At 32.4% G+C, this 72,089-nt stretch overlaps 5 protein-coding genes and 1 pseudogene across 11 annotated transcripts in view; 3 read left to right on the forward strand and 3 right to left on the reverse strand.

Annotated features, from left to right (window-relative positions):
* LOC125862287 (protein MLN51 homolog) overlaps window positions 1–2,339 on the forward strand; it is a 9,181-nt gene extending 6,842 nt beyond the window's left edge. For 3 of the 7 annotated variants that reach the window (XM_049542322.1, XM_049542323.1, XM_049542327.1), the window contains 2 exons: window positions 1,811–1,872; window positions 1,994–2,339. The gene's annotated coding sequence lies outside the window, so the exon portion shown is untranslated. Of the gene's footprint in view, window positions 1–1,810; window positions 1,899–1,993 lie in introns of all 7 variants that reach the window. The other 4 variants (XM_049542325.1, XM_049542326.1, XM_049542324.1 and 1 more) reach the window with 2 other exon arrangements.
* A 1,699-nt stretch (window positions 2,340–4,038) lies between these two features.
* LOC125862322 (deoxypodophyllotoxin synthase-like) lies at window positions 4,039–7,011 on the reverse strand. The gene is made up of 3 exons (XM_049542372.1): window positions 6,611–7,011; window positions 5,652–5,976; window positions 4,039–4,437 (listed from the first exon to the last, which is right to left on the reverse strand). Exons 1-3 carry the CDS (start codon window positions 6,991–6,993, stop codon window positions 4,198–4,200), a joined length of 948 nt encoding a protein of 315 aa, XP_049398329.1. The 5' UTR covers window positions 6,994–7,011; the 3' UTR covers window positions 4,039–4,197.
* A 22,150-nt stretch (window positions 7,012–29,161) lies between these two features.
* Window positions 29,162–29,959, reverse strand: LOC125861272 (agamous-like MADS-box protein AGL80). The gene has a single exon (XM_049541208.1). The coding sequence runs from the start codon at window positions 29,957–29,959 to the stop codon at window positions 29,162–29,164; it is 798 nt and encodes a 265-aa protein (XP_049397165.1).
* Window positions 29,960–41,549: 11,590 nt separating this feature from the next.
* On the reverse strand, window positions 41,550–45,955 carry LOC125862316 (protein trichome birefringence-like 41). The gene is made up of 5 exons (XM_049542364.1): window positions 45,516–45,955; window positions 43,222–43,393; window positions 42,966–43,141; window positions 42,678–42,836; window positions 41,550–41,850 (listed from the first exon to the last, which is right to left on the reverse strand). The coding sequence occupies exons 1-5, from the start codon at window positions 45,755–45,757 to the stop codon at window positions 41,559–41,561; spliced, it is 1,041 nt and encodes a 346-aa protein (XP_049398321.1). The 5' UTR covers window positions 45,758–45,955; the 3' UTR covers window positions 41,550–41,558.
* Window positions 45,956–62,669: 16,714 nt separating this feature from the next.
* LOC125861273 (probable LRR receptor-like serine/threonine-protein kinase At1g53440) lies at window positions 62,670–69,803 on the forward strand. The gene is made up of 24 exons (XM_049541209.1): window positions 62,670–62,727; window positions 63,084–63,261; window positions 63,386–63,457; window positions 63,770–63,838; window positions 63,900–63,971; window positions 64,043–64,114; window positions 64,778–64,849; window positions 64,923–64,994; window positions 65,127–65,198; window positions 65,265–65,336; window positions 65,413–65,481; window positions 65,711–65,779; window positions 65,904–65,969; window positions 66,140–66,199; window positions 66,287–66,334; window positions 66,426–66,475; window positions 66,699–67,069; window positions 67,243–67,438; window positions 67,516–67,653; window positions 67,968–68,086; window positions 68,262–68,472; window positions 68,559–68,796; window positions 68,902–69,052; window positions 69,235–69,803. Exons 1-24 carry the CDS (start codon window positions 62,670–62,672, stop codon window positions 69,634–69,636), a joined length of 2,997 nt encoding a protein of 998 aa, XP_049397166.1. The 3' UTR covers window positions 69,637–69,803.
* Window positions 69,804–71,686: 1,883 nt separating this feature from the next.
* Window positions 71,687–72,089, forward strand: part of LOC125861274 (uncharacterized) — a 2,061-nt pseudogene continuing 1,658 nt past the window's right edge.

The raw sequence follows: 72,089 nt of genomic DNA on the forward strand, positions 1-72,089 counted from the left end.
TATCATCCTTAAAGGGCCTGCATTATTGCCTTTGATAAACTAAAAAAGGGTTTGCATTACTATTGTAAGACTTCATTTGTTTTCACTAAGATTTAGATGTCTGAATCTGAATGATAAGATATTGTCGCTAGATTTGAATTCTGAATGACTAAGACGGTTTGTTTTTCAACATTCGAATGTACACGATTTATTTATATGTACATAATAAATATACAATTCAAGTAGAAATTAATTGTATATTTAAAATTAATAAAATAAAAATCATTATTCAATAAAAAAATAAAAATGAAACACTTGTGGGTGCTACTGATAGTGGAGATAGTTTGCAGTAGTGGTGATGATGGTAATAGGCTAATAATTGTTGTTGATGGCTAGTAATGATGGTGGTTATAGTTGTGACGGGGGAGTTGGGTTGGTGTTATGGTGACCTAAGTTGCTTGGACTCTTCACTTTTGGTGCTGCACCCGTGTCGACACGACATGGGTGTGGGATCTGTGTCCGATTTGGTCAACAGATTTTGGGTACTTTGACCAAAATCGATGGGGAAAGTCTGGACAATTTTAATGATTCCTATAATCTATACAAAAGCTAAGGTGAAATTGAAGGAAATGGAATACTTTTTGTATAGAAATATCTATGCCACTCCTTTTCCTTTTCCTTTAATCTCCTTCCAGCATTCTCCTCAAGTTCTCCACATAATATCTCATATTCTAGGTTTTATAACTCTCTTTTTAGATATTTTAATTATTTTTAGGCGAATCCCCGTACCCGTATCCACTACATGGATCCATATCCCTGAATCTTAGAAATTAGAAATTAGATCATGAAGGATCCGACCTCTAGATCCGCACCTGCATTAGACGCCCACACCTGAGTCCGAGCAACTTAGATGGTGACTGTCACAGTGGTGGCGATTGGTGGTGGTTGTAATGGTGAAGTTGATTGATGTTAGTAGTTGGTGGTGGTGGAAGAATGTGTGGTGGTTGATGATGTGTTTATGGTAGTTGACAGTGGTACTAGTTATGGTGATGAGTGTGGTTGGTAGTAGAGATTGACCACAGTGGTGGTAGTGGCTGATAGTAGTGGTGGAGGTGAATGAAGAGTTTATGGTGGTAGTTGACAACAATGCTAGTTGTGATGCCGGAGTTTGCTAGTAGTAGGAATTGACTGTAGTGGTGGTAGTGGTTGGTAGTCATGGTAGAGGTTGTGAATGAATAATTATAATAATGGAGGAAGTAAGTGTGCTTGCAACTGGCAGTAATGGTTAGCAATGGTTGGTGGTAGACGACTGTAATGGTGGTGGCAGTGGTGCTTGTAAAGGCATAGGTGGTTAGTGATGGTGGTTAACAATGGTGGTGGCGGTGGTTGTTGTATAGACATAGGTGGTTAGTGATGGTGGCTGGTGATCATAGATAGAGTGATGGTAAATATTATCTACACAAGAATACTTCTTAATGATATTAAAACTCTGTTCTAGATCTTAATGATTAATACCTATTCAGACCAATCAAGTGCTTAAATCTTAATTAAAACAAATGCACTTAATGGTCTAATTTGAACCATTCAGATTCGGACCTCCATTAAAAGTGCAAACAAATGAGGCCTAGATCTCCTTATCCCAAAATCAACATAAGCAAGAAAAAATATTTACTAAACACAAAATTCATGCAACGTTTTTTTTTGGTCTAGCTTTAAATGGGGGTTGTATCAAGAGTACTTTACGATACATTAACTCTTACAACTTCAGATTCTCATTTGTTTGAGCCTATAACCAGTTATACCATTCTGATTCTGGATTTTACGATCCCAGGTTTGCATGACAATTGCCTGGTCATGCTGCTTCACTTTGGAAGATACTCAGCAGCTTGACAGGTGGTTGTTATCTGTTTAAATATGTGGTAGCATTACAAATCTCATAACTTCATACTTTGGGTATTGCTTTTATCTAAAAATATGAGTGATTAGTTGTTTTTGTCATATATTTTTGACTCAGGTTCTTGTGGCATGGTTTCTCGGCATTGGCAAATGATTAAATGAAGATACTGGTGAAGGGTTCAGAAGTTGTGCAGCTGCTTTCTAGTATATATAAAAAGTTTCTCTTCTAAATATACTGTCGTTGGGTCTTTATGAGTTTTCCGTTTGCAGCTCTAATTAATGTTGTTACTGCTAGTCTAGTGGATACTTTTTAAGGTTTGGAACTTACTGTTTAAGTCAGGAGAGAGCATAGCTTGCTCAGGTGTCGGGTGATAAATTTTCTATTAAGACTTTGGTTTGTTTCTTATTTGGTACAATGGTGGAATTAGTAATCGTCCTTGCTAATAATATTACTTTCTATTCCAGAGTTGGGGGCAGCCACATTGGAAATTTTCAGTGTACAGCGTGTATCCTCTTTGAACTATATTCGACGGTCAATATTTCGTCGTGTTAGTTGTAATTCATACCAGTTTCTTCGCAAAATATGTTATGCTGCTCCTTGTTTGTTCCCTGGTTTACGAGATTCAGTTTTAAGTTTGTATGTATTAAATCACCAGGTTAAATTAAAGTTTTTTTTTATAGCAAGTTTATTTTATGTTAATATGGCATGGCCAATTAATTGTTTTGGTTAGTCGACTCCGATGTTTAGAACATACATGTTGTAATGAAGATGTTGAGGTGGTTGTGTGTGGACATACAAGGAGCAATAAGATTAGGAATGAGGATATTCGGGATAAGGTGGGAGTGGCCTTCGTGGTGGATAGAATGAGAGAAGCGAGATTGAGATACATAGTCAGTGATGAGGTGTGAGAGCTTGGTTATAGTTGGTATGAGTAGAGGTAGGTTGAAGAAGTATTGAAGAGAGGTGATTAGGCAAGACATGATGCAACTTTAAAGTTATCAAGGGTATGGCATTAGATTGGAGGATGTGGAGGGCACATGAAGGTTAGTAGGCAATGAAGTGTTGTCTTGCTTTCTAAGGGTTTAGTCTTGTTGGTGTTTGTTGTTATACTAGTGGTAATAATATAGTTCTTGCTTTTGATATTTATCATTGTCGGTTGTTTATTGTGTTCAATTATCACATTATTTTGTGTTCTTGTTCCTTTCTAGTAGGACTTGTTAGTTTCTACGTTTTATGTGAACTGCTTACCTTGTTAGTTGCTATATTTTCTTATTCGTTGTATTAAGATTTGCCCTCCCAAAATTTCACTTGTGAGATTTCATCGGGGATGTCAACACTTCATCTAAACTTAAATCCTAGTACAGCGTTGATGAAGATGCTAGCAAGTGTAGCCATGCAACAGTGTGTTGGTGCAAAATTTATAAATAACGCAATTTGTCCCTTAAGTATAACTTCTTGCTTGTACCTAAAAGTGGCAAAATGGGTAATTTATATGGGTATCCACTCATAAAATTTATAAATAACGTAATTTGTCCATAAAGTATAACTTCTTGCTTGTACCTAGAAGTGGCAAAATGGGTAATTTATATGGGTATCCACTCATATTTACCCATTTTAAATGGGTTGGGTATCCAACTCATTTAAAAATGGGTAAAAACGAGTAATACTCATATTTACCCATTTAAAAGTGGGTAGTAAATGGGTAAAAGATGTTCATTCATAAAAGAAAGAAAAGTGATTAGAGGTGGGTGGTAAAAAAAGTTTTTTAATTTTTTTTGAGATAGGGGGAAGGGGATGGTAACTTTCTTTAATGTTTTTTTTATAAAAAAATTTAAAAAAAATTCACAAGTTGTACCGAAGGGTGTGACCTAGTGGTAAATGAAGTGGTGGAGAACTCTGAGACCTCATGTTCAAAATTTAACGAAGATAAATACACTAGGTGATTTTTCCCATTTGTCCTAGCCTTGGTGGACAAAGTTCTCTGATATCTGTTGTCGGTGGGAGGTGACAGATATTCAGTAAAATTTATCAGAGTGTGCAAAAATTGGTCCGAACATCACACAGAATACACAAAAATTGATCCAGACATCACGATCATCAAAAAATAAAATAAAAAGAGTATTGCTTCTTGCTTTGCTAGGAAATACGAATACAAACACAGATAACACAACCATTCACGAAACTTTATTTAATTCATGCACACAATATACTCCAAAGTTGAACATAAAGATAAAAATAGAAATGATAAAAACAAGCAGCATGAAATCACAAAGAACAACATATAATGAAGGAAAATACATAACAAAGATCATAAATATTTTTCAAACACCACAATAAGCTTTTAAGGGATCTTTCTCTTTAGAGCCATGTGTTCCACAATATTTGAGATATTGAAAGTTATTAAATGACTTGAATTGCTTTGGATTCTCTTCATCAATTAACTCCTCTGGTACTTCAATTGTCCCTCTCATAAAAGAGAACAATGCTAGTGAATACTTATCTTCAACTCCTTTCATAATCACTCTGTGTATTGGTGCATATACCCTACCATTGCTCCATGCCTGTCATCACTCAAAATTTTAAGTAGTCTCTCAGTCTCAATTTACGAGACATCATTTTACCAGACACAAAGTTTAAGGAAGAAACAAAGATTTTTGGTCTAAAACAAATCTTAGACGGTTGTGTTGTTATAGATCATTTCATTAATTAAAGGTAAAAAAAGAGAAATTTTAAAGTTAAGTTGTTTGTGATTATAGAAAAGTGATATTCTTCTTTGGATAAACTAAAAAGAAAAGTGTGTCCACATAAATAAGGACGGAGGGAATTGTTAAATATGTTAAACAATTAATAAAGGAAATTCCAAAAAGAGAGTCTTGATTCAGAATACAAGGGTCAAACTAACTAATGTTCGATGTGAATTCAAATATAGAATGCTTAATTTTAAATTCTATTTTTTTACACATTTAGAAACTATTTTAGAAGTACTATAAGTTACAATAGTTATCACTTTAAAATATTTAGAAAGTATATAAAATAATTATAATTAAAGAAAATATCATTTGATTATCCAAATAGTAATTATTAAGACAATATTTTTGGGACGAAAGAAGTAACAATAATAGTACTACTAATAATAGAAGATTAGAGTGTGTTTTGATATGAATAATTCAAGTAATAAAGATCAATAATAATATCTAATTGCTAGTTGAAACAAATAACATGAAGTTAAAAATTAGTAAAAGATACTCTTAAGGAAAAGAAAATGACTTCAATTCCACTCATAATCGAAGTTATTTTTAGAACTAATCATCTCAATTACTAAATTCGAAATTTAATATTTATACACCAATTTTAACACATCAACAAGAACCTAGACAAAGCTATTAGATTCATCTAAGCTTGCATTTTTCACCTTTTTATCAAAACTTTTTTAAAAAAAGAAAATTACAAAAATGGTCCCTTATACTTAAGGATAAGTTCAAAATAGTCCCTTAAATTGGTACTTTCTCTGTCCTATATTAGATGAGTATTTCATCACTTACTAAATTAGGATAATATAAAATATTTTTTTCCTATTTTACTCCTACAATTAATATGACCTTTAGAAGTTTAAACAAATTTTTAAGATGTAAGAATTTCTTTTTCAAAAGACTAATAATTAATATAAACAAAGGATAAAACAATAAAGTTGATCAATCTGTTAATAATTTCTTAATTATCGTGTAAAATAGAAACTGTCCATCTAATACAGAACCGATGGAGTAGTAATTCTTACCGTGAATGGCTCACCAGCTATGATGACAAGAGTTTTATAAGAAGAGGGATGAAAAGTGATCCATTTGCCATCTCTTGTTTGCATCTCCAAACCTCCAACTTGATTAGTGTCAATAATTCCCATAAATGATTTGTCTCTATGAGGTGAATGACCTATACTTTTTTCATTATTTTTTGGGCATCGATATTTTATTAATCTCATCAAATACATACATGAATGTTTTAGAGCTTCATAATGTTTCTCTATGCCATAACTTTCCAACGTCATGCGAATAATCGTATCGTCCAGTTCAACAATTAATTTTGAATATGAAATCGATTCTTCGCTGCAAGAAATTAACAAACAAAGTTGATGTTGAAACACGAAAGAATTAAAATCTTAAATCAAATCATTATGTATGGATGATATAAATTGTCTAAACAAGAATTCTTGAACAATAAGTAACTGCATTAGATATTCGTGAATCGTGATCAAGAAGTACTGAGTTCTCTTACTACTTACATTACATAAATAATTATTTATTAAAAGTGCTTAATTATTTTACTTGATACACAAAATTAAATAGAAAAGACCGTGTTCTAAGGGTACATTGATAAAATAAAAATTTGTGACCTACCAAATATTGTGATTCTCCTACGAAGATATATATATATATATGTGTGGGGTTATTCGGATCACAAGCATCTTTCACTTAAAAATTCCCTCAATTTCAATTTATGTGGTGCTTTTTTGCTTCTCAAGAGTAAATAAAACTAATCTTTGAAACTGAATTAAGTTAGACCAATAATCAACTCAATATTTTAAAATTAAATTCAGATACGAAAAAGCTATATAAAAATACAATGAATTAAAATTATAATCATGACGAAAAGTACTACTATATATATTTTAAAAAATTAATATAAGAGTTTATATAAAATTGAATCTGAAAAAACGAAAAGTGTGACATAAATTATTACCAGTATTTACGGACGTTGTCATTTGGCCACATCTTGTTTGCAAAATCCTTGGTTGCATCAATAGTTTCTCCATCGGCGATACCAAAAAATTCAGCTAGAGGCATAGTACCAAAATTCCCACCATAACCAAAACCAAAAATATCACTATTATTTTTGAGTTTAGTTTCTAAGGGAAGTTTGAATAACTCCTTGCAATGATCAAACATGGCTTCCCTTAGCTCCGGCATGACTTTCTTGTACACTGCCCCAAAGCAACCGTACTCTTCCAACGCACATCGGATTTCTCGAGACGTCGATAACCATGAGGTTGTGCCACCCCTCAAGGTCTCATCTGTGAACTCAATTATGGGAAGTTTTGGTTCTACTTGGAAAGCCATGGTCATGGACTTATCTTTTTTCTTTTGGCAATGGAAAGAAAATACAATGTACATACATATATATATACAACAAATGAGTAGAGTCATAAGGGGCGGAGCCAGTGTGTTGGTTACAGGTTGGGTCGAATTCAGTAACTTTGATTTAAATTTTAAATTTATAGTAAGAAATGCGTTGAATATATATAAATTGTTTAATTTAAAATCCACAAACTTAAAAGAACTAGAATTTTGAATGTATAAATTTTAAATTCTGATTCCATTTATGCGTTCAATGAAACTTTAGTATAGAGAGGCGGTGGCGGATCGGAGCCACCTTGTAGTTAAGTTAAAATAACTTTTTATGTAAATATAACAAATATCGTACCTCCTTCAGCTAGTTCGTGTATCTACTTCTTCAGATTTTGAACATTCCTAATTAAAAATCCTAGCTCCGCTGCTGCAAGAGGGAGGCCCCAGTCTCAACTAGGATAGTACATAGTTATGAGTTCATTAGAATTTAATAACTTTGACTCAAACTGTATATGTGTGTAATTAGAAGGTTCATTTAATATGTACTCCATAATTCCTTGTTCATTTTTACTTGTCCACTATTCCAAAATATAGATTTTCAATTTTCCTTGTCACTTTTAACCTATATATCAAGAAAAAAACATATTTCATGTTTTACTCTTAACATTAATTACTTATTCCCAAATCATTTTCCAAGACCTAATACTAAACATCAATCAATAAGAATAGAGTGGTACATGTATCAATTCCACAAATGACAAGTAAAAATGAACGAAGAAAATATTTTTGTAATTAAAAAATTTATTTAAAATGTAATAACTTATTAAAAATTCAGTAAGCAAAAAAAATCGTAGTTGAGAATCTATAAACTAAAATCTTAGCTCCGTCTTTGATTTCAACTTTGTCTTTTAGTACTAGAAAATTCACCCGACGCGAATATCTAATAAGGCCGTTGTACTCCTATTTTATTATATCTGAATTTTCCCACATGATCGTATTAAATTTTAATGATTCGTAGGTACATCTAAAAATATAAAAATAAGTATAGTAGCTTTCATATTTTTTTGAATTTATTTTAGTAGATTAATATAGATTGAAGTATTTATTTTCGATACGTATCAAGTATATATTGTATATTAAAGCGTGTTATTTCAAATCAACAAAAAACATACAAATTTCCTTGCAACAAATTACCTTAGCGACTACATCAAAAATGATCTTTAGCGATAATTAATTAACGATAATAACTCAATTATCGCTAAGTATATATTTTAAACAGCAATTAACACTCTTTGTATATGTCCCTAAAGCCTTTAGCGACATTGGATCTAATGACACTTAATTAAAGTCGGTAAAATTTTGACACTCTTTATTAATGTGTCTATTTATTATAGTGATGTATCCAATATTTAGTGTTTCTATGTATAGATACATACTTAGGATTTTTTTTTTATAGTTTTCCAGATATATGTGTACGTGCATAAATACATATATATTATATCTGATATAATTTAATAATCCTTCGACGACTATCTAAAATAAAGAACGTAACAATTATGAGTTAAAATCTTTCAATTCATCCAATAAGAAAAAAAAAAAAACTTGGAATTACTATGAGGAAGAGGAACATCATTGTTTATATCTTCTCAATTACCTTCATAGTATTGCATAATGACATACGAAAACATATATTTTATGAAACACATATATATATAAAAATAAAGAGATAAAAGGCGAGCGTGAGAGGCGAGATTAATTCGTTTGAGACAAAATATTTAGAGGCATATACAATATATGATTTAGAGGCATACACGATCCACACACAAAATATATAATTATTGAAACTATCATTGCATTAAATAATTATCACCTATACTAATGTGCTTTTCAAAATTGCTCTAAATTTTATTTTATTTGTCCATTTTTAATTGTCATGTTTTTCTTTTCGAAAGTCAATTTGATTAATTTTTAAAGTTAAATTAGATTACATTTATTCAATAGTTAAACAAAAAATTTAGATATTCAAAAAACTATACAAAAAATACTATAATTTCCATTTTTTTACATATCAATATAATGAAAAAACACATCGTAAAATATTAGTCAAAATTATTATCGTTTGACTCTAAAAATGGAAACTATGACAAATAAAAATGAACGAAGTTAGAACATACTGATTCCACCCTAAAATTGCACCAATATTCATATTTGCTTACAAATCAGATCCTTAAATCAAACTCCGCGTGCATTAGCATTAATTTTCTTTATTATTCTTTTTGGTTCAATTTACTTGTCATTTTTTATGAGCATTTTGAGATAATATTTATTAATTTTTTTTAATTAAATTATCTTTATTTATTATTTGATATCAACTTGATACTATTTTATTTTTCATTACATTAATCTCTCTATATTTATTGAGTAAGAATAAAAGTGGAAACAAATAATTAATAGAATAAAAGTGGAAACAAATAATTAATTATATTTTAATTTTTTTAAATAACAACTTATTTTGGATCAATTATTTTTAAAAGGGATAGTTTCAGTGACTTTCTCGAGGTTTCTCTCTATAACACTCACCTCTCCTGTGATTTGCGATATTACGTCTACCTCCCTTATAATAATTTCTTTATATTAATGCATATTATAAAAATGTGACTTATTTAGTAAACTATTTAAAAATAATTTAGCACAAATAAATTAGTACTATTATGTGTATATATATATATTATATTATATATTATACAGAGATACACGTTTCTTTTTACCAAACAAAAATTGAAGGTCTTTGCAAAGTAAGAAAAATGAAAAGAAATTGAACAGAAACATGAAAGTTCGGAGTGTGGACAACTTGCGATTCTTAAAGGATGACAATAATATTTATTTATATTGGTTTTCTTTTAAAGTATTCATTAAATAAGTCATTCTTCTTATAATAAGCATTAATATGAAGAAATTAATATAAAAGAGGGAAAATTTGTTAAAACATTAATTAATTTATTATTTATTTTAATAGATTTAAAGAATGGTTATAAAATAAATCAAAATAAGAGAGATAAATATAATATCGTAACTCACAACTCTCAAGGAAGGTGGGTGTTATAGAGCGTAACTTGGAGGGAGGTCTATGAAATTATCCCATTTTCAAAAAGCACGACAACTAAAATGGGTCGGAGATCGAAATTATCTTTTATTTCTTTTTCTATTTTTTTTTGGATTATTATGCATGGATACATGATTGTGACCATTTGACACTACTCATTTTCAAGACTTGGAGTTTCTCGAAATGGAATATCATTAAATACGATAAAATAGCTTAGCTAAATGTCGACTAAATTACAATTTTCTGTGGCTTCTTTAGTGGTCCAAAACTTTGCTTATGCATACATATACATATTATTACTCAATTGAACATATTAGAGTAATTTATTTCACATTTGTACGTCAAATAGTACACAATACGTAAGCTAAATAATATAATATGCATTTTAATTTGATCCTAATTATACCCTTGTTATTGATGGACTGCTTTAGATTTTCCCATCAACTATATAAAATAGAAAAATAATTTTTTTTTTACTTTCTTGAAGTTTTACAAAAGTTAAATAGAACATAAATTTCCAAACAACAACAACATTTTCATGGAAAAATAAATAATCTTCAAAAACACAATATTGAATTGAAAATTTCAAATACATGAGAAATTAATAATTGAAAGTAAAAGAAAAAAAGTTGAAAGGAGTTATTATGTACGCTTACTAAAAATGTTATGATCTTGCTAGATGAAATGCAATCGTTATCACGTAAAATGAAAAAAAAAACATTAATATTTTGTTTTGACAATTTTCCCTATTTGCTTGGCCTAAATTGCGATAGAAAAATAAAAAAAGGTCAAAAGCACCACAAGTAATTTATTTTCAAGCTTTCAGCTGATAGGAGGGAGTTGCTCGGATGATAAGTAATCCTCACTTTCAACCTTGAGATTGTGAGTTTAAGTCAACAAGGGAGCCAGTGGCGGATTCAGAATTTTATGGCTATGGGTGCTCACTATTAGGGGTGTGCATCAGTCAGTTCTGTTCGGTTTTATGTATTATCATTCGGTTTATCGCAATTTTCGGTTTTTAAATACGTTAAACCAATAAGAGATTTTTTATCGGTTTATCGATTTTGGTTCTTAACGGTTCGATATTCGGTTTAACCAATAAGAAAATAAATATATGACTTCTCTAATAAATTTGACGCGACAACACAATAATGTAATGAAAAACTATACGAGTGTAACACAGAGAGATATTAAGAGGAATAAAGTTCTTACTTTAGATTTTGACGTTTTGTATAATGTGAAGTTGTGAACTAAAAGTCAGTTTGAAGTGTGAATTGAAGGCTAAAGAATAAAGACAGTAACTAGTAAGGTATTGAGATTAATATATACTCCCTCTGTCCCAATTTATATGACTTACTTTCCTTTTTAGTCAGTCCCAAAAAGAATGACACATTTCTATTTTAAGTAATAATTTGCCTATAAAATGTCTTTTTTACCCTTAATGAAATGATTTACAACCACACAAATTTCTATCATTCATTTTGGACCACAAGTTTTAAAAGTCTTTCCATTTTTCTTAAAGTTTGTGCCAAATCAAAGTACATCATATAAAATGGGACGGAGGGAGTAATATTTATGTACAAGTAAATGTAGTAAATTACTAATTTTAATGGGTTATCGGTTCACCCAATAAGCCAATATTAAAAACTAATACCGAACCGATAACCCAATAATTTTTTTTTATAAAACCATTAAAAAACTGTTAATCCAATAACCCAATAACAATAAATCAATAACACTTTTTTCAGTTCAATTTATCGATCGGATCGATTTTTCACACCCCTACTCACTATTTTTAATGTAAACTTCTATCAACCAAAAAGCTTAATTACAAGTCAATTTTCCTTTTTAAAAAAATAAAATAGCAGGGCAATTTTTTTTCATTTCAATGCAATATTATTTGGATTGGTTTAAGAAAAAAAGAAAAGGAGAAGCAATATACTTTTACAGCTAAATAAAGAATGTTAGAAAAATACAAAGTAAAAGAGTAAAACATGAGAAAGAAAAAAAAGGAAAAAGAAATGTTTTGATGGAGAATCGAACTCACCTGCTACCCTAAACACACCTTCATTTCAAGTCGTAAACCAGAGGCGCCATCCAACTTTATGTTCAATGGGTGCTGGCCATCATTTATATAGTAATATTGCTATTTTTATACTTAAATATGTATTGCTCGAGCCGAGGCTAATGGGTGCTCGAGCACCCATAACACACTACGTGGGTCCGCCTCTGAAGGGAGCAAATGTGAGAGCTCCTGGGGAGGGGTAAAATAATATAAATAATAATAGTAATAATAATAGTAATAATAGTAAAAATAATAGTAATAATAATAGTAATAATAATAATAATAATAATAATAATAATAATAATAATAATAATAATAATAATAATAATAATAGTAATAATAATAATAATAATAATAGTAATAATAATAATAATAATAATAATAGTAATAATAATAGTAATAATTATTAATAATTAATAATAATTAATAATAATTAATAATTTATTTTCAGCTTATGGTCATGGTTATTGGTTAGGACCACAAAAGCAAATTACNTAGTAATAATAATAGTAATAATAGTAGTAATAATAGTAATAATAATATTAGTAATAATAATAGTATTAATAATAGTAATAATAATAGTAATAATAATAGTAATAATAATAATAATAATAANTGAAAATGATTTAATCTCTTTTAAAGAGGGTCTGTTTCAATTGTGCGTGGACTCGAAATCAAATCTCCAATCATAAAAATATTTTAGATAAACTTTTTTAATATAAGCTAAAAATTAATAATTTATTTTCAGCTTATGGTCATGGTTATTGGTTAGGACCACAAAAGCAAATTACTCCAAACTAATTGATTTAAATAATTCTTTTTTTTTGTTGGTTCGTTAGTCTCAAGCACGGGGACCAAGTAATAATTGATGTATCTAAAAATAATTTATCTCATAATTCAATTTCATCATGAAAATGATTTAATCTCTTTTAAAGAGGGTCTGTTTCAATTGTGCGTGGACTCGAAATTAAATCTCCAATCATAAAAATATTTTAGATAAACTTTTATATATATATATATATATATAATAGTGCCGGTTGGTCATTTTTAAAAAGTTTCGTGAATTTACCGTATTACCCCTACCGATTTTGACCCCGAGTCTTATGATTGAGTTTTGAAGGTTGGTTTCGAACTTTGAGTTAAAAGTTGAGAATTTTTGTATGTTTTGAGTTTGAAAGGTTAATATTGTTAAGAAAATGGTTTTCGGTGTCTTTTGAAGTATCAAGTGTCGGAATAGAATTTCATCGATTCCATCAGTCCCGAAACATGGAATCTGGTCTATGAGAGTTGTCAGTTTCGAATTCGGAGTCTTTTTGAGAATTTGAGGCCCTAAGTTGAAAAATTGTGGAAATTTAGTCTTTGAATTGACTTTGGTCAACATTTAGACTTTGGATGCTCAAATCAAAATTCTAAGAGTTTCACTTGTTTCGGGGGATGATTTAAGGCCTTGGTTAGGTCTTGGTTGATTTTTGAGAGGTCTCGAATTTGTTTTAGCCTTTTTAGGCATTGTGTTAATTTCTTGTGATTTTCACAAATGTCGGATCAAAAAGACCTCAAATTTGTGTTCGACAGTTTCATTGAGTCGGAGCGTCGTGTTCCTTATATGATTTGTGTGTATAGGGTTCTGAACGAATCCCAAGGGTCCTTTCGATGAATTTGAGTTTGACTGATTTTGCTTGTTTGGGTTTCTGGTGCCCAAGCCTTTCCATTCGCGGAGCTGGAGACCGCGTTCGCGAAGGGTGAGTTTGGGGATCCCTCATTCACAGAGACTCGACCGCGTTCGCGGAAGGCCTGTTCATTAAATTCCGCGTTCGCGGGCATGGGTCTGCATTCATAGAGGACCCCTGGACAGAATATCTTTCAAAAATTGCGGTTTCAACTCGTTTTCATCATATAGTTTTGGGAGCTTTGATCTGGCGATTTGAACAAGGTTTTTGAGAAGAAACATTTGGTAACGATTCCTAATCTTAAATTTTCATTTACCCATTATTATTTATGAATTTAAGAGTTCAAAGAAATTATGGTTTATCTTTAAGAAATCAAGAACTTAGTAAAATTGTGATTTTGATATGATTTTTAATCCTTTTTCGAAATGATTTTCACCGATAGGTTCAAAATGCTTTGAGAAATGATTTCAAGTAAAGAATTTCGAATTCAAACTTCATTTTCGGAATCAGGTTTTGAGTTGATTGACACATTTTTCAAAGTATTTGATGTGGGTATTATTGTTTCCACAAATTTATTGTGAATACTTGATTGATATAGATTGTGTGGCTTTGAACATTGGTCGGAAGGGGAAGACTCAAGTCTTGGAGTGACTAGTTGGTTGAATTAAGGCAGGTGATCTCCTAAACCTTGTAATTTTGTAGAATTTGTGTATTCCCTTCATCGCGTGTGTTAGGAGTAATGAGAATGAGGTGAAGGGTTAATTGTTTCACTTCATCTTAATGAATAAAAAAAGGTTTAAATGAAAAGGCTATGTGTTGTTCATAATACTTGTGAATTGCCTTCTGGTGGCCCATATTCGATTTATTGATGAAATGCTTGATAGCATGAATGTGGACTTGAATTGCTTGTATAGTTGTCTCTTTCTTATGGTTTGAACTTGGTTATGTGCATTGATTGTTGTACATCGTGATGAGACATATGAGACAAAGCCGATGGAAAATGGTTTCAGCTAGTGATATGATATAAAATCGATGAAAAATGATTTCGGCTAGTGATACAAAGTCGATGTGAAATGGTTCTGGCTAGTGATATGATATAAAGTCGATGGTAAATGGTTCCAACTAGTGATATGATATAAAGCCGATAGGAAATGGTTCCAATAAGAGTTTGATTATTGTGATTTGATGCATTTTGATGCTTATGCCTGACTTACTTGTTAACTGTGATTGATACACTTGTTACTTGTAATTGATATACTTGACATGAGATTGTCTTACATGATACGTGTTGGTTGTTCAATTGTGACTATTGGAATGTGATTATTGAGCCTTTTGAGCCGTATATTGAAGAACTATTAGGTTGAGCAGATTTTTGTGCAATTTGTAGTTTGAGGAGGTTCGGTTGGGATGAAAGGAGTACTCGATTTTTAGCTAGTTTCTTTGTTTATTAGGTTGTTTGTTGGGTACCGTGTTGTTGGTACTCACCCCTTGCTTCTACACTTGTATAGGTGGTGTTGACCCAAGTAGGCCTAGGCCAAGACTTTTGAGCCCGAAAGCGTGTGATTTCTCTTCTTCTCCCATCTCTGAGGCTTGTCAAAGAATTTTTGAGAGGTAGTTGTTTGTCATCCCGACGATCCCTCTAGTTCTTATTTTTAAGCTTTATTCTATTTGAGAAATAAAGAATTGAGGCTTGTACTAATTTCACATTTTATGTATTAGTAACTTGTACATGTGACAACCAGGTTTTGAGGTGTTAATAGAAAAAATAAGTTTTCCTCTTTTATCTTGTTCTTGTTTTATCTTTACGTATTTCTTTTGTTTCGTTGGGTTGAGATTGACTTGTCTTGATGGAAATAGACAAGTGCCATCGTGTTCATTCTTGTTCTTGTTTTATCTTTATGTATTTCTTTTGTTTCGTTGGGTTGAGACTGACTTGTCTTGATAGAAATAGACAAGTGCCATCATGTTCATTTTTGGATCGTGACAAGCAACAAAGACTCACAAAATCTATTGCATTAGCTTGGGGTCCTTACTCCTTATCATCAATTTTGCATCTCTTGATTATTAAGTACTACTTAATTAAAGTACTGTTTGATTACAACTAAACTAAAGTTGCTAATCATTATACAATCAAATCTCATTATAATGATAACATTTGTCTAATGACAACATTGTTCTAAAACTTTAATATATATATATATATATATATATATATATATATATATATATATATATATATTAGAAGGGCAAGATCGTGCATCGCACAACCAACATGACTAATTTACTAATCTAATGTATCCAATTCACAATTCAGGTAAACAACTGAAGTAAACAATTATCATGACTAATTTAGTTATTTAGTGTCTTCAATTGAGATAATATTTTCAGTACACAGTTACAAAGTAGTTTCAGCAATAGATAGTCGGCGTTTCACTACTGGATTTGTAGTATTTTTGGGTTCTAAACTTATCTTTTGGCGTGCGAAGAAGCAACCTATTGTCTCTAGATCTTCTACTAAAGCGGAGTATAGAGCTATTCCCTACATTGTTGCTGAAACTACTTGGATTCAACATGTTCTTTCTGAGCTTGGCGTATATCTTCGTGAACCAGTTCGTGTAATGTATGACAATGTTAGCTCTATGTATATGACTCACAATCCAATGTTTCATGATCGGTCCAAATATATTGATGTGGATTTTCACTATGTTCGTGATTAAGTCGCTCAGGGAGATCTTGTTGTAGAATATGTGCCACTTGCTTGCAGTTTGCTGATATTTTTACAAAATGATTATCCTCATCTCACTTTTTGTTTTTACGTGACAATTTATCTATCATTTCTGTCTGTTTAGATTGAGAGGGTGTATTAGAACTCTTACTTGTGTGTAAGTATATTTGTACATGGAATATATATATATATATAAATAGAGGAAGGCTCTACGCTTGCTTGAGCTGTTCACAAATATATTCTCAGTTACGTTATTACGTTTTAAGTGTTATGGATGGAATCATAGCAACATATACAAAATAATGATATTGTAACATCGTGCATTTTGAAATAGCTATGAAAAAGCTTGTAAATGGAAATAGTCATTTTTGGAAAGAATTCAAAATCTGGAAATTTGATTTAAGTATGGGAAAAAAAATGAGTTTTTGGTCAACTTTGAGCAGTCACAACTCCTAGCTCAGGATGAGTTAGGTGAATTTACAGTTATGTTTGGAAAGCTCTTGGAATGATCTTTCCAAATCCGCCGAGTTTACTCGATTCCGAGTTCGTATGAGTGAGTTGTGCCCTTTCGAAGTTGGGCTGTTGGTAAGGGAAGTTCATCCGAAATTTTAAGGGTAGTTTGGTCTTTTCCCTCACCTTTTCTTTTGGTTGTATATCAAGGGTCTAAGCTGATTTTACATCAGTTTTCCCTTTTAAAAGTGAAAGTTAGGGTTCTTAAGAGGAAAGAAGAGATGAGAAAGGAGAAGGAGCTAAGTTCGCCGAGATCGTCGTGGTTTTCGTCGGGGGTGAACCCTAATAAGGTATGTGAGATCATAGTGTTGGGTTGGTTCATTCCCCCACACGCCAAACTCGTTTTAATTTCGAGAAAAGATTGGTTGTGTTTGTTGAAGTTGTTGATTGTGGTTGTTGAGGTTGTTAGTTGTGTTGTTGAATTCCTTGTTGTCTTGGTACATGTTTCCGGTTGTGATTTCGAGTTGAATTTAGTGTATGTTGAGGGGTTTTATGATTCTAAGTGTTTGGGGCTGGAACCTTTGAAGTTAAGAAGGTTTAGAGTTAGAAAAACAAGGGAGAAAAGTCGGGTTTTCGGGGAAAAAAGCTGGGGCATCGCGCTAGCCAGCGCGCCCCAAAAGGGATTCTGAGCTTCCACCCTTGGGGCGGTGCGCCATGTAGAGCCCCCAACCAGGCCTTCTGAGCTTTGAAGGCTGGCGCCCCACGCCTCTCAGAGCCCCAAGGACGCCAATCTTTCCCCACTTTTTCATACATGTTCCTTGGTAATGTACCTATGTTTTATAGTTGTTTTCAACACTCTAAGGTACATCTAGACATCACGAACTCATCCATAAACATGAGATCATTACCCTTGAATCCGTAATCCAATTCGAGGAAAGTTCGGATCAAAGTCAAGTGAAGTTAGAGTCAAGTCTAGAAGTTAAGAAGCAAGTCAAAGCAAGTCTTCAAAGTTTTTCAAGAGTCTTTATTGAACGTTTTAACTTCATTTTAAGGCTCAAGTTTCAAGTTGAGTAAAAAGTATAGAGTTTCAAGTTAAGCCAAGAGTATAGAGTTGAGTTCATTTCTCAAAAGTATTAGGGAACTAAGTATTCCCAAGGAAGTTTATAAATGTTTTCACATTTGAGTAAGAAAGGAACTATGATTCCAAAAGAGCCTTTGGACTAGTTTTCAAGAAAAGGGAACATCGATTCCAAGTGAGCCTTTGGGATAGATTTTGAGCAATTATCTCAAACTAAAGAAAGATGTGTTTAAAACACTTATGAGCTAAAGTATTTTGGGAGTAGTATTGAGCACCGAACTGGGGACGCGAGTTCATATTAACTCAACTCTCCATAAGAACCTGTAGCCAAACATGGGAATTAACGGGTCATTCTTTTTAGATGATCACGTAAGATTAAGCTAGTGGATCTACTAAGTTAAATAAGGTACTATATCACGGCAAGGTATATGATGGTCCTTGGGCAACGTGAGGTAAAACATTGTATCATCACTAGGGCTCATAGTGGTGGTTGTCGGTTAAAGAATCTCCCACTAAAGTTATATTACTTTTATATAAGTAAAGTTGAGTTTGTTATTGCTTTGTCCTTAATGAACTAAGTTATTTTTAATGTTTTACAAGCTTTATGTATTGCATGTGTCTTATTGCTTTACATTTGAGTTCAGTTATTCATGAGTCGATCAGAGCTAAGGTAAGTGCTCACTTGTACTCCTTTCAAGCTTAGATTGTGGTTTAGCTTCCCATCTCGCATACTCGTACATTCAATGTACTGATGCCAGTTGGCTTGCATCTTATGACGATGAAGACGCAGGTACCCAGGATCAGCATCCAGCACGCCGTTGATCCAGCTGAGCACTCCAGAGTCAGTGGTGAGCCTCTTTGCATTCCGGAGGACTCAGTTATTTTGTTCTCTTAGTTTTGCTTTATTAGGATGTTGCGGGGTCTGTCTCAACATCCATCTCAGTATTATAAAGGCTTCACAGTCAGTTAATATTGAGTCTCTCATCTATGTATATATATAAATATTCTATTTTGAGACTCGAGTTGCCTTTTTGGCCAGATTTTATCAGTTGGGTTGTTTTATGACCTTTCATTTCATTGAGTTATTCTGTTGAGTTAGGTTTCCGCTGAGTTAAGAAAGCCAGTCCAAGGGTTCGCTTGGGGCCAGCAATGGTCTCCGAGTTTCGGTCCCGCCCAGGGTGTAGGCTCGAAGCGTGACAAATATTTTATATAATCCTACTTTACTTATAATTACAAACTTGAGAGTTAGGAAATTAAATATATGTGCAATACATGTGGTGAAAAACTTTTTGAGTTGTTGAACCTGAATTTTCGTCCTTTAACCAAGTAGACTGAAACACTGAAATCTTGACTTTGTTGTCCAATCCTTTGTCTAACTTAGGCTAGAAAATGATTTGGTCATTTCTCTTGGCCTTTTCTTCTCATACTAGTGTTTGGATGAATGTCTTCTTAATTATGTGATGTAGTAATTAAAAGTAGTAAATTAAGTTTTTTTTACTTTATTTATAATAGGGATAAGGGTCTGAAAATACCCCAACTTTGGTCGGATTTGCTGTTGCTATACAAAACTTTCATAAGAACTTATTACCTCCCTAGATTATTTAGTACCGTATTTTTAACCTCCTGAACTATTTAATAGTGTATTTTAAAGGTATATATGTGCCCACGTGGACACATTACTATTTATAATTTTACATTATTTTTTATGTCCACGTGGGCAAATATATATGTTTAAAATACGATATTAAATAGTCTAGAGAGGTAATAGGTCCTCATGGAAGTTTAGTATCGCAACAACAAATTCGACCAAAATTGAGGTATTTTTCAGACGCTTATCCCTTTATAATATGTTCAAAACTTAAGAAATAAAATTTCTAATATTGGAAGTTGCGGCCTCAAAATCTTTTTAAGAATTTAGAGTTATGTCATAGCTTCTTTATTGTTGGAAAGGTAGATTTAAATTTTGAGATCTCACATCCCAAAATATTTGATGAACAGATGCATGTTATCCATATCCAATCAGAACCTGCAAAATAAGTCAATCAATTAAGACACAAGCAAAATGCTGCATATGCTACTACTTCATATAATATTATACAAATTTGATATACTCACAATATTATACATTCAATATACAATATTATACAAAATTTAGAGGTAACATACACCCATATACAATACTATATAATATTATACATTACTGCACAAAAACTAACTTCGTCTTTTCCCTTGAATTCAAGCACCAGATCCATCTATAACACCTGAAAAGTTATACCAAATCAATTGATATAGTTTTCTCAATGCATATTTGATCTTTTGTATCAATACCACTCGAACAGAAGTTTTCTAGTCTACGGAACAAACCTATGATCCGTAGAACTTTCTACGGACCGTACTGGTCAACCATAGACCAAGTACTGGAACCTTAAAAATCATCCAACTTTGACGAGACTTTTCTATGGCCCGTAGGACTTCCTACGATCCATAGACCCAAACTGTAGAACTCAACTTTAACCCCAAATGTCACTAAGTCTGGAACCTTTCTAGGGACCTTCCTACCCGTAAAACATTCAACGGACTCTCTTGGTCAATCGTCGCATGAGTTACTAGGACTTGAAATTTTCCAAAACTTGACCCACTTCCTACAGACGCACTCTACGATCCGTAGAAGCATCTATGACCCATAGAATGATTTCATATAACACAGTCAGTAGCTAAAAAGGTGAAACCTTCCCTTTTCCCAAATTCTGAGGTGTTACACTTGGTCATGCATTACCACGTTTATGTTTATGCATGTTCCTCATACTCAATACATTCAAAGTATTGAAACATATATCTATTGTACCTATATTGTCTCATAATAGAGAATACGATGTTCCTCCATCTGACTGTGGCTAGTTGGATTGCTCCGCTTTGCTTTTGGGATTGGTGAGTTCTCATGGTTCGAGGTAACATCCATTATTAGTCTTTCATTACATTTCAGTCATTTAGTTTCAGACTTCTTTCATGAGCTAGGAGTTTTTCCTAGTTACATCTATGATATAGAGGCAACTTGTTGTTAGATTTAACATATATTCCGCATTATTTTTTAGGTTGTGTTAAGATTCTCTTATTTTGCGACTTTATCTTGAGATTTCTCTTAGCTTTATGATTCATTTCACATTGTCTTATTACTTATCATTATGTCACACTTATGTCAAGTGACTTATTTAGGAACTCTCGGGGTCCTATTCACTTCAACATGTCTAGGGGATAGTTTGAGTCGTGACAATGTGACTCTCCTTTGAGTATCATTTTCAATATACATAAGTTTCACTTTTCTTCTTGGCATGAAAAATGAGGAGGAAGAGGAAAAAAATTGTGTTTGTTTGGATGGGTATGAAAAGACTTTGTTGTTGTTGTTATTTGTTTCCTTGCCTAGGATCCAATCCATTTTATAAGGGTATTTTAGATTCTATAAATCTTTGAATAGTTTTGAATTGGAGAATTTCTAGTTGTCTATAGTAATTATTTTGGTGTGAAACTAAATACTCCCTCAGTCCACTTTTAATTGTCAAATTGTGTTTTTCAAAAGTCAATTTGACTAATCTTCAAAGTTAAATTAAATTACATTAATTCGATAAAAATTTAGATATTCAAAAATTATACGAAAAATATTATAAATTACAATTTTTTGCATATACTATATGATGAAAAAATACATCGTAAAATGTTAGTAAAATTATTATCGTTTGACTCTAAAAAAGGAAACTATGACCCTCTAAAAGATATCGTATCAACCTCTTTTATGATCCTTGGTTTACCCCAGGAGTCAGTCTGCGGATGGTCATTGAGGGACCACCTCTCACAGAGCGAGAAACCACCTTGACGGTAGCTAATATGCGACAAGTTCGCAACTGGTCTCTTAATGATCTATCCTTTGAACTACCCCATAACATCATGACATCAATGAACTCTGTTTATTTTCCCCAATTTGTAAATTCAGTTGATCATATTTTTTGGGGATTGACGGAGACAGGTGCCTTCTAAGCTAAAGCAGTTTTTATGGCTTCTCTTTGTATGAGACATGTGTTCAAATATGTCCTAAATTAGCGCCATTATGGTCCGAGTTAGGAATGACGACTCATCAAGTACTTCTCCTCTGTTGGAAACTTCTTCATTATGGTAACTAAGTTAAACTATAATCTATTAGGGATTCATATTTAAGTTTTATCCGATCTTTTTTAACTAATGTATATCTGTAAAAGTCAAAGAAGAAGAAGAAACAACAAATTCATTGAGGTTTTATTATAATTTGTCACATTAAGTATAATGTTAAAAGGTCATAATTTAAACTTAGTGAATTCTATTTTGAGAAATATTTTTTAGTGTCACTCATTCAAGTTGCTATCAGAAAAAAATCTTGACTTTTAATAATTTAGGTTAGGTTTAATGTCTTCATTCACGTTATATTTATTTCTATCGCCTTGTCTTCTACCTAGCTCAGTCCCTGCACACAAAAAGGTGCAACAAGTATAGAGTGAATATGAAACGCACTTACACTCAGCAAACTTTGATTACTGTTACCTTCTAAGAAGAAAATAATGAGGTATATCTTAAAAATGCATTTTCCAAAACTAATTACATTATAAAATAATTAACCCCAACATAACAATTCAGAATATACTTTTTTCAAAACACTTAGTTACACCACTGATGATATCATAAGATGTCTCAAATGTATCAAGTCAAATCAATACCACAATAATCTCAACCACTAAATACCAAATCAATATGAAATGTAATGCAATGCACTAGTTAAAAGTCAGTATACACCCGATTTCTCTATTGGATATTTAGGATCCTGGGGGGGGGGGGGGAGCTCATGAGGTCCAATTACCTATCAGAATCATTTACCACTAGCGTAATAACACTAGCTGGAACTATTTTCCATCAATATAACTACACTTGCGAAATAATTTTCCATCGGCACAATACCTCTCGCCAGAATCATTTTCCATCGATGTAATAAGAATACGAGTCTCATAAAAAACTCTGTGAAAAATATCAACCAATAGTTATCATGTAAACAATAATAGTCGTATTAATATGTATGAAAAACATATATAATATGGGTTCATGAATCGACCATATAACTAAGGATTATCAATCACAATAAAGTTTAAATAATTCACAAGTTTCAACAATTCAATCATATCACAACTTATGGGATGTTATCAACCAACAATCAATTTCATGAGAATTTTCCCATATTATGAAATTGATACCCATATAAATGCTCGTTATCACATTTATACAGACTCCCTTATTACCCATTTTTCTTATACTTATTTAGTACATTAAAACTAACATCTTAAAGAAGTAAGAAATTTCTACTTGTCTCTAACTAAGGCTCAAATGTCAAATTACGAATTTTCTCTTATGTTATGCTTGTGAATGGTCAAAATTTATTCATATGTATAATGCTTATAAGTATACGAATCTAATGACACATATATTGCTATATTGAGTTTCGACTAAAAAATGGGTTAAAAAGTTACCCCGAGCCTCCTAATTCAAACCTAAAATTTTCTTCTTGATTATTTTCACTCTTAATAAAATAAATTTGTATGCCAAATTTGAGCTAAAATAGATCGTTATTCGACCCCTAAATCAAGATTTCATTTTAAGAAATTTATGGCTATATTTTCTTAATTCAGTATAAATTTTACATGTTTCTACCTTAATTTTTTTTTTATAATCACATAAAAAGTTAATGAAAAAGACTAGAATCATTGCCTTAACGCTTTGAGACAAAAAAAACTCAAATTTCTCCTCCCTTTTCTCTTCGTTTCTTTCTTTATTTTCTTTTATCTCTGTATTTTCTTCTCTGTTTCTGGGCTGATTTGTTTTTTTTTCCTCTGACTTTGAACGTTTCAGCCCTGTATATTGTGTTTTTCTTTTTCCTTTTCTATTTGAAAAATTCAATTCGTCTCTACTTTCTTTGTCACTTTTTTCATTATTATTAGCAATTACATAATCATTAATTTTTTTTATCAAAATCATGTCACTCATTCCCACAAGTCATAAATTATTAATAAAAATTACTAAAATGATTAAAAAAAAAATCAATAAAATTCACAAACGATTAGAAGGGTTGTTACGGTGAAGGAGATTTGTTTGTATATTCACTGATTTGTAAGGTTTTTTTTTTGGAAGATGAACTATTTACTCTTGATTATGAGCTCGAGGGATAATTTTGAGTTGCACTTTTCTACATTTTTGCATATGTTAATAAGCTCTGGTTGCCCATAGTTTAAATTCTTGATTTTACGATTATGACATATGTAGTTGAGCTTTGGCAGGTGTGCAGAATTTCTCAAGGAGCCTATTGGGAAGCCGAGGAGGTAATTTTGGGACTTATTTCACATATGCATTGCATCATATAGTTATTTTCACAATAGGTACTTATTTTAATGATTCTAGTTAGTTGTTGTTTCTTATTATAGCTCTATCGTGCCTCTTATATTTATGTAGCTTCTTTCTAATCCCACTAAACATAGGATGTTTACTAAGTATCCCGTATTTGGTATTTCATACTACACTCCTGTATCTTTTTCTGATACAATGTCTGGTACAAGTCACCCTGGTTAATTCCTTATCTTCCAAGGTCGTCGTTGTTTGGATTGTGGTGAACTCTTGACGTTTGGAGGCTTGCTTCTTTCCTTATTTTGTATTGTTTAGATTTTTAGTATTTTGATTAGAAATACTTGTTGTATATAGCTCAACTGATGTGTTTTTGTCATGACCCAAGCCTACAACCTGGATGTGGCCGGCACTAGAGAACCATTGCTGGTCCCCAAGCGAACCCTCATCCTGGCTGACTACAAGCGGAAAACTGATTCAAGCATACAAAGCTTAAAAACTGAATAAAAATTCATGAAACTGAAATACAAAACTTTAACTCAAATGAAAACTCTGAATATAAAAATAATATTCAACTCGCTATAAAATTGGCAACTTAAGTCTTTAAAACATTTAATAAAATAAATGATACAAACTTCTCAACTATACTGACTATCTATGCAACATCTAACTGACAAAGATGGAAGCCGAGACAAGACCTACAACATCTTAACAACTGATATAACTGAAAGGTAAATGAAATCCTCCAGAAACAAGGAGGCTCGCCATAGCTAACTCGAACTCTCGAATGTATCAACGAAGCTTATGTTGATGATCCTGAATACCTGTGTCTGTATCATGAGAAGATGCAGGCAAAATGGCTCAGTACGTGGAATGTACGAGCATGTAAGGGAATTCTAAAACATAAACATAAGCTTGAAACTTGATAAAAAGAAACATACTTACTCTTCTCAAACTTACTCAACTCAAGGAATATTCAAGGATACTCAGAACTACTCAAACTTACTCAACTCAGAAGTACTCAAGGATAAGATACTCAGAACTACTCAAACTTAGATACTCAACTCAAAGGTATGATATTCGACTCTGGGTACTCAACTATGGATACTCAACTCAATATGACTGAACTCATTTCAATATAAAGCAATTTAAAACAAGTGCAATATAAAGAAACAAACTGTTTTAAAAACATGCTGTCAACTCTGTGTGTTTGCAAGGATACAACATAACTTCTGTGGGAGTTTCTCTAACCGACAACCATCACTTAAGAGCTATAGTGATGATACAACACTTTACCTTGCGCTGCCAAGGAACAACCTATACCTTGCCATCGGTATAAGACCTTACTTAACTTAGTGGATCCACTAGCTTAACTTACGTGATCATCTAAAAAGTATGACCCGTTAAATCCCATGTTGGCTACATGATTTTTATGGAGATTTGAGTTAATATGAACTCGCGTCTCCAATTCGGTGCTCAATACTACTCCCAAAATATACTTTAGCTCATATGTGTTTTAAACACCTTTTTTTTTTTTTTTTGAGATAATTGCTCAAAGCTTAGCCTAAAGGCTCTCTTGGAATCAATGTTCCCTTTACTGAAAACTAGCCCAAAGGCTCTTTTGGAAATCATAGTTCCTTTCTTGCTCAAATGTGAAAACATTTATAAACTTCTTTGGGAATACTTAGTTCCCTAGTAACTTTTGAGAAATGAACTCAACTCTTTACTCTTTGCTTAACTTGAAAACTTGAGTCTTAAAACGAAGTTAAAACGTTTATAAAAGACTTTACTCTTACTCTTTACTTAACTTCAAAGCTTAAGTCTTAAAACAAAGTTAAAACATTTGTAAAAGACTTCTTAAAATATGGTTCATACCGAATTAGGGACATGAATGACTCAATGCAAGGTTTTCAATAACCATAGATAAAACTCAATACTTGGAACTCAAGAACTTCAATGATACTACTCATTTCAAGAATGATCAACTCAGAGGGTTCATGCGGAATTATGAGCATGAACTACTTAACTCAAGGACTCAAAGATACTCCTCATCTTAAGATACTCAACTGATGAAGTTCATGCGGAAGTTATGAACATGAACGACTCACCCAAAGACTTCATGGGTAACATTTAATAGTCCAATGATTATAAATATAATCTCAAACTATTAGAAACTTATTACTCAAGACTTAGAATTGAAGATACTATTCCTCTCAAAGGTACTCAATTGATCGAGTTCACGCGGAAGTTATGAGCATGAACGACTCGACTCGAGGTCTACTTAATAATATGGAACTCGTGAATACAACTCTTCTCATTCTCATACTTACTTTCTCAGAACTTAGTTCAAATTGATAGTTGATCTCGAAGGACGCAGAATTGAACTCATAAGCTTTTCTTGAACTATATTCTTAACTTTCGCTTGAATGTGAATTATGAATTCAAGAGTTTGGTTCATGACATGGAGGATTTCATGATGACAAGGTAGACTCATGAATACATTATTTTCATCTTCATACTCACTTGCTCGAGTCTTAAAACAAATTACTAGAAGTGACTCCTCAAAAGGACTCAAAGGGACTTTCTTAGAATGTTCGAAAGAATTCTCAAAACTTAACTCTTAACTCTACCTTGAATTTGAATTATGAATTCAAGGTTATGATCATGTTAGGAATGATTTGAGGTGTTTAGAAGTAGCTTAGAGTAGTTAGAATCGAAAAGGAGTGAAGGTGCACTTTAAATGAACTCAAACGGGGCAACCGATGACAAACTGGGTGGGGCAGGCAACCCTGGTGCTATGGATGGCGCGGGGAACCAGCCCTTAAACTTCAGAGGTTGGTTTGGGGCGCACTGGCAGGTGCATCGCACCAGGCCCCCAACCCAGAAAATTTGACGAACTTCTTTGCTAGTTTTCTCACCTTAACTCGCCTAGAATCAAACGGTTTCTTCCCCAATCACTTAGAATCAATTACTTAACATAAGTACACTCTAATCTACTCAATACATCCCTTAAAAACACTCACTTTGATCTCAAGAAATCATCCAAAACCCCACACAACAAGATTTAGAATGAACTTCAAGAACACCTATCAAGAACTCATCAAGAACTCTAATCTTTCAACTTCAAGAATGAAATTTCGCTGAAAATAATATGATTGGCGTGTGGGTGAACAAACCCAATACTATGGAAGCTAACATAACTTTTAGGGATTAAACCCACGGCGAAAATCCGCAACAAAACGCAAGACTCTCGACGAACGCTTTGATCATCTCCTCTTTTCTCTTCTTGAACTTCTCAACTAAAACCCTAGGCTAATTTTAGTATTATAAAACCGAACCTAATAGGATTAGACCTTTAAAATATTACTAAAAGCGAATTAAATCTGATTGGGTAAGGAAAAGACCAAAATACCCCTCACTATTTTCGGCTAACTTTCCTTAACTGGACAACCTAACTTCAAAAGGCCATATCTCACTCATCCGAACTCAAAACTTAGCAAACTCGGTGGCGTTGGAAATATAATTCAAAGGTCTTTCCTATGGTATCTGGTAGCACACCTAACTCATCCTAAGCTAGGAGTTATTGTCGTTTGAAGTCGACCCAAAACTCATACTTAAGCATAACTTGCAAAATTTCAGATTTTGCTATTTCCAATTTAGTTCTTTTTCGAACTCAAGGTGCTAAGAAATTTTAATTCCTCGGTAAAATCCTACTCACAACGAAGGATGGTTCAAGTTTTAGCTCAAAAAAGTTTTGGGGTGTTACAGTTTTGGACGCTCTTGTACTGATGATATCAAGTTTGAGATTTGATTTTTGTATATATTCATTTTTCTTGGTTACTTTTAGGTTCTTCCTGTATATTTTGTATCTTTATATACATATCTACGGTATGAACCTCTTTTTATATTATTATTGCTTCCACTAGTTATATTTAGTTCCTTTTTATCTCTTGTCATTTGATTTATGCTTGCCTCCTAGGGATTTATGGTAGGTGTCATAATGATTTGATTTTGTGTCGAGACCCTTACTCAAGTAAAAATGGTGGGAGGAAACTTAGAGCACTTCCATATGAGATGGGAATACAGTAGGGATTAATTCTTAGCTCTTTCCTATTTTTCTTGGTGATGAATGGGTTAACATGACCTATTCTGAAGAAGGTTCCAAGGTGTATTTTATTTGCAGATGAATAATATTAATATTAGTGGTAAGGTTTGCTTACACCCTACCTTCTGACTTCTTATTTTGATAAGAAATAATCCTTATTAACACTAATTAAATAGTATATTTGATGATAAAGGATCAATATATTCACTAACAATACAAATATTTTTAATAACCACAATATCAATAATAAAAGTAATAAAGACAAACAAATATAATAATCTTAAGCAAATATTAAAATAAAAATTAATTGCATACATATTATAAGTGAATGAAATAACAAACTAAAAAGGAATGACGCATAATAGAAAAATACTTAATATAAGGAGAAAAAGCAAAGATACATGAAGAATCCTATGAGACAACTTATGCATTTAAAATAGTAAAAGACATAGACTATATATCCATGGGACAACATAGACATACAAATCTCTACTAATTAAAACAGACAGATATTTGGTCCAAAATTCTTAGAAGTTATTTTGGATGTTGAACATTAATGTTGTTGAGCTATGAATCATCAAAAAAAGACATAATACTATCATCATCCCACTCGATTGACTCTGATGACGCTGACCTTTGTGGAAATCCAACAGAATGGTTCTGATAGTTATTCATTGAAGAGTCCATTTGTGGTATTACTGAAGCAGCAATTGGAGAAGCCATTATAGGGGGCCTTTGTTGAGGTGTAGAAGAATACATTAATTCTTGGAGCATTGGAGATGAAGGAATTGTTATTAGTGGATCCACTTGAGGGACCAATAAAGTAGGAGATGTTGGACCCTCGGAGTTGGTTCCACTAGAAGAAATTGGTTGAGAGGCAGAACCCTCTTCATCAGCTTTAATTTTCAGTTTGCGAAAAAATTTCAAATTTTGTTTCATGACATACATTAGATCATTAAGATCATTAGTTTTCATGTCAATGGAAATAATCTTTTTTCCATTTACCACTTCATGCATCATATTTGTCTTTTCTTTGATATCATTTTCCTTTTGTAGCTTATATAATTGTTCCTCCTTCTTTTTTATAATTTTCTTGATAAACTCTTCTGTCGTCATCATGTTTTTTGATTGATCAGCTAGTGGAAGCGCCTCAAACTTCCTAAAAGTTTCTACTGCATCTTCATAATTTGGATATACCATAGGTTTTGTGTGGTACTCACTATATCTGACGCCAGCTACTTCACACTCACACAAAGTACTAATTTCTTGAGCCTTTTTAAACGCTACTTTTTGTCTCTTCTTATATGTGGCTTTCCTTTGAGTATCATTTTCAATATATAAAATCTTTCCTTTACTTCTTGGCATTGCTAATCGGAGAAAAATTATGTTTGTTTGGATGTGTATCAAAAAACTTTGTTGTTTGTTTCCTTGCCAAGGATAGACTCCATTTTATAGGGAAAATTTAGATTCTATAAATCTTTGAATAGTTTGACTTAGAGAATTCCTAGTAATTATTTTTGACTGAAACTAAATAAGGGTGTATTACATACCAAGTTTGATGTTATGGTATTAAAATCTATGTAGTTTATGGATCTGGTCTTATCTTGACCAACCTTTATGAGTCAAACTTTTTTAAAGGAGAATAATTTAGTGTGGCTTAAAATTTGAGTAAGTAGAATCCACAAAATGTGGTAATAGAATAATGAAAATGTATTTGCTTACTCATTTAAGTTAGAAGTGAAAAAAATATATTTTAATTTTTATATATGTACAAAATTAAAGATTGAAACAATCAAACATTTTAAATGACTGAGAATTTTGAAATATCAATTTCAGTAATATTTCAATGTGCATAAAACTATAAATTTAATTGTTATATCAAAAAGAAATTTAAATATTTATTGAATTTTAACATAGTGATTTGTGTAAGATTATAGTTATTGCAGCGATTATAGAAGCACATTATAATTTTCTCTATTTTTGAGAAAATGCATATTTAATAGAAATTTTATATTGCTTTCCAGTATATTAAAAGTTAAATATTTCTTAAATTTATTTTTCTAACGGTACAATACTCATCAAGAAGTCACTCAATTTATATTTTAAAAAAGCTAAATTATTTAGAGGCAAATCAATATCAATTGATTGCAACAAAAAATTAATCAAAATGATATGTTGACGCATAGTGGATAAGTATTTTTTTATTCATTTAAGGAAGTACTCAAAACCAGAATAGTTACTAATTGCAGACTGTCTTATACTAAATCTTTATTAAATAAAAATAGATATTTTACTCTGATGAGACTTCTTCATTACGGTAAGTAGGTTAAACTATAATAATCTAGGGATTCATATTTAATTTCCATCCGATTTTTTTAGCTAATGCATATCTGTAAAAGTCAAAAAGAAGAAGAAACAATAAATTGATTGAGTTTTTATTATAGTTTTGCCGCATTAAATTTAATGTTAAAAGGTCACAATTTAAACTTACTTAGTGAATTTTATTTTTCGAAATAACTTTTAGTGTCAATCATTTAAGTTTTGCTATAAAAAATTATTTTGAATTTTAGTTAACGGTAGGTTTAATGTCTTCGGTCACATTATATTGTGTTCATTGTCTCGTTTTTTTTACTTATTAACATAACTAGTTTTGGAAGCATGTCTTACACATTTGACTTCTATAACGATATAATATTTATATAGGCCTAACTCATGTATAGAAAAAAATGTAATATCAACTCAATTAACTTAAAAAATAATAAAATATACATGTCATCATATGCATACAAAATGAAAACGGTTAAACAAAGAAATATATTAATCAAAATAAGAAAGAATAATCAATAAATAAAAAATTACATAAGAATTATAAGATGATAAAATTCAAAAGTATAGTGGACTAAATTTTTTTGTCCAGTTTATTAAGGAAGAAATTGTGTACATCAAAAGTTAGGAGTGAATGCAAAAGTGATAAAGAAAAAAAGATAAATTTAGCTGATTTTGTAGATGGACATGATTTTGTTGACGAAATGGAATTAAAAAAAATTGGTGATAAATTTATCTCCTATTTTTTGCTAAAAGATGAAGAATGAAAAATGAATAAGGAAGAACATAAGAATTATTATAGAAATGTATTGGAAAACATAAACGAAAAAATATTTATTTCATAAGAAATAAAAGAGGAAATCAATTCAAATGAATATAAAAGAATGATTTGCCTTTTCATCTACTGTGGCTATACAACTCCCATTTTCTATTGGTTTGTATTTACTGTTTTGTATTTATCATGTTTATAAAATATATTTATATTTTTACACTTAAATATTCTTGATACAATATTTTTTGAAAGACAAAAGAATTATTCAATATTTTATAGGCATTAAATTAAATTAAAAGGACTAACAATTAAACATCATTAAAAAGTAGAAAATGAAAAGTTGTAACATCTAATCATGTATTTGATTTAGTTTAATTGTCATTATTTATTTGATTTTAAAAGTTAGTAAGGTATTTTTCAATTAAAAAAAAACACATTTTCATAATCCAACTTTGAACTTAAATTTTTTTCACTTTTAATATGATATGATGATATGATAAGAAAGTCAATTAGTATAGAAACAAATAGAAGAATGAGCAATGACCACATATATAATTTATGGATGGGGCAAACACATAGGTTCCCCTTAAACTTGTCTCGAAAAGTCAGTTACACGCTTAAACTATCATGGTGACCTATTACACGCCTTTACTATTCAAAAGTGAATTTATTACCACCCTGAGACGTGTAACACCACTCTCACATTATATGGTGTATTACACTCGCTGCCACATCAACGCTACGTCAGTGTCATGTCATAAGTTATAATTTTTTATTTTGTTTTCTTTATTAATTAAATTTTCTTTTATTAACTATATTTACCTCTAATTAATTATTTTAATTCTTTAATAATTATATCTTCTTCATCACTAAATCCCACCTATTTTCAATTTGCATTTCATCGGAAAATCATATCCCCCACCTTCACTAGATTTTGTTCTTTATCGCCACTGTATCGCCTTCAATTCTTCTTCTTCTTTGTCACCAAATATCACCACCACCATTATCAATATCAATTTTTTCTTTTTCACCACCTTCAATTACCTAGTTTAATTTTTGCCACCCGCCACCCATCACCACCAAACCCAAAAATTGATGAACAACCAAAATTTCTTTAAAAAAGTCAAAAAAATGAAAAAGATAGAAACAATCGACAAATTTTTTTCTAGATATAATACAATTATTCACTAACAAATCTATAGAAATTAACCTAATTGCGAATAAAAAAAATTGTGTTTTTAGATTGTGATAAAAAAAAGAAAGAAATGTGATAAAAATAAAGAATGAAGAAGAAGAAAAATACAATGGGTGTGGTGTGAAAAAGAAGAGGTGTGGGGAGTGGGGGTAGAAAAAAGGATTCTAACTTTTTTTTAAAACTTTATTTTCAAATTGACGTGCCTATTTTTTTAATTTTTATTTTTGCCACCTCAATTTTAGGGGGTAAGAAAATTCACTTTTGAATAGTATAGGTATGTTATAGGTCTATGACTGTTTGGTGTACCATCATTGTAGATTTTCTTTACACCATTGAATAATTTTAAAGATAATAGAATAATATTTTTAAATATTATTAGGATATGTTAAACATTAGAAACTAGAACTTAAAAATATCAAGGATAATTTGAATCATAGTTATATTATAAATAAAATTATCACCATATTTTATTAGTACTTTCTTTTTTAGTGCACTACTCTTATTTGTAATCGGCGGCACTTGTAATGGCAAAGACGAAAAATGACATCATTGCAGAAATCTCTTTCATATTTTTATTAGTTAACAATATTTCAGTTCATTAGTGTCACATCCAAGACTATTCCTTAGACGTGACATGGTGCCTAGAGCCACAAGTGATCCTAAGCTAACCACATGACATGTCATAATACTAAGATAACATATATAATCGAATAAAATGAAAATGCGCTAAAGTTTTAAATAACTAACATATCATAAAGAAGAAATCCGATACAAAAACAATACACGTGAGAACAACTAATTGTCTAAAAAGCCTCTAAACATAGTGAGTTGCTAAGACAAGTTCCTAGCTAACTCTAAACTGTCTGAAAATTGAATGAAAGTACATAAGAAAAGTCATAAAGGCTTGTCCCTAGAACATGAGGACTCACCAACAACAATATGAGCTGAGAAGATCTTGTACTAACCATGGCCTAAAGAATGTGCGTCAGAATCTATATTAGGAAATAATATAGGAAAAAAGTATAGGGTCAGTACTCGAAATATACTGAGTGTGAGAAAAATGCATAAATATGACATGAGAACTATCACGATCCAAAAATGGATGTGATGACACTCGTATTATCCAACCAAGACAGTCAGCCTAAAACTCAACTATTACGATAAAATACAAAAATAAATAAAAATAGAAGTTTAATACTCAATTATAAATGCAGATAATAAGTCAATTTAAGTAAATCCATAAAATTTGGTTGTCACGTTTATAAGCTTCTAATGTATTATGATACATTTGAAAGAAAAATATAAGTTTTAGATGATGTTGTCTCTAAAGTAGAACAAAATCATAAATAGGAGTGTGAGGGTCCGCTAAGATAACAAATATCTACCTCACAAATCTCCACAGGAAGCCTCAGACAAAAAGAGAAGAGAAATTATCAATGATCCAGGCTCATTACCTACACAAATGTAGAACCAAGGAGTAATTACCAAGCCACACGGTACTCGACAAGTGAACTCCTAAACACAAGTTAAGTATCTATATTCTATATTCTTAACTTGTGTTTAGGAGTTCACTTGCTGAGTACTATGTGATTTTGTACTCACCCTTTGCTTCCATATTTCTGTAGGCTATGAGCCCTGATCTTTATAATACTCCCTCTTCTCTTCTTGTTTGAGGCTTCTTATGGAGATTTGTGAGATAGTTGTTTGTTATCTCATTGGACCCTCTCACTCCTGTTTATAATTTTGTTTTATTTTAGAGACAACATTATTTGAGACTTATATTTTTCTTTCAAATCTATCATAATACATTAGAGGCTTGTACACGTGACATCTAGGTTTTGGAGATATAGTTAAGTAGACTTACTATCTGTATTTATAATTGAGTATTAAAACCCTATTTTTATTTTATTTCTATATTTTATCATAATGGTTGGGTTTTAGGTTGACTTGTCTTGGTGGGATAAGACGAGTGTCATCACATCTATTTTTGGATCGTGACAAATGGTATTAGAGCCCTAACTTCATAGGTCTCACGTGTTACAAGCCAATTCTAGTAGAGTCTCGAGGATCAGCGTGGAGACATTTGTTGCTTATCTTCGATAGGCAATGGTGATTTTAGAAAAAGTCTTCACTTTTTGAATCTCTATCATGCATCCTTTTTTCGGTCTGATTCTTATTGCTTCATTCCATTCTTTCTCTCTTATAATGATTTCTCGTGTGTGGTTCTTCAAGTGAGAAGTCGGTGTGTCATGTATAGCTTGGATGTTAGATCTGGTACTAAGGTTGAATTGATAGACATATGAAAATGATGTATAGTCAGATTTGGAATGTTCAACGATTCGAAAAGGTTTATTAAGGTGATGACTCGATGATGCATCTAAAGGATATTTGAATGATGATGTTGAAAAATAGTTTGACGGACTTCATAAGCATGTTTTTTTTCAAGTTAGTCAGCGAGAATAGTACTTATGTGGTATAGACGATATTTGTAGTGGTTCGACAATTGGAAGTGAAAATATTAGAGGGACAGCTAGATAATAAATATTGTAACTTTGGAAACTATAGTTAGTAAAGTTGTCATAACATGTATAGGTTGCTTAGCGAATGATAAGAATGGTCTTTTTTTGATGATAAGGAAAACCCACAGCCATTACCCTTTAGGTGCGCACAGGGTAAAACCCCCGCTCCTATACAATAGCTCGCAAACCACATAGGAGAGGTAACCTGCACTAGGCAAGCCCGGTGCGACGAGCTCGACCCAGAAGGCAAACCCCTTGCTTTCGCTGGCAAGGGGTTTCGAACTTGAGACCTCCAACATGGAAGTCCCAAGCCCAAACCACTGGGCCACCCCAAAGGGATAATGGTCTTACGCTAACTGTGGTCAGAATCTCTATTGTAGTTTCATAGATTGAATGTATATCAAAGAGGGTCATGATACGACTACTACAATGATAATGAAGCTTACTTGGTTAAATTTAGGGAGTGGGTTACTTTTGCTATCAACTTGATCTACGAAAGAATTCATATCGCTTGGGCTAGAGACAACATTTTTTTTGGTAATGTTTTGTAGCTATTCAATGGGTACAAATGTGTGAGCTATTTGGGTACGATTTTCTCAATAGGTATGATGTGTTCTAGTGATAGATCTAACGGACTTTCATGGTGTGGTACTAGTTGTATATAGAAATGGATACGTCGATTGTCAAGTGTGAACACTAACTACTTAAAGAGTTATCAGTTGTATCACATGCTCGTATAATGAGATTCGATGTTACATTCACATTTGAGAAACCAACTAGTTTGTTTCTATGCACGTTTGGGTTAAGCGTTATTACAAGGAATATTTTAGTGGTGGATCCTTAGTATGGTATTAATGTGTTTAGGTTGTGTAGTGTATCCCGATTATTCAGAATGGTGATTTCCTCATAAGATCCAAGGGAGATCGATATTGAAATGACAATTTTATGGGTAAAGAAAGTACCAACAAGTATATTTGTGCGAGGGTAATTGAGAATTTTATTAAGAAAGTGTGTATATAATTGGGTTAGTCCTTTGGATTTTTGGTTGGTATAACTAGGTTTCAGATATTATGTCTATGATAAGGTTGACTTATAGATGATGGCAACGGCTACTAAGCATAACGTATAAGATTTTGTGACGGATTATGACCCGAATGCAACCATATGAAAAGGGTTTTCAGTTAAATGAATTTGGTATGGTAATAATGACTTGCGGATATCTAAAGTTGTGGTTTTCTACTATTTGGTGAGTAGCGCGATCATATGAAAAGTTAGAGGATGTGTTGAGACACCACTCAAATCTGAGTTAGAGTTATAAATGAAAAGAATTAGTGGGATGTAGTGTAGCTTTCGGAAGAAAGTGAAAGCAAGGATATTTACTCTAATTGTAAGGGCCAAAGATGTATCTTTATAGGGTTAAGAATTGGGTTTAGAGATGCACGGATTCATCTTTTTTTCTCTGGGTATGGTAATAGTTTCTTGGGTTCAATCGTATTGGTTATAAACTGTTGGATAAGATTTGAGAAAGGAATTTACATACATTTGATTCGAATGTGGTCATAAGTTCTTTGGTGGTTTCAAGTTTGATAATGTGTACGGTTGGATTTTTAGTGAAGGATATGGTAATGTCGGTGGAGAGGTGATCAATGATAAGCTAAGATATGTGAATTTATAAAAATCTTCAACATATGAGCTAATGTTGATAGATAAGGGGATTGGGTTATACAATTGGAAGAATTCAACTTTTTATTTATTGTTAGTCTACATTAATTGTGGTATATTTTGTCAAGGTATGAATTGGTAAGGTAAGAAATGATCGATTGCATCGGGTATTGAGCATTATGAAGGACTTATGCATGGTTTGGGTAGTAAAGTTTGTTACTTTCGATTATTGAAGGACCTAAGGAACGGTTTAACTTAAAAGTGTTGGTTTAGAGTATAAGGTAATATATCATAAATTGTTGGTCAATAAATAAAATTGGTAAGCGAATCAGTGAAAAGAATAAAAGTTTAGTGTATTAAAGAGTTCAAGGTATTTGAAATTTGTGTCATGGGAAGAAGTTAAGAAATATGAAGGAATAAGACCTCTCGTATAGACCTTGGTTCAAAATTGAAGATTGTATGGATTTTCACATTTGAGTTCATATATGACCATACAATGTGACCTGGTTCGCATAGACTTACTAGGGGTTTATCAACGAATTTTATGAAGGTTAGGTTTTAGTTGGGTAACAAACAATGATGTGTGGTAGATTTTGCATTTTTATGTTGGGTTGGATTGTTCAAATTATGGTTTCTTGCTTCTGAAGACTCTAGTTTTTATGAGTTGTTAGTAGTTGCTTTTTAAGATGTTGTGGGTCTTGTCTCGACAATCATCTTTATATAGTAGATGCTTCATAGATAGACAGTTTTGGAGAGCCTTTTAGTTTCAAATGTTTTATTTAAAACTTATTGTTTCTTACTTATATATTCAGAGAGTTTGAGATTCACTAAACTCTTGTTAAATGTTTCTTTAAGTTTGATGCTTATGTATGCTTGAGTTAGTCTTTCGTTTGTAGTCAGCCATGATAAGCGTTCAGTCGGGGACCAACAATGATTCTCGAGTGTCGGTCACGTCCAGGGTGTAGGCTCGAGTCATGACAAACTTGGTATCAAAGCACGGAGGATCAAGTGTCCTAGTGTCACGACTCAAAACGAGTCAAGAGTGGCACTCACACTTAACCTCATAGGTGGGAGAACCAACTAATTCAAACCCCAACTTAAAGTTCTACTTACGAAAATACAACCATAACACAGAATAGACAATATATCATGGTATTCCAATCCAAATATATCATGCCGTCTTGTGACACCCAATCCAAAAAATTATGACGGTTCGTGGCACCCGATCCAACAATATAGTTAATTTATCTTTCGTTACCATCACTTTTCACTTCATTTACAATATTTCATCAGACCTTCTTTATTTAAAGCATCACTTTGCAGTAGAACAAGTTCAAGATTATGGATTTCACGGTCTTTGGATTACAGACCAATTACAACAACATATAACTCATCCAAACCACAACAATTAAGTACAAGAAAAACTTCACAATATTACTCAATGACTATCAAGAGTCTCTCTATCACATAGATTAAACCATAACCTACATCAACCTAAGAATCGAAGTCGAGCAAGCTAATTCCCCAATGTTTTTTCTTTCCTCAATGCCTTCGAACGTTTTCAATCTAGCAAGTATGCCTAGTTCGTAAGTAAACGAGTTCATAGACACTTATATTACTATATGTCTAACCTAGACTAAGAATTTGCCCAAACCATACAATTTATAATTCCAAAGTCATTTAACGCTAAAATTCCATTTTGGGTATCACTATTGAAATTATATTATTTAGTATTTCAAGCTAATATTTTCCCCAATTCATAACATGTTTTACACAATAAGCTACCACCTAAGCTAAGTCGTAAGCTATCTCGAAGGCCGAGAAACACCCACGAACCTCCCAACACTACTTTTTCCTTCTGTCAAGCCTCAAAATTCTCCCAATATATCAAAACTCAAATCTAGACGTGAAAATGAGTCCATCAATATTCATTTCGCAATATGATGGTTCATGTCAAAAGCTCAATCCCCAGACCCATCGTTGAACATGATTTTTCTTTCGAGTACGTTTATTAATAAGATAAGGAACTCAAATCTATAATTTTACTGTAAACAGATCTCAAATTCCCAAAAACACTCTCTTAATAGGAGGAAAATCTCCAAAACTCCTTTCACTTATGTGGTAAATCGATGAAATAAATAATAAGTCGAAGAAGAAAAATCATATGAAAGGTTAAAAGCTTACCGCCGCTATGAATCCTCAAAGTTCCTGGCGTGAGAAAGCTCCGCGCGCAGAAGAGGCCACCCTCAACCCCAACCTTCTTTGCAGGTGTGGAATCCCTCAGGCTTCTACGGCTTTGCCGATGTGATATGTAAACCATAAGTGAGATGAAACCAAATGACGGAAAACCATATATTATCAATATAGCCCAAGTCTTGAAACTCGTTTAGAATATTCCAAACATAAATCAATCACAAAACACATTTCTAACTTATTGACAGCATTAATCAACTTTTCGGAGTTGTCTTGACCTAAAGTTGACAGTGGTTAACTCCAAAATTATGAAAATCTTAAAATGCAACCTTTACATTATCCGTTACTAAAACACACTTTCATCCTTGAACATAAAAAGATAGAAGGTACCTTATTCTAAAAAATTGGGATTATTTTCTCTGAATGTTCAGCTCAATCTCCTAAGTGACCTCTGCCACTAGATGATCTTCACACAACACTTTCATAAATGTTATCCTTTTGGACCTCAACTTCTAAATCTACTCATCCAAAATAATTATATATAGGATCCTCCTTAAAGGTTAAATTTTGATCCAACGTAACTGTACCGACTCCCATTAAATCACATAGGAACCATCCAAATGATATTTCTTTTCAACATCTGCACTTGAAAAACAGGGTGAAACCTAGAAAGACCTGGACGTAAAATCAACCTCATTGATGAGCTGCAAGATCTCAAAATGATCGATCAACCCATGGCACCCTTCATGCAGGGGCGGAGGCAGCATATACTTAGGGGGGTCATCCGAACTCCCTCGGCGGAAAATATTACTATTTATACAATGTTAAAATTATTTTTTACGTAGGTATAATAGAAGTCGAACCCCCTTTCACTAGTTCGTGTGTTTACTTCTCAAATTTTGAACCCCCTTATTAAAAATTCTGGCTCCGCCATTGCCTTCATGGGTTATATCTTAAACAATATGCCACACCCCTCTTTTCATCCCCGCTAAGAAAGAGGCTTAACATGTAGCATTAACAACACTAAGGGGGGTCGTTTGGTTTAAATACAAGTTATGCTGAGATTAGTTATGCTATTCTTGTTGCTTGTTTGGTTTGTCATATTCAAACTTATATTCATTGCATAATTTTTAAGAATAAGTTGTTTGTTTACAAAAATACCCTTCACCTTATTTACTTTTTTACATTTTCTTTGAAAGTTTTAGTTATTCATTCTTAAAAATAAAATTTTTCATCTTATTTAGCTTAAATATTTTTGAGTATGCATTTCCATGATTGTGCCGTGTGTTTTTAAAATTAAACTTTCATCTTATTTAACTTAAAATAGAACTTCCATCTTGTTTAGCTTAAAAATAAAATTTTCATCTTATTTAGCTTAAAAATAAAACTTTCACCTTATTTAGTTTAAAAATAAAACCTTCATCTTATTTAGCTTAAAAATAAAACTTACATTTTAAGCTTATTAAAAGTAAAAGAAAATTTATGATTAAAGTTATCTACATTTTAATTTATATATAAAATATAATTTTTAAGTGAGTAATAAGCTATTTAATTAAAAATATAAAATTTAGTAGTGAAGTGAACATTTTGAGAGAAATCAAAATATAAATAAACATAAGAATTAGGCAAATATACTCAACTTATATTATATTCATAAATAAAAATTGTATTTATAAAATGTAATTTTTTTAATAGAGAAATATATTATCATAAGAACAATGAATAATTAAGGTTGTGAATATTATTATAAATGTTGTTAAAAATAATGTTAATATACATGGATGTAAATTGCCGTACAAGGAGAAGCAAGGACAGAGGAACAAGTAGTAATCAACTAATACAAAGATGATTTTTTGGAACATTAGGTCTGTTAATTCGCAAAATTCTTTTGCGAGATTAATGGAACTTAATAGAAGACATAGGACGAGAAGGAGTTGCTCGGATGGTAAGCACCCCTCACTTCCAATTCGAAGGTTGCGAGTTCGAGTCACCAAAGGAGCAAAAGGGGTGAGAGCTCCTAGGAAGGGTAAAACAAAATAAAATAGAAGACATAGATATTCATTCATACCTTTATTGGATATTTATTACCAAACGTGATACACACTAAACTAAAAGTGATTATTGAAGATTGAAGTAACAATTAATGAAATAGAACTACATATTGAATGTGTTCAATTAAGCAACTATTCTTTTCTTTAATCTTCCGTGCACTAGGAAAAAATTTGGATCACAAGGATCAATTCTATAGGAGGTTGCTTTCACAACTCAAATCAGGTAACATAAAAATAATTTTACCAGTTACGTTGTTACTATAAAGTTATATAGTATTTCATTCCAAATATCAGGAACTCCAGCTAAACACCAATGACTACAATCCATTCCACTTAGCCCATAAATTGAAGGATGTCCATCTTTACGCAATAAGCAAAGGTTTGTGACATCAAGCAATGTCACTTGCTTCTCAATTGTGTACAATACTTTCTTCAAAACTCTCAGTGCTGGGGGTAACCCTCCTGGATATGTTGAACCACTTATTGGTTGCATTTGCCCTAAGCAAGTTTTCACCCCTGGTTGATTCCAATCGGTACCACTGTTGGTTTCACCAAGGTAAAAATTAACGCGAATGATCAAGTAGAATGATGAATTAAATTTGAATCGTTAACATAATATAGTCACGTAGGATAATGGTCATTTAACTTCCAATTTATTGTATACTAATAAGGTCGCAAAACTAATTTTTGTAACAACTTAACCATGTCTATATATATATATATAAACATGTTGATCTTTTCTTCTTATAGGAAAAATTATGTGAAATGACAAATATTTATAGTATATTATGCTCCATAGTTATTATAGTTTCAGATTTTCATGATTAGTGACTACAGTTTTTTAAATTTTGCTATAAATCTAGAATTTGTATAATTCGATTTCTGATTGTATAAATCTAGATTTTGTATATGCTTACCTAGCTATTTGTATATGATTTGTTGATACATTTGATTTGTGTAAGTTACGAAAAATTCATAATAAATTACTATGTTTATATATTGGCAGCGAAATGTACAAATAGAGTTTTGAAAAATTCCTATGACAAGAGAAATATACAAACAAAGTTTTGAAAAATTCCTAAATGTATAAATACATAATTTGTATATACCTACCATGTTTGTATATTGGAAGCTAAATATACAAACGGAAATTCTCATAGCAAACGAAACTATAGATATTAAACGTAATTAAGCAAATTGTAGCTACGAATCGGAGTGTGATTAAGTTTAATCTCTTTGCTATTTATGAAATTTTCTCTTTTTTATATTGTATCCTAAAAATATATATAGTTCGATTTTTATTTGAGCAACCTACATAATATCCATGTGACAATACTTAGAAAATAAAGTCATATATTGAACTTACTTGTAATGAGAAGGGGAAATTCCTTGAAAGAACACTATAGTTTTTGCAGGATTAATGTTGGTGTCAATCCATTTAGCCCATGTAAATAAAGCTTTCTCAAAAGCAACAACACGATCCATGTCTTTATAATATTGACCTCCTATTTCAATGTAATCCCATCTACAAAATATAAAAGGTCACAAAATCAATATATCAATATGTTTTTTAACGATTACTTTCATGTAGTAGGTTAGCTAAAAAATACGAAATTTGAAAAAAAGTTGTGCCAAAAAAGTAGTTAGAGCTAACGGTTGAGTGGTTCCTCTACGGTTCCACCAATGCCAAGTGTTGAAAATGAGCATGTCAATTCCTTTCCACAACTTGCCACCTTCAATTGAGTCTAATTTTAATACTTTTCCCTTTTCTTCCCTCACAACGTCCACTAAATACACACTTCGATCCAACATCACGTCAAGTTCAAAATCCTGAAATACGTACAAATTCAAATGGTGTAATGTATATATCGAGGGAATTAAAATGATATAGAAATTACGTACATACGTACCAAGAAAGTGAATAAAGAGACATCACCAACTCTGGTTGCGTTGTATTTGGTGTTAGGGAGTGATGTATAAAGAAGACATACAAGTGATTGCCACTGGTTTCGGCTTAGAGAATCTCCCACAAACATTATGCTTTTCCCTTTCAATTTCTCCAACAATGCCCCTCCATCAAATCTGCATACGGAATTTGAAATTTATGAATTATGATACTATGATTTAATTATTTGACATGATATCACAAGTAACATTGCGCATTTTCATACTTTGTAAGTACAATTTAGTTGCTTATCTTATCACATTATTTGTACTAAAATGGTATCATTACTATTCATTATAAAAGGTAGGATAAAATAATGCCATCTGATATCTCAATTCATGAAATATCCTTGATTATCACATTCCGTGTACCAAACTCTCCAAAGCATAAAGAAGAAATGATTATTGTGTGTTTAAATAACACATGATTGTACAAGGTCTAATTAAGTTTATAGTGACAGTTTATCCACCATAATGAAATGATTATTTTACAACTGGAAATCAAATAAAAAGAAGTGGAGGGACCCTACACCTTGTAAAAGCATGTGTTAAAAGACATAGATGCCCTAAGATACTTAAAACAAAATTTTAAAGAAATTGATAAGAAACAATAAAATTTAAAGAGTATTTTCAAACTAGAAAATTTAAACTAGTAGAGAAAATAGAATTAGAAACAATATAAAACTATTTTTCTCAAAGAAAGAAAATAGAGCCCACTGAATGCACAGTGTTCCCTTAAGGAAATTATTCCCCTCATGTAATCGAGGTTAATGGAATATATCCTCTCAGGATAGAACGATCTTACTCACCGGTGTATCGGTACCTAAAACCACGGTGTCAGCGAACCACTCAACGGCAGTAAAGTACACTTAGAATACTAGATTTAGTAATAGTAGAAGAAGTCCAGAAAAATTCGTTCAACTATAATGAGAGGAAATCCCTCAATTTATAGAAAACAAAGGGTAGTGTGAAAAGGTTCTTATTGTGCCTTACCCGAAAGGTCACAAACCTTTGGAAAAGTCACAATCTTTCGGAAAGGTCACAACCTTTCATAAAAGTCACAACTTTTCATAAAAGTCACAACTTTTCATAAAAGTCGCAACTTTTCATAAAAGTCACAACTCTTCATAAAAGTTGCAACTTTTCATAAAAATCGCAACTCTTCATTTTTCATTCACACCTTTTAAAACCCAACAAAACACAGATCCTAGACACCCTACAGTGTGGCACCTTCACATAAAAACAATTTTTTTGTAGTATTTTCTTATTAGCACATGAAGAGGGGGGGGGGGGGTGGGGGGACCTACGTTCAGATATGTTACTTTTGTGGTAATCTCCAATATAATTGACTAAAATATGCCAAGTCTAATTTGATTTAGAGATCTAAAACCTACTTTAAACAGATCATGTATAGATCTTCATCAAGTGGTCAAGATTTTAATTGGTTTCTTCTCTCTTAAAAAAATATTTTTCTTTTCATCGAATATATCAACAACTCTAATAACATGTTTCAATTCAGCACCTAAATATAATAATTAATGTGTTTATATTAGATACTTTTGACTTGTGTATTCACAAGCGTTCATTACATATGTAAATTAATTACATAAATGTATGTATTATTGTGTTCGAGATTTCCCATAGAGAAATCATTATTAAAGCTGCCACTTTTCTGGGGGGTGGTCACGGGTCATTATAAGCATTCAAGCTCATTTGTTAGCTTTTTGTAGTATTAGTAATACATGTGTTAGTGATTTCATCTCGTATAAAATAGTACATTGATTTTTCCACGACTCATGTATGTATAAAATTATGTTAGTTATACGGATTTCAAAATTACAAATCAAACACCATATTGATTTTTATATGAATAATTTATTTTTTAATTAGCTATCAAACTTATTATGAATTTAATACTTGAATAACTCACTTTCAAATCAGCTACCAAATGAACCTTCGGTTCAAGGCTCACGGGCACTCCTTCATCAATCTAACCTCTAGCCTCCATCACTTTCATAAATCATTGCACATTTCAACATAGATTGTAATTAAACATTTTTAGAATTAGAAAGATTCAAAACCAAGAATCAAATAACATTATTTACAAGTTTCATTTCAAAACTCATACACTAGTAAAAAAAACCACAGAAATTAGTGACAGACAAATTTTCTAGTCAATTCTATTTAATGATAAATAAATTCACAACACAATATTATGTTAGATACGAGCAATTAGCGACTGGTGAGTTATTAGAGTTACCTTTGTAAGGAGCATCCATGTGGTTGCCATCTATACTTGAGATAATCTTGGTCAGGACGGCCATTCCTTTGACAATTAAATTCATGTTCAATGAATGGACATTGAGTTGAATTGTAAAGAGGATAAGTTTCATCTTCAATCCAACTTCCTTCGAAAAAGTTGCAACTCTGCTTTAAATTTGCATTTGCATTTGAGTGATGAAAAAGTAGCACAATGAAGATGGTAAAGAAATTCCAACCCATGGCTCTACTCTACTAATCGAATCTTGAAGAAAAATACCTCTTTAATATGAGTGTTGTTGTGTGTGTCATATAGAATTAGATTTTGTTGAGATCTAAAAATAAGGGAAAGATTGTTTACATATCACAAACTTTTTCTGAAAAGAAAAAAGTGAGAGGTAATATTGTACATACATATGATTTATGAATTACTTAAAAATTGTCAGAAATAAAAGTTTTTCACGTTTCTTCACATACCATTTATTTATACCACACTAGATGCCGCAAGGGATGAAGGTAGGGGTGGGCATGGGACGGTATTGAAAACTCAGTTTTTGTTTTTTTAAAAAAACATTACTCTCTTTATTTTATTTGGTACAGTTCAGAATTGATAATTCAAGATATTTTAAAGATAAATGAAATAGTTTATATATATATATATATATATATATATATATATATTAAATGATTTTTCTTAATGTTGACTCAAACTTGTAATTGTATTAAGAAATTGTTTAATAAATATAAATAATTAATCCAAAATCTAATGGCATAAAATAAGTATAATTCAAGACCCACAAAATAAAAATTATGAATCCAATATAAATATCTGTTGTTTCAGGCATTTAACAAGAATAGTACTAAATACTTACTAACTGTCCACTTGGAGAGGTTACAATTTTACACTCCATTAAATTATATAGTTAATGACTGTGTTTAGGTCGTTTAAAACGTCTTAAATTTGCATTATATTTCTTCCCAACTGTACAGGTTAATTTGATTGCCATTTGCCAATACTTCTTAACAACACTAACAACTTATTTGATGGTTGTTACATATATTCTCTTGTTAGTTAAAAAATATTGTGATTGTTACTTAAATTTTATTATATCGTATTGTTAAATCAATTGTTATATATATAATAGCGAAAAATCACATTTTAGGTAACAATTGATATGGTGTAATCGTCTAGTTTCAGCTAGTTAGACCTTTTCCAATTAACCCTATAAGGAAAAAAGATTATCGGATGAGAAAAATCACCTAACATTTTTATTTATGTTGGGATTTAAACATGAAAAGACCTCATGGTTGCTCACTTTTACTTGTCAACTATTCTAAAAATAGATTTTTCATTTTTACTTGTCACTTTTAACATATCAAGAAATGATAAAAAAAATTTCATGTTTTACCTTAGCATTAATTATTTATTCCTCAAATTATTTTTCCAAACCTAATACCAAATGTCATTTAATAGGGGCAGTGTAGTAAAATAGTCATATTAATCAATATTTTCTTAATAGATGTGTGAAGTTCAATTGGGACAAGCACAAGGGAACCAAAGGAGTATAATGTAGTTTACAAGTATTTGTTAAAACTTTTTCATAATTTATGTTTCTTAACATATTTTATTTCAGATTTGAACTAATGAAATTTGGATGGTTCAATATTAACCCCCCTCTATTTTTCCACAGAGTAAATAATTTGTGGACTATACTCTCTATTTGCTCTCTTTCTTTTGGTGTGTATAAAATGAGAGCCAAAACATTCCTTATATAGGTGAGAGCATCACCCAATAGACCAATCAGATACAATTGCAAATTTCAAACCAAAAGATGTCAATTTCTCCGTCTCAATTTATGTGTAAATTTTTCATATATTCTTTGAATATTTTGAACTATCAATTATTGTGAGTTATGTTACTTTTTACTTGGTTTATAAATATATAAATTTCATTTTAAAATATTTGAAGTTTTCATGCACAAATTTACTATCAAATTTAAACTGTTTGAATTTCGAAAAATAAAAAGTGTCTGTATAAATTGGGACCAAGGAGTACAACTTTGACAACTTGTGAGAACTTACTATCTAATATTTTTTAAATTCGTTTTTTTTTTAGTCCCACATTTGATGCATGATGTATCCAGAGTGTATAATGTATATAGTCAATATACACTCAGGTACAATCAGTGAGTATACATTGAGGATACATTGAGGAATGCACTAATATATATATATATATATATAAAACTAGTGTTATCACGCCCCGAGCCTACACCCTGGGCGGGACTGGCACTCGAGAACCATTGTTGGCCCCAAGCGAACCCTTGGCCTGGCTAGAACTCTCAGCAGAAGACTTACTCAACAGTAAATGTACTTAAATACAATCTTAAATAAACTGTCTGAATAGATAACTGAGAATGTTTAGAAATAACATTCAACTTAGCCAAAGAGGCAACTAAAGATACAACATAAGCCAATAACAAGATAATGACAAAAGAACTATCTAACTGTCTATGAAGCCTCTAAACTATGAGGGATGTCGGTACAAGACCCCCGATCATCCTAACAACTGAAAACTACTAAAGCAATGTAAATAGGGACCCTCCGGAAAGCAAGGAGGCTCACCACAAGACTCTGAATGCTCGATTGGATCAACGGAGCGTTGAATGATGATCCTAGTTACCTGTATCTGCATCATAAAATGATGCAGACCAAATGACATCAATACATTGAATGTACGAGCATGCGAGGGGAATACTAAAACAACACATAAGCTTGAAAGGGGAACTGAAAGAACAAACCTGGTCTCAACTCATCTCAACTAAACTCATTTCAATATAAAGCAGTATAATAAATGCAAGATAAAGAAAAGCTTTAAAACATGGATAACAACTCTTTGTATTTAGAAATACAATAGTAACGTTGTATGTATGCAATGATACAATGAAAACTCTGAATGTATATAAAAAATACAATTAACTCTGTGTATATAAGAATACAAAATACTTCTGTGGGAGTTTCTCTAACCGACAACCATCACTTAAGAGCTATGTGATGATACAACGTTTTGCCTCACACTACCAGGGCCGTCCTATACCTTGTCAGGGGTATAGAACCTGACTACTAAGTGGATCCACTTGTGTATGCTAAAAAGCACTAACGAATCATCTAAAAAGTATGACACTTTTATACCCATGATGGCTACAGGGTTTATGGGGGCTAGGAGTTGTCTGAACTCTCCCCTATATCGGTGCTCAATACTACTCCCAAAATATACTAGCTCATATGTTTAAAAACATAACTTCTTTCAGTGGTTTGAGATAATTGCTCAAAACTTAGCTCAAAGTCTCTCTTGGAAATCAAAGTTTCCTTTCTTGCTTAATTGTGAAAGCATTTGTACTTTACTGAAAACTAGCTCATCGGCTCTGTTGGAAATCAGTGTTTCCTTTCTTGTTTAAATGTAAAAATATTTACTCTTTGGGAATACATAGTCCCGATATACACTTTAGAAGACTATATGGACTTCTCATGACTTGACTCTTAACTTTCCTTGAATTGAATTATGGATGTCAAGGCTCATTATCTCATGTTATGGATGATTTCATGTTGTTTAGATGTACCTTAGAGTGTAGAAATCAACTAGCAAACATAGGTACGTTTCAAAGGAACTCAAACGGAAAGAAGTAGGAAAGGGTAGAAGACCTGGCGTTCCTGGTGCTCTGAGTGGCGCGGAGCGCCAGAGGCAAAACTACAGAGTCTGGGTTGGGGAGGACTGGCTGGCGTGGCGCCCTAAAGCCCAAACTATAGACTCTTCTTTGGGGCGCTCTAAGTGGCGCGACGCCCCAGACCTGTTCCCCAGATTTTTGACGAATTTCCTTGTTCGTTTTTCAACTCTAAACCCTCTAGATTTGATTGGTTCTTTACCCCAAACACTTAGATTCGAATACACAACCAAAATATGCAAGAATCTACTCAAAACAACATCGATTCTCATGAATTTAACTCAAGAACTTCTCAACAACTTCAACAAATCAAGAACCCAATAGAAGTTCAACAAAACCCATCAAGAACTCAATTTCTATACTTTGAAGAACAAAATTTCGCTGAATGAAATCATGATTGGTGCGTGGGTGAACAAACCCAATGCTATGTGATCTCACATACCTCATAGGGATCAACCCTTGGCGAAATCCACAAGCAAATCTTCAAGAACGCGACGATTCTAAGCTTCTTCTCCTCTTCTTTTCTTTTCTCTCAAAACCCTAACTTATTTTTATGAAGCGTAAACTGAATACAATCAGTTTAGACCCCAACTTAATTACCAAAAACAAATTTAATTAATTGGGTAGTGAAAAGACCATAATACCCTCCAAAAATTCGATTTTGACTTTCCTTATCTAGACAGCCCAACTTCAAATGAACATATCTCCCTCATACAAACTCAAAATTGATAAAACTTGGTGGAATTGGAAAGATAATTTAAAGATCTTTCCTACGGTATCTTTTAGCACACCTAACTCATCTTGAGCTAGGAGTTATGGTCGTTTGAAGTTGACCCAAAACTCATACTTAGCTTAACTTTGTCAAACTTTCCAAATTTGATTATTTCCAAAAAATAGTTTCTTTCTAATTCTAAGTCTTTCTAGTAGCGGGGTGCTACAATATCTCCCATTTGGAAACATTCATCCTTGAATGAGATTACTCTTAGTAGGCTAAGGCGTAACACCTAACACCTAGCTCAAATACCCAATAAGCAAAATGTAAATACAACATGCCAACTTAAAATAAAAGCTAAGAAAAAGATTAGTACCTTAATTTGGAACTTCTCCGGATCCGAAGAGATGTGGGTATCTCTTCTTCATATCCTCCTCAGCTTTTCTCCACAGAACTTTGCTGATGATGCTTCTTTAGTTCTCAACTTGCGAACTTGGCGGTGTAGGATCTGAACATGAATCTCCTCATAAGATAAGATGTCATTGATACCAATATATTTAGGTATGATAAGTGAAGGATCGCCCATGCACTTTTTCAACATGGAGATGTGAAATACTGGATGAACCGCTGTTAACTCTTGTGGTAGCTCTAACTCATAAGCTATATTGTCAATCCTCTTGTATATTCTGTAAGGACCAATATACTCGGGACTAAGTTTACCTTTCTTACCAAATCTCATAACACCCTTCATGGGTGAAACCTTCAAGTAAACCAAATCATCTACTTCAAACTCTAAGTCCCTTCTCTTAACATCTGTATAGGATTTCTGACGACTCTGCGTTGTTTTCAACCTCTCTTGAATAACTTTCACTTTCTTCGTAGCTTGATGAACTAGGTCTGGTCCTATCAACCCAGTTTCACCAACTTCAAACCATCCAATAAGAGATCTGTATCTTCTCCCATAAAGAGCTTCATAAGGAGCCATTTGGATGCTAGAATGGTAACTATTGTTGTAGGCAAACTCAATGAGAGGTAGGTGATCATCCCAATTACCCTTGAAATCAATCACACGGGCCATCAACATATCTTCTAATGTCTAATAGTGCACTCTTCTTGACCATCTATCTGAGGATGAAAAACAATATTCAAGTTCACCTTTGAACCCAAGCCCTTTTGGAATGACTTCCAAAACTGAGCAGTAAATTGTGCTCCTCTATCTGAAATAATCGATATTGGAACCCCATGAAGTTTGATAACTTCTTGGATATACAACTTAGCATAATCTTCTGCTGAATGGGTAGTCTTTACTAGTAAAAAGTGGGCTGATTTTGTCATTCTATCGACAATCACCCAAATAAAATTATGCTGCCTGCGAGACCTTGGTAAACCTGTGATGAAATCCATATTGATCATCTCCCACTTCCATTCCAGAAGTTCTATATTCTGAGCCATACCACCGGTCCTTTAGTGCTCTACTTTAACTTATTGATAATTCGGGAATTTAGCAACGAACTCTACAATGCCCTTCTTCATACTACTCCACCAATATACCTCTCTCAAGTCACGATACATCTTTGTGAAACCTGGATGAATAGAATATCTGGAGCTATGAGCTTCCTCCATGATCCTTTCTTGGAGTTCATCCATTCTTGGTACACATAATCTACCTTGATATCTCAATACACCATCTCCTCATGTTCAAATGCCAATACTTTTTGCCTATGAACATTTTCCTTCAATTCAAGCAAAATAGGATCTTAGTCTTGCTTTTCTTTCACTTCTGACACTAATGATGATTCAGCCTCATTCATCACCACTACTCTTCCTTCTGTGGAATCCATTAGGCGAACTCCTAATCGTGCAAGTCTATGCACATCTATTGCTAGCTCTTTCTTATCTTCCTTAAAATGGGCGATACTACCCATAGACAACCTGCTCAAGGCATTACCAACAACATTAGCCTTACCTGGGTGATATAGAATATTTATGTCATAATCCTTGAGTAATTCTAACCACTTTCTCTGTTTGAGATTAAACTCTTTCTGACTAAATACATACTGAAGACTCTTGTGATCGGTGAACACATCCACATGAACACCATAAAGATAGTGACACCATATTTTCAAAGCAAATACTACGGCAGCTAACTCTAGATCATGGGTTGGGTAATTCTTCTCGTGAACTTTCAACTGTCTGGAGGCATAAACTATAATTTTACCATTATGCATTAACACACAACCTAGTCCAACTTGGGACGCATCACAATATACAACAAAACCTTGTGTACCTTCTGGTAAGGTCAATACTGGCAATAGTCAACCTCTTTTTCAATTCATGAAAGTTTTTCTCACAAGCTTCATACCATTGAAACTTAACTGTCTTTTGAGTCAACTTGGTCAAAGGGGACGAAATAGATGAGAACCCATCTACGAACCTTCTGTAATATCCAGCCAACCCGAAGAAACTCCTAATATCAGTTGGAGATGTGGGTCTAGGCCACTTTTGCACTGCCTCTATTTTCTGAGTATCAACTCTAATTCCATCACCGAAAACAATATGGCCTAAGAATGCCACAGACTCAAAGACAAAACTCACATATAGAGAACTTAGCATACAACTCTCTATCCTTTAGAGTTTGGAGAACTATTCTAAGATGGCTAGCATGATCTTTCTCATTTCTCGAATATATTAGAATGTCATCAATGAACACGATAACAAACATATCTAAATAAGGCATGAATACTCTATTCATAATATCACGACCCGATTTCTAGAGTCATGATGGCACCTACTATAACCCACCAACAAGTAAGCCAATCTGTAACCCGGAACAACAAGTAATGGGTCTGAGAGTAGAAACTAAACAAGAGTAGGCAAAATCTAAGATAACAATCTAAACAGGCGGAAGCAAACCAAAATATATATACAAATAAAGATCCCTCCCAGAACCTGGAAGTCACTAGTACAGAGCTACTAACAAAATGAGTACAAATCTCAAAAGTGAAAGACAAAGATTGGACTGTCTCGAAAGGTAAAAGACAAGTCTATATATACAGATGGAGACTGAAATAGTACAAAACGCCATGTGCTCACCCTCGTCTCCGGATCAGCCTACTCCAAATTGGATCAACGTTGGCCACTGGTGCTCGGACCTGTATCACGAAATAGATGCAGAGTGTAGCATGAGTACCAAAACAGCAGGTACCCAGTGGGCATCATAGGCCAACTGAACTTGAAAAGTAAAGGCAATATGAAAAGAAGGAATAACACAAACAGAGGTCAAGAACGGAAATCTAAGTAACAATGGAATGCACACGAGTGTAGAAAGAACTAACTAAAGTAATCTATAAGCTAACTACATCTAACTGGACCCCATAAGCCTAGAAGGTACACTCGTGCGCAAGTTTAATTGAAAACCTGAACGGACCCCCATAAGCCCGACAAGTACACAAAATAACTATAACTAAAGAGAATTGCCTATGAGAACCCAAGAACGGAGAACATCAAACCAGAACCTCAACCCAAATTAGTAGAATCTGACAGTACGGAGGCCGAAACTCGAACCAAATGTCACCATCAGTACCCAAGTAACCAATCACAAGTATCAAGTAATTGAGGTCGGACCTCTAACCGGATGCTTTATATAAGTACCTGAGCGATAGAGGCTGGACCTTAAATCGGATGCTCTATATAAGTATCTGGGCGATAAAGGCCAAACCTTAAACCGGATGCTCTTCAAAAATATCAATGGGGTTGAGGCCGGAGCTCGAATCTGGATGCCCGATAAAGGTGCCAATGTAGCTGCCGAAAGAATCCTAATCGATCCATGCTCATAAATGTCTGTGGAACACCGCCCGCACTTAGCCAATCAATATAAGTCCTTGGAACCGAATCGAAAACCAAGTTCAAATCGCAGAGCGAAACCCAGTGTCGCCGACGTAACTCGTGAAGTCGCAGTATCAGAGAAACAAGGATAACTATCATTGGAGCAAACGTATCGCCTAGCTAAGGCCCAAACTATCAGACTCAAGTCTGGCACACCAGTCTACAGGGATCTAAGCCGGTCGAGCGACATCGGGGCAAAACTAAGGCCTACCGGTTTCGAATCATGCATTTCTAAGGCAATCCCTAGTCAAACATAAACTAAGGCCCAACATGCTTCAGATAAACAGTAATCAAGCATACAAGCACTCATGTAGCAATGATGGTCAATTAATAACACATAGCATGCTCACAATTACCCGATAATTCCTTAAATAGGCCGAAAACATGATTTCTAAATACCTATGCAAGATTCAATAACTACCCAACCCAAATCCCAACTAATCAGCAGTCATTCACATTCTTGAGCTCAATCTAAGAGAGGGAAGTCGTAGCCTACCTGTAGGCCAATCACACGCGTTCCAAAATCACTCATTCAGAGCTTTTCCTTTTCGAACGGCCTCGAAACGCTGCCACGCTATACTAAAATTGCAAGAAACGGAGACGAGCCAATTTTGGGGTCAAAACGGAGAAAGTGGGACCCGCGCTAAAAATTCAGGAATTAACCCCAAAAGTAGGTCTTAATTAGTTCCCCGAGATCATCCCCCAAAATGGGACACATTTCGGGGTTCGGAAACATCACAATATCAACATAAAACCAAAACCCGGATTTTCTCAAGCACTAAAAAATGGGACAACAACTGAATCAGTAAATTTATCAGAAACGAGAGGTCTACAGTGAATTCTGACAACACCACGATGTTTCCTCGAAAAACCACTCAAGATAGCCTCAAGAATCACTGAAATCGGACCTAAAATGGCTGAGAAAACAAGTCTAAAAAATTCCAAAATCAAGCTCACAAAAAGGGGTCGAGGCAGCAGATATTTTACAAAATTTACCTCAAACAGAGACCCCAAATCAGTTTCCGAGCTCACCAACACGTTCCTTGCGAAAAACCCCACATGATGAACCTTTGAATCACTGAATTTGGACTTGAAATGAGAGAGTTAAGCCCTTTTAAAGTTTTAGAACAAGTGCTGAATTTTCTGCACAAATACACCAAATTTCAGCAAATTTCGAAAACTTAGAAACTTCGACGGGGCGCTCCGAACTCGTTCGGAACCCCGTGCACGCAAACAAGATATGCAACCATACCATATTCGACATTCCAAACTCAACAGCACAGTCAAAATTTCCATCAGAGGCATCTCAATAAAAAGTGAGTCCCACTCCCAAAGGCCATTTTTACCCAATTCCACAACGGGCCTCAGGATTAGACCGGAAGCCTCGGGAAGTGAACGAAAGGTTGTTTTAGACAAAAATTGACACTCCGGAACTAGCCGAGCTGATGAAATTTTCATCCAAGCGCGTTTTCCAAAAATGTTGACCAAAGTCAACCTTAGGCCAAATTGCAAAGGCTAAAACGCCTAATGGTCCAAACGCGCACCAAAGGCCTCGATACTCATGCCAACCATGCTACTAACCTAATTTGGCCATTATGGAGCTGATGGAACCGTCAAAATTCCATTCTGAGGTCATTTACCTAACGAACTGACTAAAAGTCACTATTCAAGCTTCAAGGCCTCTAAAACACGGAAAGCTGCACAAAATCAAAACGAACAACCAGACAACCGAACTGTCAGTGCCAGCAAGTCATAAATGACTTGGGGTCGCTATAGGAACGCTCTAAACGATGAAAAGGAGGCATTAAGGCAAAAATGACCTGGAGGGTCATTACACATAATGTCCATGAACGCTGCAGGCGTATTAGTTAAATCGGACTACATGACCAGAAACTCGTAATGACCATAACGGGTCCTGAATGTTGTCTTTGAAATATCACATTCCCTTACTCTTAACTGATGGTAGCCAGATCTGAGGCCTATCTTAGAGAAACAAGTGGCACCCTGAAGCTAATCGAAGAAATCATCAATTCTCGGAAGAGGATACTTATTCTTGATAGTAACCTTGTTCAACTAACGATAATCTATACACATTCTAAGGAAACCATCATTCTTCCTCACAAATAAGACTGGAGCCCCCCAAGGCGGGACACTTGATCGAATAAAACCCTTCTCAAGGAGATCTTTCAACTACTCTTTTAACTCTTTCAACTCTGCTGGTGCTATTCTATATGGCGAAATAGATATAGGACAAGTATTGGGAAGAATATCTATGTCGAAATCTATTTCTCTCTCAGGAAGGACTCTGGGAAGATCATCTGGAAAGACCTCAGGAAACTCTTTTACTACTGGAACTGACTGAATAGGAGGTATCTCAACACTAGAGTCATTAACTCGAACTAAGTGATAGACACACCCCTTAGAAACTAACTTTCTCGCCTTATGGTACGAAATAAAATGACCCTTAGGCACTGCTGAACTACTCTTCCACTCTATAACTGGCTCATTAGGAAACTAAAACTTGACAACTCGAGTTCTACAGTCAACTGAGGCATAACATGCATGAAGTCAGTCCATACCAAGAATGACATCAAAATCTACCATGTCTAACTCAACTAAATCAATCATAGTGCTCTTGTGATTGACGAAAATGGTACAATCACGATAGAGTCTCTCTGCTAGAATAGACTCACCAATAGGTGTAGAAACACTGAAGGGCTCAATAAGTTTCTCAGGAAGGCTAAAATACTTATTTTGAGAAAAAAAACTCTTTTTTTAAAAAAATAAGGTGTTCGGCAAATCAATAAAATTGCTTTCAAATAGAAGCACTATTAGGAAGAAACTAAAAATTTCTGCTTCTTAAAAAAAAAAAAAAACTGAAGCAGAAAATTATTTTTGACAAAAACAAAATATCTCTTCCATATTAACATATTTACCCATATATCCCTTATTAATTAATTAACATATCTCATAACTTTAGTTAAAGTTTCATTTAAGAATTTTAGTTTTAGATAATATATTTTTATTTTATATTTGATATTTTTAATTATATTTAAATTGTCATATTAATATTATATCAATATTTAATTTCTTTTTTTATTTATCTATGTATAATATTGATTGGAAAATTAAATATGTACATTTTAATTCAATAAAAATAAAAGTTTGATTAAATTTCTTATAATAAATATTTAAAATAATTTATATCTATTAAATAATCTTCATATTAAAAATACATTGATACTTGTCCTTTTTTGTAATTTGACACTTAAAAACACTTTTAAAAAAAATTAGTCAAACACAATTTATTTATCAAAAGCGTTTTTCAAATGAATTAGTCAAACACAATATTTTTTTTCAAAATTACTTTTCTGAAAAACTATTTTTAAAAAAGTATTTATAAAAATAAATATATATTTACAGTAATGCCAAACAAGCTCTAAGTCAAGGATTAGAAAATTAAATCCATATTGTATATTTTATTGAAAGGAAAAATAACGAGTATTATAAGAATTTTTACTAGATCACTGTTATTTGTTTGACCATTAAATTGTCAAATTTATTGAATATATTTGATTATTGAAAATTCAAAAAGAAAAAAGTTCTTAATATTCTCTCTTTTCTTTTGTTGGTATCAATTTTCTAGATAACAAATCGGTTGAAAATTCATAAGTGAAATTTTCCACAAATTTAAGGCAAAAAGAATACTGACTAATACTTTAATGGAGATGGGGCCTATCGGGTGATCAGATAGAGATTCCTCTTTACTGCTTTCAATGTCTTGATCTTAGGAGTGATTGAGAGTGAGGTGAACAAATAGAAAATTTATTTTTGAACCCTCCTCTGTTAAAGTAAAACATAAAGGCCTTTAATATCTCAATAAATTAGTACTTAATTTTTTTTGAAAATAAAAAATAAAAAATCTAACAGTTTTTACACATGGAGATTGAATTTTCTTCCTTCCCTCCCAAGTCCAACCAAATATGCTATGAATATTCATATAGAGAAAAAAAAATACTTGAGAATTTTTTTTATTACTGTTCTTTCCCATGTATATTATGTACTATTGATCTTTACATTATTTCGTTATTGTTACTGTTCTTGTATTCCCTTTGTCAACTTGTTTGAAAATTAAATATTACATTTTAAGACGAAGAGACGAGATATGATATGATTTGTGTACACTCTATTCTTTTTAAATTGTAATTATGAGATTATATTGAATATGATATTTTTTAAAATTATAATTATGAGATTATACTGAATATGTTATTGTTGTCGAATGAAAAAAAGGATAAGTTACGAGAGAAATAAGCACCAAAAACACAATAAATTCAAATACTTACATAATTTCCTCATAGTTCACATTCTTCATACTTCTCTATCGCAATTCCTGTGAGGGAATTTAAGTACAAGATTAAAACACTTAATTTTCATTTTGAATTTATATATAAATTTGTAGTATTTGATCGAAAATATTAATTAGATGACTTATGAGTTTCTTGTTAAAAGAAACCAATTTACAATATTCACGATACATGTTATTGATCGTCAAAAATCCTTACAAATGGATGAATTCCCCTCTTTCCACAATCTTGATTGATACGAAAAAACATAGGATGTATTTATACATTATACAAATACATGATTTATATAAAGACAAATAATGGGTTAATTGATTAATGAACACCTTTTATGCGTAGACTTAACCTAATAACTATTTTCTATCGACTTTTAAAAACCTTAAAATAAAATTTATATAAAAAATTACTATAAGTCAAATATAATGAATAATTTTAAAAAAATTGAAAAAATTATAGTCAAATTAAAGATTTGACAAGTATAAGAAAGAAAATATCTTTCTTATTTTTTCTTATCTAGAGAGGTTAGGATATTAAATGCATCATTACTGTTAAATATCTACATACAATTTATGGATCAAGTCTGTGGATAGTACATATTCTTTAATATGCATATGGAGGTCAAATTCAAGGGGTCCCCCACCACCGAGGCGAATGCAGGATTTGAAAATTTCGGATGCATCAATATTACCTTAGCTCAAATATGAGCTCTAAGATAAACTTAAAATAAAAACAATGAAATAGCATTGTAGCTTAATTCAAACCCAAGTCTTGCGGGTGGTTTCTTTAGCTTGTAGCAGTAATACAATGGACAGATATGTTCATCATGGGTATATTGTTAATTATATTCTAATAGATGTCAGTTTCTCAAGATAAATATCTCTATATATACATGATTTTTTTTCAAAGTTGACGAGTGTACATGCACCCACACCTATTGGGGTGGGTCCGCTTCTGAATAGCAAGATTAAAAATTTGATGAAAATTTGGTGAAGGATGTACAATTTTCTTTTAAAGATATATAAAATTTAATATACGATCATAATAATTTATATTTAAACTTTATATACCAGCTTTGATAAAGTTTATAGGAAAAAGCATAAACATATACATGTCGAATGAATAGGTCTACAAGATTGAATGAAAATATGAAATAGTATATAGATCATGAAAGTTAAATTCCAAAAATACTCTCTGACTATTTATAGCATAATTTATTTTTAATCAGAAACAAGTTATTTTAGAATTAATTATTTCAACATAATAAGTTATTATCATGTATATATGATAAAGAAAAAATAATTTAAGAATTATCTAATACCTCCAACTAAACACTAAATAAAATAATTTTATATTTTATTTTGAAATTTTGGGAAAATTACATGGTTAACTAAACATATACTAGTTAATTAGTCATCATATATATAGTTTTAGTTGATTATCATTCGCGGCCAACATTCAGTGACATAGTTGATTATCATTCGCGGCCAACATTCTCAAGATAAATATCTCTATATTGTGGGCTGGGGTTTCGAGTTTGTATAATTCAGGATTTGTATAACTTTTGTATAATATAATTTTGTATAATTGTTTAAAGTTCAGATGTTTGTGTTCGTATAAATTAGTTATTTCAAGTTTATACAAAAAAAAATAGCTCAATTTTACAAACATACTACAAACCACAAATATGCAAACTATAACTATGAAGCATAATTAAGTTTATTATAGTGACCATCTACAAAAAAATCTTCTGTATTAAATTTTATACGTCACATCAAACAACTACCGAGTAATTCCTAGCATAATCGGAAAATGACTAGAGATTGAAGTAGTCCACGCAAAAACTTTTCAACTTTTTTATATCTTGTTTAGATTTCCTATTTTATAAATTAACAACAATATTGTTAGTCTAATTATTAAAAAGGGATAAACAATTTGAAATTGAATTTTTTCTTATGAGCAACAATGGATACTACTTGTATCAGATTTTGTGTTTTATTTCTCTTTCTATTTTTCAGATCTATCGACGCTCAACTTTTGCCTGAAGATGAAGGTAGTTACCATTTTTCTCTCTTTTTTTTAATTTCATCTCGAGCTACTTTATTCTAATTTCTAAATTTCTTCACACACAAAATTAACTTCCTCGATTATCAAATCGATAATTTTGTTCCTGAAATCTCTTTTTTTTTTCTTCATCTTCTGGTGATGTTGTTCGTCTGCATATTGCGTTAACTGTTTTTTCATATTTTCCAGTTGCAGATTACTTCGTAGTATCCACACTAACTTTTTCTTCATGATATTTGAAAATTATACTAGAAATATTATAAGTGGTAATAATTCTTATATTAATATGATACAAAAAAATAACAACATACCTGTGTCATAGGGTGTTTACGGATCAGCTTAAGTCGATTGTTTGTTAAAATTGATTTAATTGATTTTTAAATTATTAAAATTAAATCAAATTTAATATATTATATAATTATCGATTTGATTATATAATTATTGATTTGATTGTTATCTGTTTCGGTTTAATTGTTCGATTATTAATCATATAAAAGTAAAAAAAAAAACCGAATCATTCAAAAGACAAAAAAAAAAAAAAAAAGGACAACAATTCATTCAAAAGGAAATGAATTCTCTTCGTGCCGTTTTGGATCCGATATGTTTGACTTCTTGCTTATTATTGGAGTGTTTCGTTTTTCAGATTAAAAAATATGCATAAAAACAATATATTATGTATATATAATTATAAAAATATATGTATATAATTTGTCTGTTTGATTATTTCTTTGATTACTTGGAATAAAATCAAAATTAAAATCAAATCAATTATTATCGACTTTTAAAAATGTAAAACCAAACCAAATAAAAATATATTTGGTTTGGATTGTTTTTTTACCAAAATCGTGAACATCCTTATTGTGAGGTCTGAGAGAATAGAGTGTACACTGATTTATCACTATCTCGTGGAGGTAGAGAGACTGACTTCGAAAAAATTTCAACACAAATAGAGGGAAAAAAATAATGAAAAAAATGCATATAATTTAAGTGTTGAAAAGCGAATAATGGCAAATAAAAATGAGAGAGCAATAGTTCTTACATCTAAAATCTTTTTTTTTTTTTCATTTTTTTTTTGAATGAATTAAAAAATTAACTTTAGGAGATGATAACTATTTCAAAATAAGTATCATTTTAGTAATTCAACACAAAAATAATAATTGCTTTTAACTATATTTTTATATTAAGAGATTAATTTTTCTTATATTTTATATTTATTTTTTTCTTAATAGGCGGAAAATAAATTACTAAAAAGATGCTTATTTTAGAATGAAAAAATAATATATTAATTAATTAAATGACGGTACCAAAAATCAAATTTGTGTATTTGTTTGCTTGTGCTCGTTGATTTTTCAACATTATCAAATGGTTAACATCAAATATAGTAATAAAAGTAGTCTTAAAGAAATTCCTATCTAAACTTTTTCTTTCAATTATTGATCTTTTTATGAGTGTATGTTTCTGTTAGCAATGAAAATGAATTTTTTTTACAATACTTAATGAAATCAAAGCTCATGCCATACACGTACCCAATTACGATTATGTGAAATTAATAGTTTAAATTGCAATATATATATATATATATATATATTTTTTAAAATGGTGATATTTGTATTTTACTTCTTTTCCATTAATTATATTAATGGTCTAACTGTTGAAATCAAATATCATTTAATAGATAAAAAAGATTTTTAAAAAAAATTATTATTAAACATACTACTTAGTTAATAGCTACTACCTAATATGATAGAATTTTGAATAATAAAACAAAAGATTTAAATTTAATATGACTTCTTTAGGTTGTATCCACCACGTAAAAAAATTACTTACTCCTAAATGGTAATATGTTTTCACTAAATTACCTTTAATTGATTAGGTAAAAAATATTTTTTGAATTAAATATAAAAATTAAAAATATCATATGATATAGATCATAGAAAATTTCTTGGAAATTTTACAAACAAATGTGAACATTTTCAAAAAGAATTAATTGCAAGAGCTATATAGGGAAAAAAATTAATTAATGCTTTCTTGATTTAGCAAAGTGATAACTAATATAAGACAACTATTTTTAGTTAGATGATCAACTAATATGGAACGGAAAAAGTATCCGTGAGGGCTTAGTGCTTACCATTTTGGGTATGTTTTTTAATGGTGGAAAATATTTTTTTTGACAAATGCTTTCTAATTTCTTAAATTTGGTTAATAATTTTTCTGATGAAAGTAGAAAAAAACAAATTTAATATGTGAAATTCCACACTTATTGTATAGTCAATCTTTAAGCTATGATGCATTATGTTTAAACTGATAGCATTGCCAATGGCCAATATGATGCATTATGTGAAATTAGTTATCGATTTCCTTGCTAATCCATCGTTGAATTATTTGTAACTAACAAAATCTTTTGATAATCCATGGCTAAAGCAAGGGGTTTGCCTTGTGGTCAACCCTTTAGGGTGTCCAGTGGTTTGGGTATGGGATTTCCATGTTGGAGGTCTCAAAGTTCGAAACCCCTTGCCAGCGAAAGCAAAGAGTTTGCCTTCTGGGTCGAGCTTGTCACACTAGGCTTGCCTAATGCGAGTTACCTCTCCCGTATGGTATGCAAGTTATTGCATAGAAATAGAAATGGGGTTTTTACCCTGTAGGTAGTGTCCTTGGTCATCAAAAACTACATAATTTGTCCTTGGTTAATTCCTCTTTGAATAGCTCAAGTATGACAGTATGCAAGAGTTTAATTTGCTGTTGGAGTTCAACAATAGCATACTATATATGATTTCTCACATCTGAATATTGTAACGATTGTGATTTATTTAACTTCGATGTCACAGTAAAAGTTCTAGAAACAATATCATCGAAACTTGGGAACACACGTTGGAGTGTCAGCCGAGCGTCTTGTATGCAGGAGAGTGATTTTAACTGGACGGATCCTAATTATAAGGAAGTTTTCAGCAATGTAAAATGTAATTGTTCATTCAATAGTGGCTCAGTTTGCCATGTTGTAACAATGTAAGCTCTGCTTTGATCTTTAAAACTTCACATTTTACTCTTAATCAGAAAGTTTTACAGTTAAACAGATGCCATCTTCTGCATCATGTAATGAGAATTTCTTACGCTTTTTTTGTTGATACAGCCAATTGAAGCGTCTTAATATGACAGGAATTCTGCCTCCAGAGTTTGCAAATCTTACTCATCTGCAAGAATTGTGAGTATCAGTTATAGATTTTTCTCCCCTTTCCAATTACAGAAACTTTTATTCAATTGTTTTTATAAAATCGTAACAGTAGTAGCAAGTTAACTGTTTGTTGCTTTTATACCCTTCGAGGTGGCCTAGTGGTCTGGGCTTGGGAATTCCATGTCGGAGGTCTCAAGTTCAAAACCCCTTGTCAAGCGAAAACAAGGGGTTTGCCTTCTGGGTCGAGCTCGTCGCACCAGGCTTGCCTAGTGCAGGTTACCTCTCCTGTGTGCATAAGAGTGGGGGTTTTACCTGTGGCTTAATCAATTTTTGCATTTCCAGAGATCTGACTCGTAATTACTTAAGTGGATTGATTCCCTCAAGCTATGGCCAGCTTCGCGTCACTATTTTGTAAGTTCTTTTCTGTTTAATCTTTTCAATGAAGAATTTTTGACATTTTGTTCAAACTCAGGTCACTCTTGGGTAACCGTATCAGTGGGCCGATTCCAAAGGAGTTAGGTGACATTTTCACACTGGAAGAACTGTAAGTTGAAGATATTGCATACTTCCTTTAATTTTCTACATATGTCACATTCATGAATTCCATATTTTCAGAGTTTTGGAAAATAATCTACTTGAAGGACCTCTTCCTCCGAACCTTGGTAGCTTGAACCGCCTCAGAAGACTGTAAGACATAGATTCAACGTCTAATAGCTACTTATTGTTACATCTATTCCACATTATTTGGCACTTTCAATTCCCAGTTGTCAAACTAAATTGCATTTCTTTCACCGTTTTTATTTGAAAAGAACTGTCAAGTACCTGAGGTTAATGAAGTATATCCTACCCATGATAGAACGATTTTACTCACTAGTGTATTGGTACCTAAAATAGTGGTGTCAATGAACCACTCAACAAGAGCAAAATACGCTCAAATTTATTTGTGCAAAAGAAGAAGTTCAGAAAATTCGGAAGGAATAATCTGAGGAAATAGATTTATTTATAGCCATAGAAGTACTGTTTCTGACAGTTTGCAACCTTCCAGAATACCTTAAGAGAAGTACTATTTTGGAAAGTTTCCTTAAGATTGTTGTTTATTTGTATTAATAGGATACTTAGAACAATACTTTGCAGAACTTCGTAAGAAACATCACTTCATATTCCCTTCATTTCTCATTTATTATTATTATTATACCCAACACTTTTAATATGAAGAAAGAGTTAATCGAGTCTAATTTAGCTCCAGAAGTTGGTCAAATTGTATCAAACATAAGCAAAAAGTGTCGATCAAATTGGGATGAACAGTGTGATTTTTCAGTTATCATGGTTAATTGATGGATCATTTTGCAGGTTTCTTTCTGCCAATAATCTCAATGGAACTATACCTGAGAACTTCAGCAATCTTAAGAACATGACAGATTTGTAAGCAAGAAAATGTTTTAAGGTACATTTGACTTTTGTGCTTCAATCTCTTAATTCTTTCGTCTGTTTGTAGTAGGATCGATGGGACTAGCATATCTGGAACCATTCCAGATTTTATTGGAAATTGGATCAAAATGGATAGATTGTAAGTATGCATCTTGTAGTTGTAAATGTTGATGGAATATTCTTCTCCCGGAAGGATTCTAAACTTTAAAAAAAGCAAAAAATTGTTATCATACATTGTATTTAATAGCAAATATCATGAAACTTTTTGCAGAGACATTCAAGGAACGTCAATGGAGGGACCTATTCCTCCTACAATATCCCAGTTGAAAAACATGTCACAGTTGTAAGTACACACGTCTCTCGTACTACCTGCTATAGCGGAAGTTCTCATGTGCATTATTGTTTTCAGGAGAATATCTGATTTGAGAGGAGAACAAATGCAATTCCCAAATCTTCACGACTTGACGAATATGACAAGGCTGTGAGCAGTTGGAAATTTAGCTATTACATCTCTTCATTTTAATTTCGTATTCTCATGGTTCATTAGTTTGACTCAGGACTTTGAGAAACTGCTCAATTTTTGGTCCGATTCCGAGTTATGTAGGTGCCATGCCTTTGAAACTTTTGTAAGTTTGTCATCTCCTCTTTCGAAAAAAAATTAAATTTGTCTATAATACAAGCCTGGAATTACCCTATATTGTATAAAAGGAAAATCTTCTACATACCAATGCATTCGTTGTATTTGCATGATGGAGCAAAGATTTTCACTAATTGTTTGGATACCACAGTGGTTTGCTTTGCTGTCTGGTTTGATGCTAATCCTGCCTGCTTCTGATAAGAGTTATTTACTTGCAGGGACCTGAGTAACAATATGTTGAATGATACAATCCCAGATACATTTGAGCAGTTGGATTTTGATAACATGTAGGTACCTTGCAAGTGAAACTTTTACAAGTTGAAGCATAAATCTTGTACATGTTTGTTTTTTTTCTTTTCTCTCGAAGTTTTCATTCGGTTATAACAAGCAAAAGTTTTATCTGCAATGTAGGTTGCTTGGTAACAACACATTAAGCGGAGCAATTCCCAGCTGGATATTTAGTAAAAGAAAGAACATGTTGGTATTTGCTCAATTTGTTCCGTTTTCCTCATCTTAGTAGTAAACTTTGGTTATTATTATAGTTAGCCACACTTCAAAGTTAACAGTTTTTTTCCCATAGCTTTTTGTTTACTGCAAGGACACATTTACAAGAATTTGATGGCGTTGACAACTATAATTTTTTGCAGTGATTTATCATACAACAATTTCACCCATACAACTACTCCAGGATGCCAGTCCTCTACCATGTGAGCATTCATATATTATTGCTTTTTTTATTAGTGAGAGTTTCGGTCCTTTAACTACATAACTTACTAACATTCTTTCTTTAATAGAAACTTAGCCGCCAGCTATTCAGATACAATGAACATGTTGAAAAACACGTAAGTCCTCCTAAATGTGGTCTTATCCATCAGGTGCTAGTTTGTTTGATGCCTTGTATCTATTGTCGGCTTAATCTATTCGAAATTGTAGGGATGCCTGGTGTTCCATGAAACCCCTCATTTGTCCCACAGAAGCGAAATGTAAGAGTTACATCCTATTAACCTTTTTTTTTTATATACCTGAAAATTAATAAATGAAGTAGCAGTTTGTCAAAGGACCTCAGGGGTTATATCTGGATCATTTACCACTGAATCGACTCTTGGAGTGGCAGACTGTGGAGTTTGAAGTACAAAAGCATAGCCTTGGAGTTGAGAGATAATTTCACAACCCTTCCTCATGTTATGGTCTTTATGTCAATTGCAGATACTTCGCTATTCATAAACTGTGGAGGAGGAGGTAGAACTACATTTGAAGGAAATGATTATGAGGAGGACAGGATAGGGTCGGGTCCATCATTTTTTTTTTCGTCCAATGATAAATGGGCATTCAGCAGTTCAGGAGTGTACGTGGGTCGAGAAAATGCTAGCAATATTGCAACAAATACATTTTCACTGGATGTGTCCGGTCCTGACTTTTACAACACAGCACGCCTTGCCCCGAATTCTCTCAAATATTATGGGCTTTGTCTACAAGGAGGTAGCTACAGAGTGCGCCTTCACTTTGCTGAAATAATGTTTTCTAATGACTCAACATATAGCAGCCTTGGAAGGCGGATATTTGATGTAGCAATACAAGTAAGTTTGAGGCCTAACTTCTTTTGTAAATAATAAATATGTAATCTGAAATGTTGATTTATTCAGTTCTGATATGATTTGGTCACTCGATGTAGATATGCTGAGTTCTGATATGATTGGCAACTTTCTGATTTAATATTGAATGTTGGAGATAATTTTGATTTCTTACACAGGGGAGAGTAGTTTTGAAGGATTTCAACATCATGGAGAAAGCTAATGGTGTTGGAAAAGGTCATACCGAGGACTTTGATGATATTACTGTTAGTAGCACTCTGGAGATTCACTTGTATTGGACCGGGAAGGGAACTAACGCCATTCCAGACAGAGGTGTATATGGACCTCTGATTTCAGCTATCACAGTGACACCAAGTCCGTTTATCTCTCTCTGCCTATAGACTTTACACTTTTCTTCCCTCCCACAATCTTATCCCATTTTCTTCTTGCAGACTTTAACACAGGCAATGGGTTACCTGTCGGAGCTGTTATTGGCATTGTACTCGCTTCAATTGTGGTGGTTCTGATAGTGTTATTTGCTCTGTGGAAGAAAGGCATTTTTGGAGGGAAAAATAATGAAGAAGAATTAGGTAAACATACCTCAAAGAATTAATTAATCAGTCTCTATATTTGATATGGTGATACTTTTGTTGTGATAATCAGAATTATTTACGAGATTTCTAGCTGCGACATACAAATAATTATCTGCCTGTAATTGACCAGCATTGAGATGATTGTTCTGTTGGTGGATCAACGTCATGACATATCATAGATAGTTAGCACACAAGTAAATGCTCATGACTTATCATACAGATGTTCATTCTTTTAAAAATTGCTGTTCATCATACAGATGTTTTAGAAGATCTATATATACTGACGTTTGCAATATTCTTCTCGTTTACAGAACTCAGAGCCCTTGATTTACAAACAGGTCATTTTAGACTTAGACAAATTAAAGCTGCTACAAATAACTTTGATCCTGCCAACAAAATTGGTGAAGGAGGGTTTGGACCAGTTTACAAGGTATCAAATCTCTATCTATCTTTACCCATACTGATTTTGCACAAGGACAGCTTGTGATTCTGTGGTGATATTTCCTACTGTGTGTAACGTTTATAGGAAAATAGCTGATATAATCCATATCCTACGTTCTTCCGTCTGTGATATGATCGTTGTGAATTAATCTTGCTATCTGTAGGGTGTACTCACGGATGGTGCAGTGATAGCTGTTAAGCAGCTGTCTTCCAAGTCGAAGCAAGGAAATCGTGAATTTGTTAATGAGATAGGCATGATTTCAGCTCTACAACACCCAAACCTTGTCAAGCTTTACGGTTGTTGTATAGAAGGGAACCAGTTATTAGTGATATACGAATACATGGAAAATAACTGTCTTGCTCGAGCTCTCTTTGGTAATGCTTTGCAATAACATTTTGAAAATTATTAATCATGTAATGATAATTTTATGCTTATTAGTCCTCGTATTCTCCTTTCTTAGGCCGTGACGACCAGAGGTTGAACCTAGACTGGGCAACCAGAAAAAGGATATGCTCAGGAATAGCAAAAGGGTTAGCTTACCTTCATGAAGAATCAAGGTTGAAAATCGTACACCGAGATATCAAGTGTACCAATGTGCTTCTTGATAAGGATCTTAACGCTAAGATTTCCGATTTTGGATTAGCTAAATTAGATGAAGAAGAGAACACTCATATTAGCACCCGAATTGCTGGAACAGTGTGAGCCTTCTTATCATAACGACTATCTCTGTACTATCATTTGAATTTGTTCGTCATGGTCAGTTTAATTTGAAGTATCTTACGTTTCTTTTTCCGTTTTTGAAGAGGTTATATGGCTCCGGAGTATGCAACGAGAGGCTACTTGACAGATAAAGCTGATGTTTATAGCTTCGGAGTTGTTGCATTGGAGATTGTCAGTGGGAAAAGCAACACAAACTACAGGCCAAAAGAGGAATTTGTTTACCTTCTTGACTGGGTAAACTATCTTTCTACTAATATCTGCAACATTATATCTTTAGTTTAAGACCACAAAATGCAAATGTCTTTGTTACTTTCTTAAACTCTGTACGTGACAAACAAAGAGGGATCTTTGCATATTTAGTTTTTCTTTTCTCTAGCTAAATTCATGTTTGCTATGTATGTGAATGTTTGTTTTAGGCTTACGTCCTACAAGAACAGGGAAATCTGTTAGAACTAGTGGATCCACATCTCGGTTCCAATTACTCCAAAAAAGAGGCAATGCAGATGATAAATCTTTCTCTTTTGTGCACAAATCTCTCCCCTACTCTCCGACCATCCATGTCTTCTGTGGTGAGTATGCTTGAAGGGAAACTCCCCGTGCAAGCACCAACAATCAAGCTGACTACATCAACCAACGAAATGAGATTTAAATCGTTTGAAAAAGTTTCACATGACAGCCAAACAACATACTCTCAGGAGTCTCAAGGACAAGCACCTTGGAATGATTTGTCAGGGTCAGGGTCTCTGCCTGCTAAAGATGAAAAGTTTAGTCCCTCGAGTAGACTTCTTCCAGATCTTTATGATATAAACATAGATTGATTTTGATTTTGATTTTCACACAGGATCAAATATTTATTTTCTTGTGTATACTGCTTTGTAAATTTACTTTAATTTGCATCTCATATTGTACTTGACAATAAAACTTTGTAAACTTGCATGAAAATCTCTATTTAAAATGTAAGTAAATCATATCATATATATATATATATATATTATTATAAGTGGGAAGCTCCTAACCTCAAAGTTGAATTACCATTTTGTCCTTATCTTACCTCTAAAATAAATTAAATATTAAGTAATAGTTATAGTTAAATTCATGAATCAAACAAGATCTTAATGCAATCATATATTCATGTACTAAATGTGGGTAATGAAAAGTCTAATAACCTTCAATTTTAATTGATAAGATAAGTGGGGTAATGAAGAGTCTATCAAAGAACTGACACAACATTATTTAAATTCCTTTATTTCATCCAAATCTGTGATCATCTTGCATTCTACATTAGGTTATTCTAAATCATTTGTAAAATTTTCATTACCAATTGTAATTGTAAGAATTCTTACTGATTTATTTATCTGTATTCTTTAAAATTTCATTCATATTCATCTTCTTTGTTGATAAATATGTAAATTATCATAATTACAAGATGAATATTCTCCAATATGAAGTTGTAAGTGAATTTTTATTTTTGCATATCTCCATCTTTTTGAGTTTTTAAATATAACTTCGTAATTGATTACTATATTTTTGTATTCTTCATTTCTTCCATCTTTAGGATATAAATATAATTGAGCTTATCCCAATTTATATTTATAATTAATTGTTTAGAGGGTAAACATGTTAAATCCGGCATAATATTTTCACAACTAGACCCGTAAAAGAGTAAGTCTTTGATAAACATTTATCGTTATGTCTTCTTCGTTGTTTGATAATCATTTATCTTTTTAAACATGCTTGTACTTTTCTCTTTTTATATGTAATCTCAAATGTTTAGAAAATTCATGTACTTAAGTACTATTACAGAGAGGTACAAAAATTAGTGCAAATGTAAAATAAAATAAAAATAATGTAAAGTGAAAATTAGTGCAAATGTTACATTGAATTTGATTGTACTAGAATTCATATTTAATTTTTATATACATATCCTTTAATATATAGTTCAAGAAATATAGTGTGTTTGTATTTTTAACATAGTCATGCTTTCTTTTCTGTTTATTTTTTTATGATTTTAGTTTTTTATACATATGAAACATTTTGTCTAAAGCAAGTCGATTTCTAACAAAATGTAATTCAATCAATATGACAATAGTTTTGTCTATATATTTTAATGTGATGTCTTTTATTATGGATGCCATGTCTTTATTTACTTTTCTTTCTTTTATGTTTGAACTTGTAATTTTTTCTATAAATTTGATGTCACACCACCTAGACATTTTGTAATATATATTTTTATATTTTTTTATAGCCAATTTCTTTTTTATTATTAAAACTTACGTTCAGTAATTAAAATATATTAATTTCTCTTATATAATAAAAGGTATTTTTTCATGAAGTATTAAAAATATCAAACCTCCAACAGCTGACACAAGATTTTCATGCTATATTTTGTGAAATGTTATATTCTTATGTCAAACTTACATACACAAGGACTTAGCTTTAAACTTAGCGATAAATTTATGTATGCTCTACTATGATATATTTACTTATATAAATTAATTTTTCTAATGTCAATTAGGGGACAAATGTGCAACGCACGTTCCCAGGACTATTATATTATAGATAACGTCCAATTTTTGTTTGAATTAATATTCTCAACTAATCTCATATTCAACCTGAGAAAAAAGAACTACCGACCTAGGGTTTGGCTCCTACATAGGCAGCAGCTACACAACTATCATGGCTGCTACGGCCATTGGGTGGCCTCCTTTCGAGGCTGTCCAGCCCGCCCCACCACCCCAAACCATCACATACGCCACCCTTTTCAATTCCAATACTATAAATCCTAAACAATCTGCTGCCCTAATTAACTAAAAAACAATCGTAAAATCAATCGAAATAATTCATGGAGAACCTACTATCAAGTTTTCAATGGAGGAAAGGCAAGACTTTATGATCGAAAAGGGATTACATCAAGCAGTGGTGTTTAAGTTATCCCATGGTGCGCCAGATTTGAAGATATTAAGGTCAATTTTACCGAAACATCTTGGTACCAAGGGCAATTGTTTAATTGGCTTACTTGCTCCAAGACAAATTTTGTTGAGGCTTGATCAATATGAATATTATGTACTAGTTTTATCTCGCTCAGTTAATTATCTTCTCTACAATGGAGAGGAGCATCAATGTAGGGTTTTTCCATGGTCCATTGGATATAATCCTAAGGAGGAAACGACATTAGCTGTGGTTTGGATTTCTTTACCGAACTTATCTCCAGATTTGTTTGCAAAGAAGTCTTTGTTGTCTATATCATCAGCAGTTGGGAAACCAATAGCTA

This window comes from Solanum stenotomum, chromosome 4, assembly GCF_019186545.1.
Source record: "Solanum stenotomum isolate F172 chromosome 4, ASM1918654v1, whole genome shotgun sequence".
Taxonomy (NCBI): domain Eukaryota; kingdom Viridiplantae; phylum Streptophyta; class Magnoliopsida; order Solanales; family Solanaceae; genus Solanum; species Solanum stenotomum.

Coding starts and splice junctions, on each gene's coding strand:
- LOC125861273 (XM_049541209.1), top strand. CDS start 62,670: ATGGCTAAAGCAAGGGGTTTGCCTTGTGGTCAACCCTTTAGGGTGTCC. Junction 64,115..64,777: donor TTGAACCGCCTCAGAAGACT/GTAAGACATAGA, acceptor ATCATTTTGCAG/GTTTCTTTCTGCCAATAATC. Junction 65,337..65,412: donor TTGACGAATATGACAAGGCT/GTGAGCAGTTGG, acceptor AGTTTGACTCAG/GACTTTGAGAAACTGCTCAA.
- LOC125861272 (XM_049541208.1), bottom strand. CDS start 29,959: ATGCCAAGAAGTAAAGGAAAGATTTTATATATTGAAAATGATACTCAA.
- LOC125862316 (XM_049542364.1), bottom strand. CDS start 45,757: ATGGGTTGGAATTTCTTTACCATCTTCATTGTGCTACTTTTTCATCAC. Junction 43,394..45,515: donor CATGGATGCTCCTTACAAAG/GTAACTCTAATA, acceptor TTCCGTATGCAG/ATTTGATGGAGGGGCATTGT. Junction 42,837..42,965: donor CGTAGAGGAACCACTCAACC/GTTAGCTCTAAC, acceptor TATATTTTGTAG/ATGGGATTACATTGAAATAG.
- LOC125862322 (XM_049542372.1), bottom strand. CDS start 6,993: ATGACCATGGCTTTCCAAGTAGAACCAAAACTTCCCATAATTGAGTTC. Junction 5,977..6,610: donor GACAACGTCCGTAAATACTG/GTAATAATTTAT, acceptor AATTTCTTGCAG/CGAAGAATCGATTTCATATT. Junction 4,438..5,651: donor TAGCTGGTGAGCCATTCACG/GTAAGAATTACT, acceptor GAGTGATGACAG/GCATGGAGCAATGGTAGGGT.